This window comes from Adiantum capillus-veneris, chromosome 29, assembly GCF_014529385.1.
Source record: "Adiantum capillus-veneris isolate H3 chromosome 29, ASM1452938v2, whole genome shotgun sequence".
Lineage (NCBI taxonomy): Eukaryota > Viridiplantae > Streptophyta > Polypodiopsida > Polypodiales > Pteridaceae > Adiantum > Adiantum capillus-veneris.
This window is the reverse complement of record NC_140959.1, coordinates 28,249,360-28,321,448: the sequence shown is the minus strand read 5'-3', so window position 1 is coordinate 28,321,448 and position 72,089 is coordinate 28,249,360. Positions and strand designations below refer to the sequence as shown.

At 41.2% G+C, this 72,089-nt stretch overlaps 1 protein-coding gene across 2 annotated transcripts; it reads right to left on the bottom strand.

Moving 5' to 3' along the window:
* Nucleotides 1–34,540: 34,540 nt before the first annotated feature.
* On the bottom strand, nt 34,541–60,372 carry LOC147418958 (uncharacterized). Of its 2 annotated transcripts, XM_086505471.1 has the most exons (9): nt 60,154–60,366; nt 59,507–59,631; nt 58,676–58,763; nt 36,153–36,362; nt 35,839–35,970; nt 35,695–35,752; nt 35,364–35,437; nt 35,154–35,245; nt 34,541–35,056 (listed from the first exon to the last, which is right to left on the bottom strand). In XM_086505471.1, coding segments are annotated over exons 2-9 (720 nt in total). In that variant the 5' UTR covers nt 59,509–59,631; nt 60,154–60,366; the 3' UTR covers nt 34,541–34,992. The 2 variants fall into 2 exon arrangements, with proteins under 2 accessions (XP_086361597.1, XP_086361596.1); XM_086505470.1 differs by lacking the exon at nt 59,507–59,631 and having other exon boundaries at nt 58,676–58,753; nt 60,154–60,372.
* Nucleotides 60,373–72,089: the final 11,717 nt, after the last annotated feature.

Genomic DNA, 72,089 nt, shown 5'->3' with positions numbered 1-72,089 from the left:
AGATGTTGTCCAAGGCAGGTGTCAATATTGATTCAGGGCGGCTTAAAGAAGGTTTGGACTCCTTGCAGGTTAGCTTGCTGCTAAAAGTGCCCAGAAGTGCTTTGTGATAAATTCAAATTGCTCAATAGATAAGGAGAATGTGTTGACCAAGTGGTTGGAGTTAAGACTAGATATGCTTCATGTTATGAAGTGCTTTGAGATAGGTCTAAACTGCTTACTTGAAGTAGGAATTGCTGACCAAGTGGTTAGAAAAGTCTGCATAGTGCTCACAAGTGCCTAGACAGTGCCAATAAATGCCTTAAACGCACCTAAAAGTGCTTTGAAGTGCTCAATGGTGCCTACAATATGCTTGAAAATGCTTGATAGGTGGTAAGAAAGTGTTTCAAAGTGGTGAAAAGGTCCTTCAAAGTACTTTGAAGTACTTTGATATAGCTCTATATACTGCTTTCTAGGTGGTTCTGAAGTTTTGACCAAGTGGTAAGTTTTGCTTTATGGTGCAAAGAAATTGGTAGCTAGGTGGTTAGAAAATGCTCCACAATATTGAATGGTGCTTAGAAAGTACTTCAAAGTGCTTTCAAGTAACCAATCTGCAATCTAAAGCACTTTAACTTCTCACAAGGAGTAAAAGTGGTGTCTAAGTGGTAAGAAAGTGCTTTAAAGTGCTTACTATTGATCAATAGGTGAGTCAAAAAATGATTTGAAATTATTTTTAGCTAAGAAAGTGGTAACCAAGTGCTTTGAAAGTGCTATGAGAGAAGTGCTTTGAAGTGCTTACTGTTGATCAATAAGTGGTTAGGAAGTGATTTGAAATGCTTTTTGGTACCAAGAAAGTGGTAACCAGGTGCTTTGAAAGTGCTATGGAGGTGCTTTGAAAGTGGTAGCTAGGTGCTTAGAAAGTGGTGAAGGTGGTTAGAAAGTGCTCTAAAGTGCTTAATGGTGCTCAATAGGTGGTTAAAAAGTGCTAAACAAGTTGTTAGAAAGCGCTAAGAAATGACTAGAAAGTGTTTTGATAAGATTTGTCAAGCTTTTTTTTATTTGCTTTGAATTCTTTATAAGAAGTTGAATAGAAGCATTCAAGCTTGTGCACTTAAGTCCATTCAAGCATGAAATGATCTTACTCTCCGCTGTTGTTTATGCTATGGTTGGGAGGAAAGGAATATGGCTTTGGAATTTGAATTAGAAGCCTTGACGTCTCAAAGAGCATTTATGGATACAGCCATCAAATATATCTAGGAAAAAGGTAGAGGCATCATTGTCCCCTCACCGTCGACTAAAGCTTCTGTTTTGAAACCATTTGTGTGTTAGGGGTGACTGTGTTGCATGTGGAAAACCCCTCTCAGCTAACCACATGGCAGGGTTCTTCTCGCTCATATGTCAACACAAATATCACCCATTTTGCTTTGCAGTTCTATGTGGCACTATGACAGAGTGCACTCACCCATTGTGCACAGTAAAGATTCGAGAAATTGCCAAGTGCTCGGCACTCGGAATTGAGTACACAGAGCCGGAGGGTGGGTTCATTGTACTCAGCTTCAATCCACTTGTCATGAGATAAGTCCCTTAACATGATTTTTTTCTTTGAAGAAACCAATGCTGACAATAGTTCTCATCTGCTTGAGCTTGACGAGAACAACATAGAGCTATCTGAGGGTTTTCAGCATGGCAAGGCTCTTGTAAAAATTGGGGATAGAGTGGAGGACCCCTAGGCTAAACCCTTCGTGGTTGAGAACCATGGCAAGGAAACCATTGGACATGACTCCAGCAAGGTCTCAACCGGCAACCAGAAAGGTAATGAAGTGCATATATGTAGTGGTTCATTTTTGTTCGAGCATATTTAGGTTTTTTTCCCCTAAACCTTATTGTGATCCCAGAGGATAAAGTGGAGGACGCAGAGGATGTGCAGACATTACTAGTAATTGCAGATACCCTGAGGAAGAAACGCAAGCAACAGCAAGAGGAAGGAGTGCATCATCCAGATCCAAAGAAAAGTACTAATCAAGACCCCCCCCAAAACACGCGCACATCGGAAACTTTAAGTTCCATGTTCTTTTTGTGCTATTTAATTATTTTAAATATAAGATAAATCTTTAGTCTCATGGTGTCAATCTTCACTACAATTTATTGGGTGTGGTTTTTTGGGCACTGTAGTAAAAATACAAGTTTTTTGGGCACTGAGTTGTGTACCTGTGATCATTTATGTAAATACCCATGATGAGTTTGATAGTGTAACTCATGATGAGGACTTTTTTTTTGTGTAAAATGGGAAAAAAACCGACATTGTATTGCAGAATTCAATATCGATTTCTAATGTAGAAACATGATTTGCTATTCAATCGACCATTTTGTTGAGTGCCTTGCAAGATGTCTTATTATAAGTTGATTTTAAATTGTTTTAGCAGCTTTTCTTAGGGCTTTTGTAGAAGATAAAAAAATTGAGCGGTTAGTGGACAGAAGTGCAAGCTATACCACTTATGAACTGTGGACCACATGCAAGTGGTTGACAACTATTTGCATTATGTAAACTAGTAGCCACAAGCAAGTCGTAAAGAACCACTTGAAAGAGGTTCAGAACCACCTGAAAAGGACTTCTGGACCACTTGCAGTAGTTCTGAACATTTTGCTAGTGGTTATGATAGCTCTTCCTAGTGGTTTTGAACCACTTGCCAATGGTTAAAAACCTCTTGCCAGTGGTTCAGAGCCACTTCCAGTGGTTAAGATAGCCTTTTGCCCCACTGGTTAAGATAGCACTTTCTAGTGGTCCAAAACCACTTGCTAGTGGTTTAGATAACACTTGAAGGTGGTTCTAAACCACTTGCCAATGGTAAAGATAGCACTTGCTAGTGGTTAAGATAGCACTTGATAGTGGTTCAGAACCACTTGCTAGTGTTTTGATAGTACTTGCAGGTGGTTCTAAACCACATGCCAGTGGTTAGGAACCACTTGGTAGTGGTAAAGATAGCACTTGCCTGTGGTTTAGATAGCACTTGCTAGTGGTTCAAAACCACTTGCTAGTGGTTTAGATAGCACTTGCAGGTAGTCTATGAGATCAACACTACATATTCAACCAAGTGGTTCTAAAGCACTTGTAAAGGCCTTCTAGGTCACTTGCTAGGTCTCCTCCACTTGCAAGTGATTTGAAAGTGGTTTGGAAAAGGTTTGAACCATTTGGTAGTGGTTTAGTGAGCACTTGTAGGTGGTCAATGATATCGAAACTACGTATATAAGGGTGTCTTGACAACTTTTGGGTGGCTTAAATGGCTTTAAATTTTTGTAAAATCTGGTTGAAGGCAGTTTAAAGCACTTGCAAGTGGATGGCAAGTTGTAAAATACATGTACTCGAAAGAATAAAAAAAGTGTCAGAAACGTTTCAGCTTTTGGATAAGGAACATAAGTTTTTGAGGAACGAATACAAGAAAGCGGTACCCAATTATACTTTATGAGGTCAATGTGTTTTAAATCGGCTTGCTTTTAGAGGGCATGCTATTGTAGATGTGCTCATACAAGGTATCACTCAAAGTGTAGACATTAGGCTCATTTCTCTCAGAATACAAGGGGAACTTAAGGCATCAAACTAGGCGCGAGTACATGGAAGCGGGAGGCCTATCATCTAATAACACATATCGATCGGAGCGTCCCTCGACTTTATCATAAACGTGTTTCTCAACATAAAAGGAGTTCTTCTTTATCTGATTGTGCCACGCATCCTTCTGAGTCACAGTGGATAGCCTCTTCTCCGTGCAACACCTCAGTATATAAAAATCAAAGTCTTCCTCCTCAACGTTGACTGCAAAGTTATCTCCAACTCATAAGGCATCGCTCAAATCATTGTGATGGCCGGCATACATAGGTGCATCAATCTCCTCGTCACTTGAAACATCTTCATCTATGTCAGCCTCTGTTGGTATGATCCTCAAGTATTGCCATGCTTCTATGTGAGCTTTGTTTGCACATCTTCTCCATTGACCATGCACACAAGCAAGATAGAAGCAGGACAGATTTCTACACCTCAGTGCAGTCGTATCTGTTGAAGAGAAACCATTCACACAATGCATTGAACGTGATCCACAGATTTTCTTGCAATCCCATTCTATATCTCTCAGCACATCACCCACCTTGATTTCCCAGAAGACCCTATTGACCTTGTTCATGGATGACCAACAATATTTCCTATTATTCATTAGGGTGAAATAATTGACCACTCTTGCTACATTATACAGGGGGTGTCCATCCACCTTCAATTGCTCATGGCTTAATGCCCTCTTATGACTACGCCAGCACCGTCATGTTCACCTTTTCCATGATCTAACCCAAAATAGTTGTGCATCATCTCAAGCCCACTAAGCTGAGAAAACCTTGCAACAAATGCCGTCGTGCTTTGAATTGTGATGTTGCACCATTAGACCATACCCAGTGTCGCTTTAAACAAAAACATTGGTCCTTCAACCACCAGTCATGCAAAAGAAAGCAGTATTGAACGAACAATGTGTCATGAAAATTGTCATTGAATATATAAAAATGGAGAAATTTTATGATGCCGCCCATTGTCGAGCGCACATAGCAGATGTGGACCAAAATGCTCACCTGACTAGAATACCAGTGCATGCATTGGATATCATTTTGAATTTTAAAACTGTAATTTTTTGCAAAGTCCATGACAGAGACAACAATATCACTTGGAAAACTCTATAGACACTCTTTGAATTGGTTGGCCTACTATCTGTAGATGTAGTTATGTTTGATAAACTTGGTCACCTTGTCTTTCATGAATGAAATGAAAGTGGAGCACCCAATCTGCTGAATAATAAGATCTTTCCTTTTGTGATGCTGGCCATCTTCATGTATAAATTGTGTCTACACACCAACAAAACCCTTTGCAGCCACCTGAAAGTTGTCGTTGTGTACTTCAAGAGGACAACATTTGAGTTGTTTGGCACCACAATGATCGCATTTTCCCATCAAGCAGATGTGTAAATGAAACATGGAATTTTCTGGTTTAGGACACAAAAAGGACTCCCATAGTGTTGTGAGGCTCTCAAATGTTGACTTTGTAGCCACACATATACTACCACTGGTTGCAGGGTCACAAACATCACAAGCACAGCAACAAGATTCTCCATGTACTTCAAACCTACCTTGACGCATTTGGTTGAAAGCATCTTTCAAGTAGACAGCTTGCACATGATATTCGCAACAGCAAGTATTGCGGTCCTGTAATTTTTGAACAGGAAAGGGCTTTAAATTCTCAAAGCATCTCAGCAAAATGCGCACCGTCATGTGGATTTCCTGAAACCGCTTGTAAAATTCCACATGCACAAAAAAAGTAGACAATAAAGAAATAATGTGACAACAATTAACCAAAATGTTTGGTATTATCACCTACAAGTTATAACACCCACTTTCGTGTTTGTGAAAGCACATAAGAGGAATATTTACCACTAAGAAGTTGTATTGCATGTTTGAAAGGGGCTTTAAACTTCTTGAAACCACCTGAAGCACTCTAAACCACGTGAAGCTGATTGAAAAATGTCATCAAACCAATTTCAGGTGGTTTATTTACCACTTTCAATCACCTTCAGGTGGTTTGAAATCTTCCAAGTGCTTACATAGGTTCTCACTCAAGCTCTTTAAACCACCTATAGGTGATTGAAAGTGGTTATTTAACCACTTTCAAGTGGTTTGTTTACCACTTTCAATCACCTTCAGTTGGATAACACCCAAATTTTGGGTTTTTAAAAGCACTCAAGAGGAACATTAACCACTTTGAAGTGGTTTTGCATGTTTGAAAGTGGCTTTGAACTACCTGAAACCACTTGAAGCACTTAAAACCACCTAATGGTGATTGAAATAGTTTATCAAACCACTTTCATTTGGCTTGATGACTTCATTTAGGTGGTTTTAAGTGCTTACATAGGTTTTCACTTAAGCAGTTGGCAGATTTCAAACCACCCGAAGCACTTAAAACCACCTAAATGTGATTGAAAAGGGTCATCAAACCACTTTCAATCATCTTCAAGTGGTTTGAAATCTTCAAGGTTCTCACCCAAGCACTTAGCAGATTTCAAACCACCTGAAGCACTTAAAACCACCTAAGCACTTGGCGGATTGCAAGTGGTTTTTAAAATACTATAAAGTGGTGACAAACTATTTCAACACTTTGCAAAGTACAAGCTTCCACACTTAGGTGGTTGAAAGAACTATTTTAGGTACTTTAAATCACTATCAGTGCTTTAACTGCTTTGCGAAGTACTTGAAGGGGGATTCAACCACTTTTTGATTGTTTCCTCAGTTCTCAGAGGTTTTTTACAGTTTGACAGTGGTTCATACAGCTTGAAAGTGGTGAACAGTGGTCACTATACTACTTGACAATGGTTTTTTATAGTTTGATTGTGGTTGTGATAGCTTGACAATGGTGAACATTGGTCAATATACTACTTGGAAGTGGTTGATAATACCTGAGGTTGATCCAGCAAATGCAATGGATGCATAAGAACAGCCTTTCTACCGATACGCCTTTGGCATATATCCTTCTTGTTCAGAGAGACTCACGTCTCTGCTTTCGAGAAACCAAACACAACCTCCTTAATGTCCTCTGTGATGTTTGTAGAACAATGAGCTTGCCGTTGACATGCTAAGACTGGAAAAGGATTGTTCTCATCCTCTAAATGGAGTCGTGCATTCGTAAAATCGATGTTCTTCTATTGATAGCCATTTTCGGCTTTCCATAATTGCCATAGTAAGCTACCTCACCCTATCAAATCACTCAAACATTTTGGTTATCCCTACCATTTCACTGTACATAAGCGTGTGTGAGTTATGGACTTTCTCCATATTTTCTTAAAAACCCTCAATTAGCTAGTCACTGGGCTAGTTGAGCCAAAAAAATAAAAACAATAAAAAAATATAAATATATTATGGTCCATTTTTGTGTAAATATTTTATTGTATATAGGGCCTAAATAAAAGGATTTTCCATAATTATTTTGGTATTTATTTAAATATTTATACTTAGGTGTGTGTTATTTATGCTATGTACATTGACTCACCATTACCATATTTTTTCATAACATTTTGCATACTGTTTATTCCATATAAAAATAATTTCGTGCAAGCTTCTCTTATTTTTGGTGTAACTCCATCCCAATAAAAATCCAAAAAAACTAGTTCTATTTATGTGTATATTTTTTCACTATTGTGATTTTTTCCTTCTTACATCTATTCTCTATTACTCTCATAAATTAGACCACCAAAAATATTCATCTTTTTATGGTAGACTTATAATGAGAGAGATTTATTTTGACCCCTTTATATTTTTTCCACCTACATTATTTATATTTGACATGTACATATTTTTTTTAGACCCCTCAATATTTGATTTTCTTAGTTGTACTATTCACTTATATCATGATCTCAACAATATCTTCAATTATAGACCTACCAAATAAGGCCAAGGGTATGTGGAATGCATGCATGCACCATGGGAGGCTCACTCTTGGAGTTATTCAAAAGAATGATCCAAAGAAGGACCTCACAAGGACTTTGTGCAGTGGAAAAAAACAGTCGGTTTTGCTGAATTTTTAAAGATCACATGCTCTCCAAATTTGAAAAGGTGATACAAACAAAAGTTGTAGCTCGTGAGTTGAACTTTTACCTCAAATTTTTTTATAGTTTTTTGAGCTACAAGCTGTGAGCTATGATTTTATTGGTGGACCCCAGTTTACCCATGCTATGCAGCCACACTCCCTCTTCCACTTTATCATTTTCCTCTTTCACACACACTTCTCCACTCATCATCCCCACCTCTCTCACCACTCCTCTCTGCACCCTACTCACCTTCTTCTCAACCTTGAAGAATAAGAGAAACCATGGTGAACTCAGGTCTCCTACACACACTTCCATTCCAAAATTGACCACCTAGTCTCATTTTTCTTCATCCATATTATCCATATCTATCAAAAAACCACAAAATTCAGCCTCTTCTCTTGAAAGACAGCATCATGGTGATTGATTACTCATATTCACTTACCTTGGCTCCCAAGGAAGGTCAAGAGTGGAGAAAAAACGTACCATCAAAGCTAGTGGACCGTCAACAAGCGTCAAAATTGACCCTTCTCAAGACACTTGGAGCATCAACATTGTAAGAAATCCATATTTTCTTACCTATTAAGAGTTTTTTCTTCCTTATTTGTATCCTACTTGGATACTCCCATTGTAAATATCCAATTCCATTTGTAAATCAATAAAAATACTAACTCTACTAATTTACTAACACTAACCTACTATGAAAAGTCCTATCACCTCCACTTCTCTCCTCTCTCTCTTCTTCATCTATCCACACCAACTTCTTGATAATTCCAAGCAAAATAAATTAGATAAGTGCTGAAAATCTAACCCAACCATGGTTAGAGGAGTAACCCTATCTCTCAAAATTGCTATAAAAGGAGGATATAGCTAGCACAAAAGGGGAGAGTCATAAGCAAGAGCACTATGCTATAGCTTGAGAAGCCAAGCTCAACCTCTCTAGAAGGAGTTCTTGAGTGGAAGCTCATTGTCTTATGCATGTGCATGTGTTGTAATAGGGGTGATTAGCGAGGAAACTCTATGCCATTGTAAGAGAGAGAGTGATCATTCAATTGAGAGTAGGAAATCTATCATTTCTCCTACTAGTGTAAGCCCAACATTTGTTGAATCAAGGAGGGTGGATTTGGACTAAGTTTGGATACTTTGTCTCTCTTCCAACGTGAAGTAATGGACAACAATGATGTGTAAGTGTCTTGGTGTTTTTTTTTAAAGTTCTTGATAGCTTGTCTCTAGGTGTTGTCATCAATTTAGCCATAAATACCACATACTGTAAGAGGGCGACAGGGTGGAGAGGACTCCCCTGGCCTTAAGATAGTGATTGGGGTGGCTTTTCTTGTGATGTGTTGTGGTGTAATTTACTCAAGCTATGTTGAACAAATACTAATCTCACTTTGATTGGTGATGACAGATTTGTAAGAAGGTATTAATGCAACAAGCACCCCCTCCCTCTTCTCTCTCTTTCTTACATATATAATTGTGTTTGCTTGATCATTGCCGATACATTTCAAAGCAGCCCGAGCAGTATCTCTCTCTCTCTCTTTACGCGTCCTAGTTCGCATCCAAAACTAGGTGGTGCCCCAAATTTGTGTAGGGTTAGGTTGCGGGTTTGTGTGTGTGTTTGTTGTTTTTTCCAACCCCAACCCAATTGAGCAGCACGGGAGCCTATAAGGGTGCTTAGAGGCCACTCTTCTTGTTGCCCGCCCCGGACCGCCTCACTGTGTATGCCCAACAACTTTGCAAGTGCTCTATCCATAAAGGGACGTGCATCTACTTTGTCCTCGAATTAATGCATGCCATCACTGTTGCCCTCTTGAAAAGCATCGTGGTTGAGTGCGGGACCTTGACTTCTGTGACAAGGTGTTGCAAATGTTGGAAAGAACTGCTCTTTAGTATATTTGCCTTGGAGTTTGATTGTCAATCCTTGCATTTGCTCTTCCTGGCGCCTTGACATGGCACGAAGAATCTTCCTTTTCTGCTTCTCATCGAGCTGGACATCCTTTCAATGTCAGCACAGAACGTTTTTTGCCATTGCCTCTCTCTTTGTTCCCTTTTCTTTGCCGCCCAGTAATCGTGTAAGCAACCTGTGAACTGCTCGAGAAACTCTGCTTGACTGTGTACTGGTGGGCACGAAGCCGGATCAAGAAAACCTGAGAAAAAGAGCTGAGTGCATGAACATACATCATGAAGAGCCTAGGCATCAACAAGACCAAACATGTCACAGACGCTCACACACACCTAACTGGCGAGAAGGCTCCATCCTTAGAGAGAGAGAGAGTGAGAGAGAGATGGAGAACTAAGCACACACAGCAGAGAACCACGTGCAGAGGAAAGAAAGGGAATGCGATGCAAAAACATTGCACATAGAAGGAGAGAAATGTGCTTTCCTCTATGCAAAAACCGCACACAGAGAATACCCTAAACCTGTATGCTTTATGTCCATGTAGAGAAGGAGACGCAAGGGGTGTTCGTACGTCCAACATGTCCAAGAACTACAGGGGGCGATAAAAAATGCATACCCCTCTTTTTTAAAAATTCCTCCCATCTTCATTGCTCATCATTGAGTTTCCTCCCCCAAAAATCAAATGTAGACTCAAAAGTTCCCCAAAACTACTTTAAAAGGCGTGTCCAAGACAGCCCTTTTTGGACCACCTATACATGAAAACCCATTTACAAAAGGGGTTTTACAATTGATTTTAGAGAAAAACCCATAAGTTTTTTAAGAAAAAGGAGTCATTTTATTACCTTAAGCATGTAAGAAAAGGAGTTTTTTTAATACCCTTTGAACACGTTATATGAATAGTTTCTTAAATGTGCAACCCCCCAAGATCACATGGGTTCAACAATAGTGATTATTTTATTCTATATTTTCTTACATCTTCACGTATAGAAGGGTGTTGAGAAAATGATCTTGAAATAAAAGGTATAGAATGAATAGGAAAAGGGTCCCTTTTATTGGTGAAAAGTTCAGAGCTAAGGGGTTTTATACATACCCCTTGAACGCACATGATATGTAAGTTTTGAATATAGTAAACCCCCCTCCCCCCCACCCACCCTCTTTTCCCTGCATCGAGAATAGCATCCACTTCTGATAATGGCATTATACATGCTCTTTGCAAAAGCTACTAGTCTACGCTTTTTCATGATTGCTCCTTTCTCTCAAAATGGTTTTGCATCAAGTGGGTGTTGCATGATTATAGTTGGTCAGACTCAATAGTAAGTGTTTCTTTGATGCAAAGAGCCATGCCATTACCCAACACAGTGTCATCTTCATCACCAAGAAGGAGCTTGAGTACTTCTCTTGAATGGATACTTTGGTAAAAGTTGCACTATCCCCATAGAGGATGATTTTCTTGATGGACATACTTCCCAACAAACACTATGAGGTAGACTCTTATGCATGTGTCTTCACTTCTTCTCCATCGACCCAACAAGTTTTCTCAAGATTGATATGTAATCTTGATCTCCGAGGAAGTATCTTATCACATATATCATGAATGAAGTAGAGATTGAATCTTATGAGCCAAGAGTGTAATTCATGCTAGATGTGCGGTGGCAATAGCTGGTGGCTCTTAGCCTAAATTGGCTTTTAATATGACATTTTCCTTTCTTAGCTCTCTCAATAAAGTTCAATCCTTTGTTTGTTGTACATTGTGGCACGGACTACCAGATAACCTCTACAACACCCTACCATGCTTGTTGACAATATGGTGACTCTATGCTACATGAGCAAGTGGTATCGACTGCCCATAGAGGTGGCTCATTGATTGTGTAAAATTCTAATTACATGTAAGAGAGGCCAACTTTCACTCATCTCTCAGATGGGTCTCATACAATCATGTTCTCAGAAGTGAAAAATGCAAAGCCTAGCACGTGAATTTGGTATTTTTGTTGATATTAAATGTTAGTGACTCTTTATATGTTAAGTTTTCCAATTCCCAGGGTCATGAAGGAATAGTGGTTCTTGAATACGAAAGCTCATTTCAATATTTTTGCTAAGCACTTGCAGCTTGTAAGGTTATGAGGAAAGTTCAAAGTGAGGGTAGTTGTTTGAGGCTCCCTCTAACTCAACCTATCACATCAAAAGATGAGACGGAACCAAGACAAAAATGTCAATACACTGAAGCTAGTGACTTTGAATAGGGCATGGAGGAACGCCAAGAGGGTGTCAATCCCTTGTCTGAACACAAATTCGCTCCACTAAACATTCATAAACCTAACTCTTCTCAAAATCCTAATCCCTCTCTACTAGACCGCACACACAAATACATGCAAATCAACAAGCAAATCAACTTCAAATCACGTGTCAAAATTAGTAGGCACTTTCCTAAGCTGGGCTAGAACACTTTTGTACCATCAGACGTAGATTCTGTACATGGGCAAAAATCACAATTTTTGTAGACACGGATCTTACAGGTCACTGAAATCAACTAGAAACACCCTCAAAGATACTCCTAAGCATGGGGAATCAAAAGCAAGTGGAGGAATCGCATTTCAATGATCAATTTGTGAGAAAACTCACCTTGAATGTTGCAAGAGTCGATACTCGATCTTTGTGCTATGCTCGCAATGTAGGTATCCACACGTAGCTCTCCCCGTGGTTATGCCAATGGTGCTCTTGGTTTTTTGATAGGACAACCGCGCAGTGCGGTGCAAGTAGACAAAGATCAGAGAAGAAGAGAGAGGTGGTAACGTACAAATAACTCTGATTTCCTTAGTTTTCCACTTATCCAAACCTAGAACGTAGATCTTAGGTCTAACCCTTAAAATTTTCCTTTTATACCGGGGCTAAGGGTCTCAATGTTCATGGGGCAAGAATAGCTCTAATGATTAAAACTCAGCTATTCAAAAGGCAATTTCACAGATACAACTTGGAAGCTCTTGGCCCTGGAATTCGCTTGACAAAATGTACTAAAAGACTAAGATTTTAATATGTAGAATTATATACATTGAAAATTTACAAGGTCTTGACACTTTGACGCTTGACACATGGCTGACTTGGCAACATCAGCATCCGTTGTTGGCATCTTCCAACACTCCCCCTATTTCATGTCGTCCCTGACATGAGTCCTTTGGAGAACTCTTCAGGAGGCAAGTAGTTGCAATGCTTGTTGGTATTCTTTAGCAAGCTCTTTGTCGATGGTAGAGGCCCGAGATTTGGCCATAGTTTTGTGTTTGCAGCTCGTAGCTGACAAAACGTGCTCTCAAATCTGTTACTTCTGGGCCAAAAATCTTGGTGCCGAGCATGAAAAAACCCGTATAAAAAGCTTCCCCAAAAGTGCTTAAGTAGTAAGAGGGCATGAACATCAAGTGAGCAAAAAATCCATGTATTATCTTTTCATCTGACTGCTCGGGGGGTCCACCGTTCAATACCCCCTATATAATGTGCATTCACGGGGTATTTTAAAAACCCCTTTTTAACATGTCTGAATGAATAAAATGACCCCTTATTATAGGAATTTTTTCTAAAATTGAATATAAAAGCCCCTCCTTTTGAACTCGCGTTGTACATTAACATGATTAAATAGTGCACCCCCCCCCCCCCCCCCCCCCCCCCCCCCCCCCCCCCCCGAGTCTGGCTGCTTGGCTTAGGTCATATACTAGGCCATGGTTGCCCTCCAAATTGACATCCACAGGGTGTTACCAACTCTCACTTTATGGTACATTTTGATGTAGGCTGCCATCATTTGGTAGATTTTATGTAGAATCTGGCAAGACAGGTCGGATAGGCCCTCAAAAAGTGCCATGGCCTCAGTTAGAACCGATCATATACTTCTCATCCATCTTTTCATTTATGGCTGGCCCAAGTAGGGCTGGAAATTTTAGCCAATTTGGGTGTTCCTTCTAAAGCATTTCGTGTCTTTGCCAGGTGCGTACTCTGGGAAGTGGACAAAAACATACATCATCTTGTAGATAAGCCCATATGAATTTTATAGTATGGATGTTGAGCGAGCCAAGCTAATCTCCACTTTGGCTGCTTTGGGCTTGGTTCTAGTGCTTCATTCATCTCCTTTGTAATGGCCACCTTTCTTCACAAGCATTCATACCTTATCAATGGTAAGGGAAGTTGTCTTGCATACCAATCTTCATTGATCCATGTGGGTCATAAGATCTGCACATTTGCTGAATGTAAAACCCTTATTTCCCATTCCATGCCTTTTTGTCAACAATGACACTCTTCTTCAGTGAGTATCCTATCTTTAAGTTCTTCAATCAACTTATCCGTCAGTTGTTGCGTCTGATCCCATAGAGATTTGCTTGGATCAATATCCATCTCTAGAGCTTTGCTCATCGCTTTCACCTCATCCTTATGTGCTTCGAATCTCTTTGCTCGGAGGTTCCGGTTCTTTCTTGAGGAGCATGAGATGTTTGTGTAGTGTCTGTAGTGGTGGTGTGTGCCTCTTTGTCTCCATGTGGATGATCTTCAAAAAGATCATGGCCACCATCATCACCCTGATCATCATCATCACATGAGGGGGAAAGGTGAGGCTTGCATGCCAATTGATTTTGAAGTTCTTATATCAGAGCCTTCATCCTCTCATTCTCCTTTTGCAGGGCCTTGTTTTCTTTTTGTAACTCCACTTCTCGAGCTATGGCCGTTATGGTTGCATCCGGACACATCCTCTCTTCTATCCTCAGGGCTCTCTCTAGCTCTTTAATCCTTTGTTCAGCATCCGTAAATGTCCCAGCTCCTTCAAAAAAGCCTGTCACCTTTGGATTGGCTTTGATTCTTTCAATCATCCACTTATGTGTAGCAATCTCATCATCTTTTTGTTTGTGCCATCCCTCTTTACACTCGTATAGAGCTCATGAGCACTCTGGATGTCAATCCCGCAAAGATTTTTCTTCTTGAAGTAGTTCAAGAGGTCCACTATTTCCAGTGCTCCCTCTATCTCCATCTTGCTAGTGAGTCTGTATACCTCTTCAGGTATCATAGACATTGTCATAGCATCTCCAGCTAGATCCCTGAATACTCCTTCAAAAATGGTGGAGCCTTCTAATTCAAGATTTTCCTTCTCCAGGTATGCGGTACTCTCCTTGAATGAATCTCTAAGGACCACAAATGGTGGTATGAAGTCCAGCTTTTTCTTTTTACTTCACTTCTTGGGTGGCATCTTCTCTGTCTTCATAGCTCCTATAGTGTTAATACCTAGCAATAGCATTTTTAGAAACTTTCAGAGCGTTTATTAGCATTGGTGCTATCTTCTTAACCTCTCTTGACTTTTTATCACTTGAATATGCTCCAAGCAGTTACATGAACAATGCAGAACTCTCACATGTGTAAAAAAGTTAAATTCATGCAAATAGAGTAGAAAATCTCAATTTTCTCCTAAGTAGGTGATTCTGGAACTCTTTTCCAACTTTGACCTTACAACCTTGATGTACCCTATTATTTAGGCATATGGTCCTATTTTGAGAGAGTTTGGACTATTGGGGTGGACACATGACAATTTTTTGACATCTGCAACTACTCTTCTTGCTCTTGTTCACCATGTTCTTGGAATTTTCCATTTCTAAGTTCATGGATGTTGTTCATATGCCTAGACATCCCGTGCATGTGCTTAAATCCTTTGTTGGACTTTTGGTTTGCTTGTGTAATACAGTGTGATTTGGGCCCTGTAGGTCAAAAAGCACTTTGGGTTGGCCTCGGAGGTTTTTTGACAAAAAAAACCACCAAAATCTTTGTAGATGGTGATGCCCCTTAACAAAATTTGTTGGCATCAAGTTGATGAAGCCGCGCGTCAATTCTCAGGTCCATCTGGCATGAGGACTGAAATCGTGTTTTTCTATTGGGGTGGTTTTTCTTGGAGTTTTTTTAACTTTTGAAGCTAGGGTCATGTTAGTCTAGCTAAGGGAAATTTGCCTACAAGTTTTGGTTTGAATTGGGTCATCCGAATGAAAGTTATGAATCCATTTGTCTTTGGTCCGACGTAGGTCTAACCTAGCATTCTACCTGCCCATAGAGACATGCAAGAGTATCAAACGATAATGTATTGGGTGTTGATCATACTCTCATAGATGGTGTCGAGTGGTTACCAAACTGGATGTAGTAGACGTGGGAAAGTGTGCTCCAAAGTAGCTCTCTCTCTCTCTCTCTCTCTCTCTCTCTCTCTCTCTCTCTCTCTCTCTCTCTCTCTCTCTCTCTCTCTCTCTCTCTCTCTCACACACACACACACACACACACACACACACAAAGAAGAAATGAGGTTCTAAATGGGCCCTAGACTATACATACCTTGGGTTCCCAAACCACTTCTTGATGAAACTTCACAGTTAGTCCTACCTCATATGTGAGACGACCAACGAGTTGAAAAACTCTAAAAACAAACACCTTGTGACCAAAATCCATCACTTTTGTCAAAGTAGGCCTTCGTGGTTAAAAAAGACGGTTTTTGCTTTTAACCATTTTTGGTCATAACTTGGTCGTTTTGACTCCATTTCTGTTTTTGGAAGTTCCTGTGGCATCCGAGACCTGAATAGATGAGTGTCTTGTCCATGTGGTTTTTTTTTTTGAATTTTAGCTTTCAAAAGAAAAATCAAGATAAAATAAGAGAATAAATGAAGTAAAAATAGCCATTTACAAATATACTCACACCTAAGGGCTCATTTCTGGCATTTGTCCCTTGTCTAGTATCTCTCATCTCTTTAAGGGCAAAAGAATGTAGGTGGGTATTACCCAAAAATTCAATTGCAAACACTAGCCTTTTGCCTATTCTAATGATGTCTTTGATGGTTCCTTCAATGGTTCCACATTAGAATACCTCCCCCCTCCTAGATGGAGTTCTCCTAGACGATAGTTGTCCAAGGGCCTATTATGCACACAGTCAATACACAAAAAAAAAATCATATTGTGCGAAAGGCGGGTTGTTAAGCGAGGTGTTTAAGGGCATTTGCTAATGAAAATAAGTTGTTGTGAAGTGAGTGAGCGGATTCCATGAAGTAAACATTGAAGCATGGTTGTGCGCTGTTGAATGGTGATCTTTAAAACAATGAACGTTGCTGTTGATTTCAGATGCCATTTGTATGTGTGTGAAGCCGGTTGAACAACTGATGAGACTTGAGTTTTTTTCGTTGTTGTGTTTGGAGTTTTTGGCACCCATTTGTAAGATAGATGTGTTGTCTTGATTATGGGTGGTGGGTTGGGCTTGGGCCTTATCTTGCGAGGTTTTTCTCTGCACTCTGGTGTTTGTGGTAGTTGTGTCGAAGAAGTTTGAGTTCTTCTTTTGGGAACCCATATACAAGAGCAATGGACAAGGATAGTGTTCTTGGGAACCCAAATATGGTATAAGTGTTGTGGATGTTGGGATGAGTGCTTAGCACCCCATTGTGGCTCTCTCGAGATTGTTTTCCTCTGTTTTCCTTTGGAGATTGCCGATGAAGCAGCTTCTTTGGCAAATGGTTTAGTGGCCTTAGCTTCTGGAAGTAGCTTTGTGAGAGGAACTGTTTGCGGTGTTATGTTCTTTGGCCACCAAATTTGTCGTGTGGCTGGTTGCAGAAGAAATTTGTGAGCTGTGGATTGTATAGGGTCTTTGTGTGGCATTGGTGTTTGAAGATTTCTGGTAGCAAGGTTAAGAAGTGGGAAGTTTGTCCCATAGATTTGAATTGAAGGGAGCTCTGTCACCATAGCTGTGTTAGTATTGTGAACAAGATCCAAAGATAATGGTGTTGAGGTTGCCATATCTGAGGGAAGCAAAATCAATAGCTCTTACCCATTGTTTTGATGTATAAAAGACCTAATTTTCAAACCAGTGTATGTATGCTTTGTTTTTATGTTGCCATGGTGTGCCTAAATGATTTAATTGTCGAGGGGATTCGGAGGTAAGACAAAGAAATTGTGCGAGCACGAAGATCCCTTGACATAAACCATTAGTTCCAGATACCTAGATGCAACATTGATAGTGCCATTGAATCCTATAAAGGTTTTTTCCATTGGCTGTAGATGTAATACGGGCTCTACCAGCGCATGTAACGATAATATGTCCATCCCCAATTCTATGATAATGTAAGGGTGTAGACTATCTTCATCTTCATCAATGGTCGTCAATTGACATTGTCGAGCTATCTTATGCCGTCTGTAGCCTTTTAAAATTTTCTCTTATTTTGCCGCTCTTTCCTTGGCTTTAGTCTGAGCTTGTTGAACCTATTGTTCTTTTTGTTCCTTCCTATTTCTTGTTGCATGTGCTCTTTCTAGAATTTCTTGGGTTAGTGGCAAATAATACTTCTTCAATCTACAATCACTAATCCAATTTGGCATTTCTTGACCATCTATTGTTGCAAGCTTAATGGCCCCGCTTGATGATATTGAGTGGATCACAAAGGGTCCCATTCCAAGCTTTTTCAGCTTCTTGATTTTTCGTTTAAGTGTATACACAAGCACATAATCACCTAGTTCAAAGTCCTTAGATTTAACATGCTTATCATGAAACTATTTCATGCGTTGTTTCTGGGCATAAATGTCCGCAACAGTCCTTAGGCGAGTTTCATGTAGTTCCTCAAGGTCGTCCAAGCATTTAGACCATTCATGAAAAGTCCAGGCGAGCACTTTTGCTACTCTCAAGGTGGGAATAAAAAATTCTACAGGAAGTATCGCTTTAAGCCCAAACACCATATTGTATGGTGTGGTCCCCAAAACATTTTTGTATGTAACTCTATATTCCCAAACATCAGAGTGCAACTTTTGGTCCCAATCTAATCTATTGACATTTATTATCTTGGTGAGAACTGTGCACAAGACTTTATTGGTGCTCTCATGTTGTTGAAGATTGGCTTGTGGGTGATAGGGGGCTGATTTTCTATGAATGACCATGAATTCATCGAGCAAATACTCAATGATTTCATTGACAAAATGTGTTCCCCTATGACTGACAATTTCAATAGGCAAACCATAGCGAGTAAAAACATTTTCATACAAGAATTGCGTTGTGGTTCTTGCATCATTCTTCTTAGTATCTTTGGCCTCTACCCACTTGGTTAAATAGTCAATAGTGACTAAGATATATTCGGCATGAGTTTTGTAAGCAGGTGGTGTTATAGGGACAACAAAATCTAAACCCCATTTAGCAAACGCACAAGCTCCCATAATTGGTCTCATTGGCAGCTCATCCTTTTTTATTAGAATTTTTGTTCGTTGACATTCGTCACAAATCTTCACATACGCACCCGCATCCCTGAAAAGTGTAGGCCACCAAATTCAGGCATACATAATTGTTTTCGTTGTTCATTCTGTCAAAAAATGTCCTGCTTGTCTTGAATGGGGTTCTTTCAAAATTGGAAATTATTCGCTCTTCGTAGCGCATAGCCGTAGTTGGTTATCATTGCAACATCTATACAACTGATTGCCAATCAATTGGTAAAACTTTGCCTTTGTCTGTAGGATGGTTTTAATCCTTGTTTTTGACATTTTTTATGGAAATGGAATCTGATGTAGATAATATATGATGTACCTACTCCATTGAGGTGCTATAGCAATGTGAAACAAGGTCACATTTTCTACTGGAGGTGTGGCCATACACATAGTGCAATTTTGGACATATGTATGAGTCTCAAACTTCATACTGGGCAGCAGACTCCTAGTCTCATCAAGTTTTGATATGTGCACGTTTTACCACGATGAGCACAATCTAAGTTCTCATGTACTTCATGCAAATACACACGTGATACAAATTTCCTTTAAGCATAGGGTTCTATGCATAGGTTCAATATTCCATCTGTCCCCTATGATACAACCTTCCGTTAAGCAGCTAAATGGGCCGCTTTGTTGTATGGTTTGTTTGTCAGCTGGTTTATATTGACTCAAATTCAATTGACCTATGGGTAGAAGAGGAATATCTCTTCACTCCATCTGGGTACCATTTCAATGTTAAAGAGATATGTGTTAGCGGGTAAATCATTATCAAATCTAGTGGATGCTTCACCATTGGTTAATCTAAAAAGGTGATCGACCCTTTGATGGTTAGTACCTTTCTTTACCACTATCATGAAATCAAATTCAAGAAGTATTATAAACCATCTTACAATTCTTTTGGTGTTACATGGTTTATTAACAAGATAAAGCAATGCTTAATGATCCACAAAAAAGACAACTTGATTAGCAAGGAGATAATGCCTGAATTTCTTCACAGCATAAATCATTCCTAATCCTTCTCTTTCACTAGTCATATAATTTTTCTCAGCGGTGTTTAATTGGTGACTGGCATAGCAAATAGGAAAATCCATGTTGCCTTCCCCTGGTTGTGCCGATATACAACCCACAACAAAAGCAGAGGCATCCACATGCACAAAGACCAATCTGGTGCTTTAAGTATAGGTGCAGATATTAATGCCTACTTAAGCTTTGAAATGAGTCTTCACATTCATCTATGCATATTAAAATAACTATTAAGTTGTAGAGAGGTCTAGCAATTATGGCATGCATGTAGATAAACTTGCGGTAATACCCACAATGCCCCATAAAAGACTGAACTTGTCGGCTGAAAGCATGGTTTGGTGGTACAAAAAGGACTATCCTTGACACATAGGCTTGGTGGTTCATGTGTGTAAAAAGAGAGGACCTTTTAATTGGAATTGGGGATGGGTCATATATTTTTTTTCTTGGTTTTTGAAGATGTCTTTAACTTTTGAAACTCGCCACTCCCGAGGAGAGGTGGGGGTTGAGGGTGGCACCAAGGGGGGGGTATGGTTCCAAGGGGGTTGAGGGTGGGACCAAGGGGGTGGGTATGGTTCACTACTTTGATGCTCTCTCTCTCTCTCTCTCTCTCTCTCTCTCTCTCTCTCTCTCTCTCTCTCTCTCTCTCTCTCTCTCTCTCTCTCTCTCTCTTCGTCCTGTAGCTACACGGCAAAGCCCGGTTTCACAGATTTTTCCCTCTCTCCCTCTCTCTCTCTCTCCCTCTTGCACTTTCTCCTTGCCAATGGACAATACTGCAAGAGATTATTGCTCAGGTGATCCATAGCTGCTCTCTTTCGACAAGCTGGAAGGTGTTTTGAGCACAGATGACACAAAGCCATTCCATTGCAATTCCATTTCGTAATTCCTGGGCTGCAAAGAAACGTGAGAAGAGAAGCAAAAAAAAACATCCTTCTTCTACTCTTGGATGGCACGATGTTGGCACAAGCAAACACTAGGTCTATCAAGGAAGGATGGCACGATGTTGGCGCAAGCAAACACTAGGTCTATCATGGAAGGATGGCACAATGTTGGCGCAAGCAAACACTATGTCTATCAAGGAATGAGCAGACGGAAATATTCTACCAACTCTTGGACCACCAAAAAATTTCTGAGCTGCAAAAATAAAATTTTAGCATTGTCAAAGACAGCGTTCTATCGGGTGTGTGCAACACTTTGACTCAAATTAAGGTCCCGCACTCAGCAAAGTGAGTTTTTTTTTGAAGAGAACCTCTTTAACAATGATCTTGAACAATAGTAAAGGTAAGACCTCAATAAACCAATCTAAAATTGCTAGTGTCCTAGGGTATCCATTGAAGGAATATAGTTGCTGCAAGTTCAAGGCTGGAGAATAAAGATGAGGATGAAGTGTTGCCATTGAGTGCTTGTGAGGAACCACTATCACCAATGAAACAAGAGATTTGGTGCATGCCTTTTGGACATCAAAGACCAGAGTTTCACCTACCAAGAAGGACATAAGAGAATTGGAAGAAAAAGTGTCGTCAAACATCCCATGCATCTACTCGATCGATGACTCTTAGGTACCAGCAACTCTTAGCAATTGTAATTTGTTTTGACAATCCTTAAGGCCGATTTGGTCAAGACAGTACCAAATTTGGTAGTTTTCTATATGGCAGTGGGTGTGTAGAGTACCTTTACAAATTTTATATACAATACCAATGCATCCCAATGTAGTTTTAAAGCTTGCAGTACCAAATTTGGTGTTCAATTGTTTAATGAAAATTCCACAACCTATCTATAGAGTACCAAAGCCTTTGTATAATAATTTTTCCTTCCCTGGAGGCACCAAATCTATCTATAGAGTACCAAATCCTCTCTCTATTTTACCAAAGCCTAATCGTCTAGTACAAAGTCTTTGTGTTGTAACAAACCTACTCCCTGTATAGTACCAAAGCATTCTTATTTATCACCAAAGCATTTGCAAATTACCCATATAATACTCTTATGCATAGAGTTCTAATATGAGTCAAAAGTACCAAAATAGTACCAAATCTGACTTTTTGTTATATGGCAATGGTCCTCCAGAGTACCAAAGGTCTTTGTGTAGTACCCAAGCCTCTGTAAACTACCCAATTTGGTAGTCTTCTGCATGCCACTGGTTGCACATAGTACCAAAGCCTAATGGCAGTACCAAATATGTAAATAATATATCTATAGAGTACGAAAGTCTCACTCTATTTTACCAAAGCCTGATTGGTGTAGTAGCAAAGTCTTTGTGTAGTACCAAACCTACTCCATGTATAGTACCAAAGCACTCTTGTTTATCGCAAAAGAATTTGCAAAGTACCCATATGGGTACTCTTGTGCATGGAGTTATACTATGATTCAAAAGAAAATGGACAGTACCAAATCTGAGTTCTTATTTTATGGCAATGGTCCTTTATAGTACCAAAGGTCTTTGTGTAGTCCCCAAGCCTCTATAAACTACCAAATTTGGTACTCTCCTACATGCCATTGGTTGTACATAGTAACAAAAAGATAGTACCAAATATGGAAATATTATATCTATAGAGTACCAAAGCCTCACTCTATTTTACCAAAGCATAATTGTGTAGTACCCATATCGGTACTCTTCTACATAGAGTTCTACTATGAGTCAGAAGCAAAACATAGTACCAAATCTGACTTTTTGTTATGTGGCAATGGTCCTTCACTGTTCCAAAGGTCTTTGTATAGTACCCAAGCCCCTGTGAACTACCCAATTTGGTACTCTTCTTGCATGCCATTGGTTGTACTAAATACCAAAAGCCTAAAGACAATACCAAATATGGAAATAGTTCTTTATAGTACCATGTGTTTTATGAATAGTCTCAAATTTTTATAGCACCAAATGTTTTCTAAATTAGTCTCAAATTTGACTGGTTTTGGTGTTGTCCAGCTCTTAAATGCTATTCTATTTCATGGGGCAATGGTTGTATAGTACCAAAGGCCCTCATAAGAACCCACTTTGTTGTGTATTGATGTGTAGAGGTTCTATATTGTACCAAAGAAGGTAGAAATGAATCATTTTGGTTACCCAAAAGGACATTTTTGTACTCTATTAGTACCATATTGGTACTGTCTACAACCAGTTTTTGCATTTTACCATCTGCATAAAGTTGGAATTTTCTAATATTTTTTTGTTTTGGTGCCATAGGTTGAGCTATGCTATCAAAGATTCAAGAAGGCTCACCCTACAGTGGTTGTGTCTCTTAGATGCTTTGAGGCATTAAAGCCATACTTTGTTCAAAAGTTGAAAGAGAGGTATACTTACTGCTGTGTATCCCATGTGCAGATACTCTATTTCAAATAGACAAGTTTGGGCATCACAGGAAAGTTCACCTTTGCACTTGTCCATATGTTGTAGAAGTGATGATACACGAGAGTGTTTTGCAAACCAAGCAGTATTTCAGCATATCACTAGTATGTGGGAATCCATCATATGCCTGAAGCCTCCAAATAGTAAATACCATGCCAAGAAATTCTTGATGGGGGACTGCTCCCAATGTGGTGTACAGAGTTGACATTTTGTCCCAGTGAGATAGCAGAGGATAGCAAGGAGGTATATGTGAAGGTTTTCATGGATATTGGAATGGCACAGGCTGATGCAGATGGGAGTGAGAAGAAGAGAAAGGACTTGATTGTGCAACAAATGAAAAGTGTAGCTTTTCTTAGTCTATTTTCAGGCCACCTCACAAGCTTTATCAAGCACAACTTTGTCTTTCGTTGACAAGCCCAACAATTCAAGGATTGTTTGCTCAAGTTTTCTAAAAATTTTGTTGTATCAGTTATTGACTTTGTAGAGAATTATTCTTTTAAAACTCAAAGTGAGATTCAATCAATGTATTGGTGGTCTACTCGTCACAATACTTGTGCACATCACTTATGAAAGAAATGCAGAAGGTGGTGTTCAAAAGATGTTACACTTTTACATATCAAATGATAGGCAGCAGGATACATTCTTTGTACAACATTGTTACATGCTTCATGACAAATGGCTGAAACAACATGGACATTGTTTGAAGCACCATTGGTGTGGTCAGATGGTGCTAGTTCACAATTCAAAGCCTGTAGAACTTACTGTTTTGTGGCCAGGTACTATCAGATGACAGGCTTGCACATGATGCATAACTTCTTAGCATCCGACCATGGAAAAGGAGAGCATGATGGGGTAGAGGTAGTCATCAAGAGAACCTTGATGTATGAGAAATTGAGACCAGATGATTGGCCTATGAAGTGTGTGACTAATGTGGTCAACTTTTTGAATGCAACTTTTCAGCCAAGAGAATAATCTCACAAGTCTAACACACATAGAGTCTTTTGTCTTATTGACATGGATGATGTGCAACGCGATCTCCAGTGGGACTATGAGTGCATCGTGGGCTCCTACTTGTTCCATTGTGATGATGGGTATTCAAAGGACAACCAGTGTGCAGTACACTTCAAACACTTTAATGCTTTTGTGATCCATGTATGAGTGGGCTATGGTTTCCATCAAACCACTACCAGAGTCTCTAAATACAAGGACAACGAAGAGGATGAGGAGGAGGACGATGGATATTCAAATTCTATGTCAATGAGCCAAGTTTCTACCTTGCCACTATATGAAGGATGCCCTGAATGTTATGTGGAGTGTTGTCCATTGGGGATAACTTTGTAGTGAAAGCAGTCGAGGCTAAAGAGGACTTCTACCTTATCAAATGCAGAAAGTGTTGTACCACACAGTGAGAGCACATAAGCATAAATGGCATAACAAGATTTTTAGAGGCGGGAAGGTTGTTGAAGGCTTCTACTATGGCCAAGTGGAAGGAAAAGTTGATACATATAGCCTATTCAATCAAACATCTCCAGTCATGATCTACTCGCATCTTGTAAGGGCCATACGTTTCTTGATGGAGCCTATTGAAAAAGTCCTTAATCAATTCAAGTTATCTACTGAATTATATGACAATATATACAATATCATGCCATATGATGATGATGAGAGCAATGGTGCATCCATGTTACTTGAAACACAATTCTAGAATCCCTAAGTGGGCAAGTGAATGCTTTTTCTCCTAGACAGAAAACATGTTTTTCTCCTCATGATTTACTATTTTTCTTGCTATTCTTCACTTCCTCTATTCAATATTTGAGATTGTTGTAAATTAGTTGTCAAACTTTGTGCCAATTTGCCCCTAACCAATGCCAAAATAACACTAACCAGCACCAAAGGGGACCTAACGAGCACCAAAGTGATGACAAGCACTACCAAAACTTTTACTATAGAATCCCTTGCATAAGCTCATGTAACTACCAAAAGGGAGCTAATCAGTATCAAAGTGATGACAAGCAATACCAAAATTTGGCACTGTAGAATTATTTGCATAAGTTCATGTACAATACTATGAGCATTTGGTGCAAGACAATGGATCCAAGATGCAACTATATATTTGCAACTTTAGGGTTTCAAATACAAGTGATGCACAGTAGGGTCTCCAAAACAATAGACAACATGGCTCACTACCAGCATGAAGTGAACAGTTCCAAATTCTTAAGAAAATTTGGTACTGAATAGCACCAAATTTGACTCTGTTCTAGCACCAAATTTGGTACTATTCTAGCACCAAATTTTGTGCATTTTCACCATTGTATTAACACCAATGTCAAGGATTTCAAAAAATATGCTTTTAGACTGCAAACTACTAGACAACAAAAGAAAATCCATTAGAGATCAAGATCTCAAGAGAGTGTACCAAAAAAGTGGTTTTTCATTATATAATATGCGACATGATACAAAATTTCACCAAGTACAACAGTTCAAGAATCTCCTAGGTCAAGGGGATTAAATATGTAAGAGTAACCCTCCATCTGTATGAAGTAATTAGCAACATATCCAAAATTATTATCTTCTATGTCAAAGATAGGGTTCTTGCGAGTGTACTTTGTTGGGTACTCATCGCTCTCCACCTGTATGAAGTAATTAGCAACATATCCAAAAATATTATCTTGTATGTCAAAGATAGGGTTCTACTTTGTTGGGTACTGATCGCATATCCATCCGAGAAAACATGGCAAAATGAGGTCCGCCAAGTAAAAAGGGTGTTCTTTTCCTACCACGACAGGGTAGTATGATCTGATTGCGAGACAATTCTCACATTTATTTTTGAGTGACTTGTATCGACAGTCATCCACCAGAATTGTGTTGCTAGCGTCAAAATCCTGGTGCCTTGCCCACACTGTCTGTAGGTTCTTCACAAAAACAGGCTTATCACCCACCTCTTTGGGCACGTGTGGCACCTTGTCATACTTTGCCTCTAGGTCTCACAATCTTCTTGGTTAGTGTCTCTCTCGTACACGCATGCATACACACACTCATCACAAGCAAGCCTCCTAACATACTCAACCTTTGAGTTTTCATTAGTGTCTCTTTGGTGCATGCGTGTGTACACACTCATCGCAACAATCAATGACTTTGTGGGGGAGGGGAGGGAAGCGGAAAATGTGTTTTCTCACGACATGTGGAGGTGTCAATTTTTCAAGAACTGGAAGAAAGAGTATATGAGTGCCTATTTAATGTAATGTTTAAAATTTTAAAATAAATATTGCACAATTTGTTAAAATAATATCAATATTAATCTTAGAAAAGGCCCCTTTAAAAGAACTCCAAATATATCTTCAAAAGTTGAATTTGCATTGAAGAGTAAAATCCCCTCAAATTTACCTTTTTTCGATAGGCACATTTAAATTGGTACATTTATTTGTGTAGAGTAGAAATTCTTTTGGCAAACAAAAGAAACTAAGTTTTTTGACTTTTTATTGTTAAAAGGATTTTCATCCCTTTAGTTTTACCCTTTCACTTTTGCACTTTAGATTAGATGTTCTATAAGGTTTTCTTTGAAGTGAACCAATGAGTGACACACGGATGGTCTCTTCTTTCTTGAAAATTTAAAGCTCCATTATTTATAGTATAGAAGTGTTAAATACATTGAATTGATAGCATCAAATTTAAAGATGTTCGAGTGTAGTGTCAAATGTTGAATTACAAAAATGGGCGAATGTCTAAAAGCGAAATGACATATAGATTAAGCCAAATATTGAAGTATAAAATGGGAGAACCATGCCATCCCCAATAGTAATATATGTATAAAATGGGAGAACCATGCTATCCCCAATTTATGTATAGGCACATGAGAGTGCTACTCTACTGAAGAGGTTTCCTAACGATGCAATGGCGTTTGAGTCAAATTTTACTAATCAAATTGAGATAATAAACAAAGTTTAAATAATAAAACTTAAATACAAACACACAGTGTAACTCAATGAAAACAGTGTTCAAATTTTATCCATCGAGTGGGGTCAAAATCTCAAAATCTCCTTGAGGACAGTGAGACCGTGGCTTGCACAATAACTACGATTGAATAGCATACGCTTCCAATTGGTCATCATCCACTGTTTAAAGAACGTAACAAAGAAATTAGACCAAGCAATTACAAATTGACAAAATGTTAAACATAAAAGAAATGAAGCTTCTCTTTGAAAATCACCCTCAAAGCTTGTCTTTTTGCCATAGTGCAAAGTAATGCAAACTCCTGGACTCCACTCGCACCCTTGTGGCCTATTTCCTTAGCTCCACTTGTCACAGTTTTCATGGTATTCTTTTTTGCATTTTCTCCATTCTTCCTTGTCAACCAAAATAGCTTGCCTTTGTCATGCTTTAGTACGTCGTATACTTTCGAGAACTTGTGCTTTCAGTATTCATGCATCCTTGTGTGCATCCAATTTGGTGATTCTCCACATCCTCCACGTAAAAAGTGTTGTGAAACAGATTCATGACCTTCTCTTTGTAGATAATTAAATTTTTTTTTCCATTTCTTCATGATGTGGTGATAGAAGGCTTGTAAATAAAATCCAGATATGGCATTAATCGCCTTTCAACCTTTCTCATCATTATCTCACAGTGGCAATGTTTATGGTGTAAGAAAGCTCCACATATGTAATGCCACGATATTGAGACGTTACAGCAGGGATCTCGACACGGGTTGAGATGGACCAAGAGAGTTTTCAATTTCTCTATCCCTTATATAGTGGTCATATTTCATGTCATCATAAACAAGCCTCTCTGCATCCAAGATCTTGTCAATTATTTCGTCTGTATTTGGCTCAAACCTATCTTGGTTGGGTGATGCTCTGTCGCCACCCTCCAAGTTTGATGACGCTTCAAGCATAGCCTCCATGCTTTCCAATTGAGCGGATCGCATGCAAATGTGCTTTGTGGGTTGCAAAATTGTTGCATGATATCCATTGTCTCTGTCCTGAAGAATTGAGGACTTACCGTTTTTAGTACACATATTGATGAATTATAATTGGCAATTGAAGATCTATAATTGATGAATCAAACTTGCTATATTTGTAGACATGTTGTTCCTAATTTGTTGCGTCCAACAAGGGTATGAAACCTTGGCCGAGAGATAGGCATCTGCACATCGTCATTGCTACTCATAATACTTGTGGACACAAGCCTAAACATAAAGTTAATTTCAAATTGTGCTATAAAGCATAAATCTAAAAACATCTTCCTAGTTACACTATAAACCTCATTTAAACCTCATTTAAATTTAAATCGAAAAATTCAAACCTAAAACATAAACCTAAATCTAAGCTTAAACATAAAAATAGCAAACAATAAATCTAAACTTAAGTTTAAACAGGAAACTTAACTTAAACAGAAAAATGCAAACATAAAACTAAACTTGCAATTTTAATTTTAATGCGTAACCTTAACTTAAACCAAATACCAAAAACTCAAATCGTACTGGGTCTACTGGCACTTTCATTAATTAATTCACAACCTTGATTCGTTTCGAATAATCTATTCAAAAGCAAAAGGTAGCCTCCACGTCAGAGACGCCAGGTCCCACGCAAGCTGCGATCGCCATACGCCGTGCAGGCTCCCTGCTCATTGCCGCTCCCAATTCGATCCCCAGGAGTGGAGGTGGTGACAGACATCGTTTCTGCGTATCACAACAGTCGAGGTTTTGGTGATTGCTGCCTTACCTCTGACCTAACCCTGGCAGAGAGGCCTGGCAGTGGCGCGCATGGAATCTTTGTTGATTATGCTCATGATGGCCATCGTGTTGCTGATGAGGAGAAGGACACCTACGTGCACATTCATCGACAGAGGTGTGCATCATTGCTCTGATCACAGTCATCGACAGAGGAGCTCCCTGTGCCGCGTCTCCTTGCATGCACAGAGTGGCACCCGGAGGAGGGCTCCTGCGACAGCTCTCCCTGCACGCCTCTGTCCCCCGCACAGCTTATGCTCGGCTGTTAAAAATCGACCTCCGCAACCTCAACGGCTTTTCCTCTCTCTCTCTCTCTCTCTCTCTCTCTCTTCGCCTTGGTCGCCACCTGCCATTTTTTTTTTTCTCTCTCTCTCTCTACGTGCCCTATCCTCCTATTTCCCCATCCAACTTTAGAAAAGCATCTTTATAGATTCTAATTAACTCAGCTGCTTTCCGAAATTGAGGGGACATACTCGATTCAAAAAAACACAAATCTAGACCTACAACATAAACCATAAACAATAAACTTAAAATGCAAATCTAAACATGCAACTTAAACTTAAACGCAAACCAAAAATTTACAATTAACGTAAATAATGCAAATCGTAAACTTAATATTAACTTAAACTGAAAGACTCAAACTAAAAACTTGATATTAACTTAAACTGAAAGATGAAAACGAGAAACCTAAACTATATTTAAATTCAAGAATGTAAATCTAAATTTGACAATACAAACTTAAAACTAAACTTTAACTTTAAAAGCGTAAACTTAAAATTAAATCTATAATTTAAACGTAAATCATCATTTAAGTTGTAATTTAAAAATACAAACCTAAAATTAAAATGTAACCTAAACCTATACCTACAATCTAAAGTGTAAACTTAAAACTAAATCTACAATTGAAATCTAAACCATAGATCGTAAACTATACGTAATTCAATCGAAACTACAGAACACAAACACAAGCCTAAATTGTATGTAACCCTAAATTACAACTTAAACTTAATCTATAATTCTAATCGTAAACCTACGATCTAACCCTAAACTTACAATCTAAATCTAAAACTAAACTATAAAATGTAAAATGTAATTCACAAGGATAGATAAACTTGCAATGTAAACTTAAACTTCAACCCCTAAACCTTAATCTACAGCTTAAATTGTAAACCTAAACCTAAATTTACAATCTAAACCTAAACCTAATATGTAAACTACACTTCAATTAAAAAACACAAACCATATCTTAAAATTGCAAACCAAAATTTAGAGATGTAAACGCAAATTTAAACCATATGTAAAAATGTGAAGGAAAATTTAAACCATATGTAGTTCTCAATTAAAAATCAAAACCTAAATTTAAACTATAAACTCACAAATCAAACTCAAAATTTACAATAAATCAAAAATTTAAACCTAAACTATAACTCTAATCTATATTTAAAATGCAAGCATACATCCCAAATATAGATAGTAAGCTTAAAACTAAACTTATAATTTAAAGCTAACTTTAAATCTATAATTCAAAATATAAACTTACAACCTAATTATAAACATATAACAGTAACCCTAAACATTTATATTTACAATCGTGAAACTTTAAATCTAAACCTACAATATGAACCTAAACCGTGAACCCAACGCTAAACTTAAATTTAAACCATAAATATTTAATAAAACGTGAACTTAAAACTAAATTTACAATTTAAACCTATAATTCAATCTTTAACTTACAAATTGAAAACTTAAATTTGAACCTACAACCTAATGATAAACAACAGCAGTAGCTCTAAACTTAAACCATAAAAAGTGTATGTGTGTGTGTGCACGAGGTATGTGCGCTCGCATGTGTATGTGTGTTTTTTCTACGTGTTGTGCACATAAGAGAGAGAGAGAGAGAGAGAGAGAGAGAGAGAGAGATGAGGCTTACCTACAATATAGGTTTAGAGAAGACAAAATTTACCCTGCTACGTTTCGTGAAAAGCTGAAAATGAGCTCACAATTTACTTCAAAAAACTTTTTCCTTTTGCGTTTTCATTTGTGTCAATATGTGCCTTTTTTCCACGGTCGCTATTTGTGACATGCATAGCGACGCAAATATTGACGTTGATTAAAAGTCCGAAAAGTGTCGCATGCTTAGCATCAACATGTTGAAGAGCCTCTAGTAGTGTAGCGCCTTCTTTGAAGAGGACTCTCTCTGTTCTACCTTTTTCTTTCTTTTTTGGGGTTGAAGGAGGACAATTTTTCTAAGGTGTTTAATACATTTCTAGATGGTCATAGGATAAATGATCAATGTATAATGTTGTATACTCCTTGGCTAGAGGCTATCATGTATTCTATATATGTATGTGTCCATAAATATTTTTAGTATATCGCTTCATATGAAGCTTGCCATGGTAAGAAGTTTTCTATTGTTCAATTGTGTGTCTTTGGTTATTTGGCCTATGCTTTAGTGTCTGAGAAGGATTGTAGAAAAGAAAATGCATTGGGAAAATTTTGGGGTTAAAAAAACCACTTCATAAGGAAATTCGTGCCTTAAGATTACATCAAATGGGAGACGCACAAAGATTTTTTTTCAAACAAGCTCCAACATATTGAAGGTTGCATACCTGGATTTACTTAACAAAGCTATTCGGTGAAATATGGAATGCCAATGTCTAGAATTAATAGAAGGAACTTAGGTGAAAGACTCCTTTTAGCCTAAGGAATCTTTCACCTAAGTCCGTTTCCTTAATTCCAAACCTATCACCGCCTAGTCACTTTTGAAAAGTAGAGACTAGATATGCAAACTTCGATAGGTTTGGGTTTTTTCTTTGCAAAAAAAAATCAATGCGTCCAACTTTGAGGGAATCTTGTGGCATGGATTCTATTATGTGGTAATTTTTTGAGCCCAAATTATCCCTAATGCATGAGGCAGTGAAATGTTTTTTTATTAAAGATTAAAGAGAAATACCTAAAGTTTGTATCGTCTATAGTCTAAGCATATCTTGATTAGTCAAGATATAGTTTTTGTGGAGGATGTTATCCCAGCCATGGTTATCCTACACCAAAGAGACAAATGCTCTCTCACAAGATATGTATGATACGTTGCTACCTATTTTTGCAAATGATGGCCAGCCACATCTATAGAATTTTGAGCATATGCATGTTTCAAATGATGTCACATACCAATCCATAGATGCACATGTACATGACTTACTTCATGAGGAGAGGACTCAATATGACTTGCCTAAATATATGCCAAAGTGGTTGCTTCAAACTTAGTGTGATAATACTTTGGATGCATTTGTTTCTGGTCTTACTTCTTTGGATTTTCAACATCCTCTTACGCATCATATTGTTATGCATAAGATGAGTAGGAACTTGTTTCATTTGATGAGGTACAACGTTAAAATGTTTGAGCAACTAGTATGAAAATTAAGTATGATACTATTATGAATATTAACACTTGGTCTTTGTGTAATTTTCCTATTGGAAAAAATTCCATCGATATTTACAAGCTAAAATGTAGTCAAACGCTAGCCTTGTGACTTGAGTCCTATACTAAGTGCTCCAAATTCCAACATGATAGTCTTGTTTTATGAAATCCCTTATCCACTCCACTTTTGCTTCTATCATGTGAAGTACCAATCAATGCTCTCTTTTAGAAAGTGCTTTTCAACTAAGAAGAGAAAATTATTCCCATAGATAGTATACTTGAACTTAACATCAAGATACCCATGATGATGTCATATAGCTCACCAATAATTCTATTCAATTTTGACTTAAGGCATGTTACATTTTCCTTGGAGACTACATGCCTCACTCAAAACCCCTTTATTGTTGCATACCTCATATACCCTTATCTCCAACTTTGCCATATCTTACAAGGTTTCCCCACCAACAAGTTTGCAGATGCAACCCTTTGGCAAAACCAAATTTTCAAACCAAAACCTTTAGGTCACATGAACATTAACAATATAAACCACATCCTAAGATATTGTTTGTACAGTGGCTCACTGAGAACTACTGTAGCCAAATCATCTTGGCCAAAATATAGTCTCAAACTCATTGGTAGATTTTATGTCTCATTTATCATTTTTTATGAAAACTTGCATTTTTTGACATGATTGTACACAACCCGAATGATCAATTGTGAAAATCAAAGGATTTTAAAGGCTTTTTAGGAACCAATTTTATCTCAAAGCACGAAAATTGATCAATTTTGAACATGGACCACTAGTGTAGACATGCCTTTATGAATGCACAAGCTAGTGATGCATGATGGATCAAAACATCCCACCTCCTGAGCTGTTAAGTTTGTGTTGTTTCAATTTGTGGAGTGCACGAACATTGTCAAAGTGTTATTGGATGCCGACTGTTTTACTCTTGTTTTGTGAATGAGCTTCTCTCTATGTATGGCACCTGATTATTTCCTTCTATTCTCTCAAAACTACTACTTTATGATTGAAGGTAAGGGGCTTTAGCCTTTTTTTTAAGGACTCAAACACATCTATATTTTTATATTTATATCGCAATTTATTTTATAAAAAAGATGACATGACCCACCAAAAATACGACCCTACAAAGCAGCCTAAAGAGAGAGCTCTTGATGTTGCTATTCAAAAGCCAATCAAAGGGATTCCTATCACCATTGCATGAGAGTTAGCAAAGCATAGCATTGTGAGGCTACCTTTTACAATTTACAACAACCCAATTAGCCAAAAGCAAGCATAGAATCATGACAAAATAAGCTCAGTGGCTACAAGAGTAGTCCATTACTCTTGTTTTAGCCCTCCCAAGAAAAAAACATACCTACGTTTCACCACCCCCGACAATGTCACTTGCACTCTCAATTGGTCCCGAAAGATAGAATGAGGTTGAAGGCCACATTATGTCAGGTGACATCCCCCCATACATATATAAGTGAATCCCCCAAGGATAACCCGCCTTGGCTCCTCACTCTGTGTTGTACCCAAAACACACACACACACACACACACACACACTTTCCAACTCCATCGGTCTTCTTCTAGGTTACTCTTCCTCTAGCAAAACACCTGTAATCGAGCACTCTTATGATACATGGTGAATGAGTGGGTGGGACTAAACGCCCTTTGCATACTCAAGTCTTACGTAGCTGTAATTGGAGAGCTCACAAGAGCTCACAATTTTGCAAGGCAATTTTTACTAAAAGAAAAAAAACATCACATATAGATAAATACATCTGCCACTTTAGTGAACCATGACCACGGTATACCTCGCAAATGATCAGTGGTGGTTCACCACAAAATCATGGTGAAGGTAGCAGTACAAAGTGCAAAGTTCTTCCCTAGTTCCTTTTGGTAAGGCAAAGTAACAAAGCTCCAAAATAAGATTCCTCTTGGTATGAAAATAGTGTTCCAATTTCGATTCATGATCCTACAAAGAAGTTGATGGTTCTAATGAAGACAGTAAGAAGAGCTGTCTAAGAGAAAAAAAATCAGCTTTGGTGATAATACACTTGCTCTTGCACTTTAATGTGACTCGCAGTATGCAGCAGCAAGATGGATGTCTGGAAAAGACAGGATAAACCATGACACGAGCACAACTTCAGAGAGATGCAATCAAATTTGTGATATGGGTATGGGAGCTTGAAACAAAAATAGATGTGACACAAAAATGGGCATAAACAATGACACCTAAGCAATAATTTTGAATTTTAAGCAAGGGGACAAGGAGACGGTTAGGGATGCAATCTATTGTCTTGAATCTACATGTCACTAGCGGTGGCGCACAACCTTAAACTTACAATGTACCTTTAATTTGACTAGGTGGTAAAATTTGATACATAAAGCAAGAGTGGCCAGTACCCTCAATAGCCACACATAACTCATGTTGGAAATGTTATGTTATGATTAACACGAGCCCTGGCTCAAAATCAGGGGATGGTGCCCAATCTCTGCAGGCCAAAAGCCAGAGTCTCTGTTTACAATGACATGAAAATCTTCACTCACTTTACAAGTTTGAATGAGATAATAAAATATTGCAGTATCATCAGAAGAATGGGAAGAATGAAGCCTACAAAGGTTGTGAAGTACATTTCCTATTATTGTATCCATGCACCCTGTATTTACAGATTTGTGGATTTCAAGGAGAGTTTCTCTCCGGGCAGTTTGAGAAGCCAGCATTTTGTGAGAAGCCAAACTTCTGTTGGCAGACAAGATTTTTGGCGCTTTTGGTGCTTTTAACGTTCACTTCTCATGGACCTTCAACTTAGAAATTCGCTTCATTTTCATTTGAATTTGGTTCAAATCACTGCAATCAATCCCAACAAAGGATCAAGAATGAGCTCCCAGTACGGAGTCCCCCTTAGAGAGATGAAATATCTTTCCGATACCACGAGCCAACTTACCTTCGATGAGCATAAATCCCTAAGTAGTAGAGCAGTAACAATAGGCACACAAAAACAAACAAGGCAATGTATAAAGCTCGGTCTCCATATCTCTGCAAGTGAAAGAAGACTCATCGCAATCAACTACGATACTATAAGCTGACAGAAAAACTATAAGCCTCTTCCAAGTAACCAGCAAACTGAGGAAAAACTTGAACACAATTAACTTACTCCATTTCCTCTATTGAAAGGCTGCAGTCCCTTCCTGCAATCATGAGGGTCACAAAATTGTCGCAGAAAAAAATCTGCAAAAACAGCATAGCAACACCTTCAACTAACCTTGATATGCTTCATAGTTATATCGAGAATTTCACTCTTACTAATCAAACACTAAAATCTAGTAAAACCCTAACTTATTCTAATATATGGCTATCATCTATGAGCAGTTTATGCATCACAGCACTTGCCCTTGGCGATATGCAAGCCAAAATGTTCGTGTCCATTGAAGGCACAACTTCTATTGAGAATCTTTAACATAGTAAGATAGTTAATGCTCACTTACCATTGAGTCGCCGAGATGATGCACTTCCTTCGGGTGGAAAGCAAGTCCTAGCTAGGCTCTACATGAATAAAAAAAGACATGGCATTAAGATGAAATTAAAAGTTCACACGTGGAAAGAATACTGTGTAGATCAAGTGATTAGACCTGACAAAGATGCAAGTTCTTGTCAGATGCAAGGGTATTGCAGTGCCGTTTCTTTTTCTTTGACTGAATAAGGGCATCATGATAATCACAGTGAAGAGCTCCGCAGACGTCAGCCAGGCAACGCTCTCTACTCTGCAAGAAAACAGTGAGTGATTGGAGCCCAATCACATCTTCTTAGCATCTTCTGCACTGCATGATGAATCGAGCATCCTTCTTAGTTGTCTAACATAACAGCTAATACACCCATGACCGATTGCCCAAAGCATAAAAAATCCACAGTCGAAATGATATGCAACCTAGGACTAGAAACGCACATAATTGATAAGATCTGAGTGTCGATTGTCGAGGTGTTGATCCAAGAATTTCTCTGAGCGAAACATCTTCTTGCAGTAGATGCATTGCCACTGGTGTGTTGTGACGTGCTCTTTCTTCAGCTCCTGCTCCCTGAACATATCATTCTTGGGATTGAGTCTGCAATCTTCAGGTAAGTTGTATCGCTCTTGTTCAACGAAGGGAAGCAGATACTGCCCAGGAAATCCAGAAGAAAAACAATGAGCAACATGGAAGTTAACCTACAGCAACAATATCCACTACCTTACACTCCACTAAACAAGATGTGCACTATAATATATTGCAACCCACACATGAACTGATTTAGAATGGAGATCGACCTCACATTAGAAAAATCTCACTCTTTATTATCTTGGGACAATCAACAAACTAATGTTCTCACTTAAGCTCTCAACATTCTCCAAATCTCTCTCCAAGACAAAAGCCCCAAAATAGGTCATAATAAGTGTCAGAAGGCCCATTTGCATTTTAAGCTGGGAAGCGAGGGAGGTAAACCTCAAAAGTCTCACAGCCATAACCCTTGATCAATCTTTCATTCTCTATAAGAATGCAAATGGAAGGAACCCCGCATAGACAAGGAGACTATATGGCCGAGATACAGGCACCGATGGACCTGACAACTACAAATATGTGAAGAAGAGATGCCGCAGCCTCGGAGAAGATTGTGCAAGGCTATGCTGGGCATATACAGAGATTGCCATGGATACCTTAATAAAAGAATGATTGACAGGATGAGGATGAGATTTTGGGACATCATTTGGGTCAGAGAGCAACCACCTCATTGGGCCAACAATGTACGACCATATGATGCATATGGAGGCACCAAAGGACCTTAAAGACGGAGACACGCGCGCGCGCGCACACACATACACATACACATACATATATATACATACATAAAGATAGATAGATATATATATATATATATATATATATATACAAAAATTCCAAAGTGAATATAGGAGCGAGCTTGCTGCCTGCTGTGTCGCTCACCGTCCCCCCGCTTCACGTTGCCCCCTGCACAGCTTCCCTCTCACCTGCTGCCTGCCCCCGCGCTATCTCCCATCCCTGCCGTGCTGCCGCCCTCCCTCAGCCCGTCCCCTCGTTCGCTGCCACTCCCCGTGCTGCCTCCCCCAACGCCCCCCCCCCCCCCCCCCCAACTGCTACCTGAAACCGGCCTGTTCAATCCAAAAAGGGCGGTAGACTTTACTTCAAACCTTGATTTAGCTTTCACCCATTATTAGTCGTCTATTCTACCTGTACTTTCAAGACACAACAAAGGGGAGAGGGATACAGGCTGCTAGATTGCACCTGTATGAGTAGACCGACACCAGATTGGCCCCTAACTTAGGCGCCCCTTTCGGTATTTCTTTATTGCTTAAAAGAGGGAATAAACGTTGTGGTTCCCTACAAGCTGCCCCGCACAAGCTCGGCTGAATTTCAACTGTTCCAGCCCGATTTCGGCAACATAACTGTACTAGGACCCTTCACAGTCAGTATTCCCACGCATTGACTGACTTTCCCGACGCATACGGGCACTTTACAAAACCTGGCGAGAATCTGCAGCACGCTGAATTCTCTGTTTTCTGCCCCGGAAATGCGCCAGATCACTTGTACAGCAGTCCCCTCGCATCCCCGAACCTCCTGGGGGTATTAGGGACCGTTTAGGGCCAAAACCCTAAACCTGCAAAAATACACAGCAGGCTTTAATTTACTGTTTCGGGCTCCGTTTCGCGTGCCAGTCGCATCCGTAGCAAGTCCTCGAGCTCCCACACCTGTAGGGCTACTTGCCCTTTGAATCGGTCAAGATTTCTGGCGTGAAACCTCTCCGAATTCACCTGTACCTGCGGGGGATTAGCTACTAGCTAATCCAGTACCTGTGCAAGAGGCTCTTGCCTCGGCAATCGCGCATGAACCCACACAACTGTACATTGGTCAAATGAAAAGCCCACTAGAGGGGCATAACATACTGCCATAGAGGAGAGAGGGGGCAGTGCGTAGCGTGCAGGGCATCACTCCTGGCACCGCACTGTACATTGGAGGGAAAGCAAGCACTCCATAGCTCTTAACCTATGGACAAAACTGAAAATGAGCCTCTCCCAGCTTAAAATTCAGCGCCACTTCTTGTTGCATGAGGAAAGTGCACCAGAAGGTGCCACTTGGCACATTTACAAGCATTTTCCCGTTTCGGGGTTGCCGCCTAAAAATCTCCCAACCGGTCGCCCAGTTGACTTCACGGTAGAGTAAGAAAATGTTCCCCTAGTCATACCGGAGGTAATGACGCGAACACATTTTCAGGTCCCAAAATAGCAGTTCCCTAAATTTTAGGAGATGCTGCCATTGTATCTTTCTAGGTCATCTGACCCCCTTTGTACACTGCAGCCACACCCAAAACTGAAATGTAGCCTCTGTAGCAAAGGATTCCACTTTGGCTAATCAATGACCCCACTTTGGCTAACCATAGTCCTTGTCTAACCTTAGTGCTCTCTTGCCCTCAGGCCTAGACTCCCTCTGGACAGTTCCACACTAGCTATGCAATGCAGGGCAGTAAGATTTCCCGAGGGGTGTTTCCAAAAAGTGAAAGCAAATAGATAATAAGAAAGAAATCAACAAAAAGGATAGATAGTAGTCACACGCTGGTGACATACCCCCCTCTTGAAATCTCAAACGTCCTCGTTTGCATCTATGTCGTACATGCTTCCAGTCAACACTGATGTATTCAACACCTATCGACACATGTACGACACATACATGCTCATTGTCAACCCTGGTGTATTCAACAGCTCGTCGACTCATGTATTGCCTGCGTGTGAACCCTGTCCCAATGATGTAGTGGTAGCTGCGCACTCTGCCATTGCTTTGAGTCACTAACTTTCCAATGACAAAATGGTAGCTACACATTTTGCCACTGTCTTATAGTACACGTTGGATCCCGTAACACTTTCGAGCATACCCAAACCGACAGTTTAAGAATGCAGTTACACATGTACTCTTTAATAGAAGCAATTACTATATTCTTGACAAACTGACAAGAGATACTCACTTCTATAGCACTAAGCATACTTTTGGACATTCCATAAGAGCAATTGCCAAACTGACAATTTGTACAGCTCTAACATTCATGTAACAGGTATTTCATTTGAGCTCACTTTAAATACCATGTACATCATTTGTTTCAGAAGCCATTGTCACACTGACAATCCATGTAGCTTTGAAACTCAAGGGGTCAAGGTAGGTTGCAAATCGAAGGCTTCAAGGTAAAGTGATAACACAGTTGGTGACTCTGCAAGTTCACCTTCTTCCATCCACTTAGCATCCATTGGTGGATAGTTTCTGAACTTTACCAAGTAACGCCTAGCAACCTTGCCTTTCACTTTTCTTTCCTTATGTGCCAAAATCTGTTCGGGGACCAAGATCTCGTCAAGTTCCTCGACTTCCGGCTGATCTTCAGCTGGCATATCCTCTGGCACATCACCCACATAGAGTCTGAGAAGACTCACATGAAACGCTTGTGAATCTTCCAACTGTCAGGCAATTTCAGCCTATATGCAACATCACTGATTATGTCGCACACTTGAAAAGGCCCATAGTAACGCATGCTGAGCTTTGGAAACAGTCTTTCCTTGCCCTTCATCTTCTTTAACCTTGCCTTTTCAAAGCGTAAAAGCACCCAATCACCAAGTGAATATACCACTTCACGACGGTGACGATCAGCTGCTTTCTTTTGCTTTGCCTGAGTCTTTTCTAAGGCCACTTTGACCTTCTTGTACATTTCATCCATGTCCTAAACATACTTATCTGCTTCAAATATCTTGTCCTTTGTATGCAGTATGGGAGGAACTTTCTTGCCACCTTCAACTATCTCAAAAGGTGCCTTGCCAGTTGATGAATGCACTGTATTATTGTATGCATACTCCACCAATGGCAAATACTGCTCCCACTTTCCTTTATGCTCTAACACATAACACTTCAATAGATCTAGGACAGTAGAATTTGCCTCTTCTGACTGCCCATCTGTTTGAGGATGAAATGACAAAGAGAATTTGAGCGTTGTGCCCATATTCTCAAACAAGCCTCTCCAGAACAAACTTGTCATGCGTGAATCACGGTCGCTAACAATCGACTGTGGCATGCCATGATACTTGAAAATATTGCTCATAAACAAGCGTGCCATCTGATCGGGCTTTATCTTCTTCCTGAGAGGAGTAAAATGAGCCTGCTTGCTGAATCTGCAAATAATGGTCCAAATACCATTGTTTCCTGTCTACGTTCTCGGAAGATCAAAGATAAAATCCATAGCAATACTTTCCCATGGTTTATCTGGAATAGGTAGTGGTTGCAATAACCCTGGTGCCTTTTGCCTGTCAAACTTGACCTTCTGGCAAATTAGGCATTCTCGCACAAAGGCATCCACATCTCTTCTCAATGTAGGCCAATAGAAGAATGTCTCAACCGCTTTAACTGTAGCATCGATACCACGATGCCCTGCATACGGTGGGACATGACTCTCTTCTATAACTTTATGTCGCAATGGCTTTGTGACACACAATCTGCCATGCATCATCATGAACCCATCTTTGAGAAGATAATGTTCATGACGTTGTCCATCCATTAGCTGTTCGAAGACCCTTGCAAAATCTTCATCATTTGCATACTGTTCTCTCATATCATCAAGTTCATGATGATAAGGAATTGACACAGCTGAAATTTGTGGCTTCCTTGACAAGGCATCAGCCACAACGTTCTTCTTGCCTTCCACATGCACAATCTGAAAATGGAACATGGACAAGATATTCGCCCATCGCATATGCTTCTCAGATAACTTTGTCTGTGTCAAGAAGTATCGCAAGGTCTGATGGTCCGTTTGGACAACGAAATCTGCACCTAGCAGATAGTGTTTCCAACTTAAGAGCGCATGAATCACAGCCAGTAACTCTTTCTCATAGACCTGCATGGTCATCTCTGGCCCTTGCAGAATTCTGCTCTCATAGGCTACTACCCTGCCATCTTGCATTAGCACTGCACCAATGCTACTACCGCGGGCATCACACTAGACCACAAATGACTTCCTAAGATCTGGCAACACAATGACTGGATCTGAAGTCATCTTTTCCTTTAAGAGATTAAAAGCTGAAATCTCTTTCTGTGTCCATCTAAAGGTGACTGCCTTCTTTTGAAGAGCATGTAAAGGTGAAGCAATCTCAGCGAAATTTCGGATAAACCTTCTGTAATAGGAGCATAGTCCCAAGAAGCTTCGGACATCGTGCACCGTCTTCAAATCTGGCCATGACTTGATCACTTCAACTTTTGCAGGATCCATTCTGACACCATCCTTTGAGACAATGTGTCCCAGAAAGTGGATCTCTTCCAGAAAAAATTCACTTTTCTTTGCATTGATGAGCAACCTATGACTGCATAGCTCTTCGAACACAATGGCCAAGTGATGCCTATGCTCCTCTTCATTCTTTGAGTAGACTATCATGTCATCAAAGAATGTACCAACAAACTGTTGGTGTGGACGGAAAATTCTTTCCATCATCCTATTGAACGTAGCAGGAGCATTTGTGAGACCAAAGGGCATCACTAAAAATTCGTAAAGGCCAAACGTCGTTCTAAAAGCAGTCTTGTGCACATCCTCTGATCTAATGCGGATCTGATGGTACCCACTCTTTAGATCTATCCTGCTAAACATAGCTGCTGCTTCTAATTTGTCCATAATATCATCAATTCTAGGTATAGGGAACCTATTCTTGATGGTATTCTTGTTCAGTGCACGGTAGTCGATGCACATACGCCATGAGCCATCCTTTTTTTGCACCAACAACACTGGAGAACAGAATGGAGATGAACTGGGCTGAATCAGCCCCTTTTCTAACAGCTCCTCTACTTGGTCCATTATCTCTTTCTGCTGAGCCGCACTAACCCTGTACGGAGGCTTATTTGGTGGGCTACTGCCTGGCACCAAATCTATCGCATGGTCCTCGGGTCTCTCTGGCGGTAATTGAGACGGTAATGAATCGGAAAAACAGTCACTATACTGTTGTAAAAACATTGACCTTTCTTTATCTAGCACAGATAAATTTGATTCATCACAATCTGACACTTCACGTGCAAAAACCAAGTACGCAAAAAGATGCTTTTTCGTTACAGAAGTAATAGCAGAAGCTCATACAGTGGGAATAGACTCCCCTTTAAGCTTTACATCCAGAATGTGATGTCTTTCCCCTGCTCTGTACAATGATCTTTTTGTTGTAGGCATCCATGATTCCCTGTACACGAAACAACCAAGGAATACCTAACAACACATCACATCCGTCCAGTGGCATGATGTAAAATTCTTCAGCATCTACATAGGACTGGATATGTAGGCGCAACTTTCCAATGATGGGTGTCACAGCCTCTGTATGGCCAGGACATGCCAAACCTGCCTCTGCTGTATACCCCATCTCTTCAGGTCTGATTCCCAACTTTGAAGCCAATTCTGGGGAAATGAAGTTGGCTTTGGCACCTGGATCAAAGAAGATAAGGACTGTTTGATCCCTGACCTTTCCCCATGCTCTGCAAAGCTCACTTGCATCTGAATTTGGCTTGTCGCCCACCATATCTGGCACTAGACCAGCCATGGGCTTCTTTCCTTTCCTGTCCTCCTTGTCTTCAGAATCAGCTGGCCTTTTCTTTGTAGGACAGTTGTAAGCAATGTGGCCAGGCTGCTCACAGATGAAGCATTTGTTCTCTGACCTCAGGACCTTCTTTTGCTCTTCCGACTTGCGAGGAAAACGTCTTTTCCATTTCTTCGCTGGTCCCTTTTCTGATTCAGCCGTAGCTTTGCCTTTCCCTGCGTTGGCTGGCTCCTGAGTCACTTTAGGAACCTCCTTGGGAACATACTTCTTCGCTAAATTTTTCTTGCCTGATCCTTCCTTGACGCCAGTATTGAATTCACAATCTTCTCCCTTGAGCAAACCATTGCCAGTGTTTGCTACCTCGATGAGCTGCGTCAAAGTAGTGACTTTGGTCTTCGTACAGTACTTTCTCAATCCTTTGGGTAAGCGACAACAGTATTTTTCAATCTGTTCTGTCAATGGCACAAACCTATAGAAGTTACTGGAAGTAGAGCTTTCCAAAACTTCCGATTGTAATCATCCAGATTCTTGCAAGTGGCAGCATTAAGCTGGTGCCATTCTGTCATGACATCTGCTTCGAAATCATCAGATAACCATGCTGCTGCAAAAATCTGCTTGAAATAAATCCATGTGGACGGAGCTTGCCCTTGAAGCAATAAAGTTGTCCACCATTGTCCCACATTCCCTGTCAAGAAAGTGGCTGCCTTGCGGACCTTTGAAGCCTCTGTAAAGTTTCCCCCTGCATAGGCCTTGTCAAACTGCTGGAGGAATGAGAGAGCCTTCTTCCTGTCATCAAACCCTGTAAAGGTCGTGAAAGTCACACCTTTGCCACCTTCTTTGTACGGAGTTGGCCTCTCCAGCGGCGTTAAGTTGTCATATGGAAGTGACTGAAACATGGGAACACTGTTAGGGTTCATTTGTGTTCCCTGACCGCAATTAAGTTGACCTGGAAATGCCATATTTGGCTGCTGATTTGTAATTCCAGCCATACCAAAATTTGCCTGTGGCATCCCAAATTGGCCCTGAGTGCTTTGAAACCTTGGTAGCATGCCCATGACACCATACATGGGGTTAGGCATCATCGTTTGAGCACCCCCGAACACTGCTCCTGGCGTGTAAAACTGATTTCCAGGTGCATGACCAGCCATGCTCTGGAATACCGATCCACCTCCAAAATAGCCAGGGTGTACTGAAGGTGGTGGGAAGACTTGTTGCATAGCCTGTAGGTTGCTTCCCTGCCCATTAGAACCAGCTATAGGCTGCTGAAAGGTGGCGGGCTGAACTGGTACAGCTTGAAAGACTGGCATCTCAGCCACCTGTTCTTGCACCTTAGACACAGGTTGTGGAGACTGCATGTTCTCCGTCAAGTGTACAGGTGTTTCCATTGACTGTGCAGTATGAATCACCTGTGCTCGAGCCTTAACAGGCTTCTGAATATGATCCAGTGACCCAACTTGCTGAGACCGAACAGGAGGTTGTAGAAAGGCTAAAAACCTCGGGTTCTGCATTACTTGTGTGAACATCCACAGCAGTAGCCAACTGGGTCCTGAATATATCATCATCCGTCTGTGGTGGTCTTAAGGACTCACCCACTTCATGTGTCTGTTGACCCTGTGAAGAGGAAACCTCTTCAGTCACATCATCTGGTCTGTCAGCCATGATTGCAATTTCCTGTGTCTGGTCTATGATCCCCTGTGTCTTCAAGCCCAACCTGACCAAGGCTCACTTCTATGGGAAAAAGTGATTTAATCCCGTTGATGGAACCATGAAACCGGCCTGTTCAATCCAAAAAAGGGCGGTAGACTTTACTTCAAACCTTGATTTAGCTTTCACCCATTATTAGTCGTCTATTCTACCTGTACTTTCAAGACACAACAAAGGAGAGGAATACAGGCTGCTAGATTGCACCTGTATGAGTAGACCGACACCATATTGGCCCCTAACTTAGGCGCCCCTTTCGGTATTTCTTTATTGCTTAAAAGAGGGAATAAACGTTGTGGTTCCCTACAAGCTGCCCCGCACAAGCTTGGCTCAATTTCAATTGTTCTAGCCCGATTTCGGCAGCATAACTGTACTAGGACCCTTCACAGTCAGTATTCCCACGCATTGACTGACTTTCCCGACGCATACGGGCACTTTAAAAAACCTGGCGAGAATCTGCAGCACGCTGAATTCTCTGTTTTCTGCCCCGAAAATGCGCCAGATCACCTGTACAGCAGTCCCCTCGCATCCCCGAACCTCCTGGGGGTATTAGGGACCGTTTAGGGCCAAAACCCTAAACCTGCAAAAATACACAGCAGGCTGTAATTTACTGTTTCGGGCTCCGTTTCGCGTGCCGGTCGCATCCGTAGCAAGTCCTCGAGCTCCCGCACCTATAGGGCTACTTTCCCTTTGAATCGGACGAGATTTCTGGCGTGAAACCTCTCCGAATTCACCTGTACCTGCGGGGGATTAGCTGCTAGCTAATCCAGTACCTGTGCAAGAGGCTCTTGCCTCGGCAATCGCGCATGAACCCACACAACTGTACATTGGTCAAATGAAAAGCCCACTAGAGGGGCATAACATACTGCCATAGAGGAGAGAGAGGGCGGTGCGTAGCGTGCAGGGCATCACTCCTGGCACCGCACTGTACATAGGAGGGAAAGCAAGCACTCCATAGCTCTTAATCTGTGGACAAAACTGAAAATGAGCCTCTCCCAGCTTAAAATTCAGCGCCACTTCTTGTTGCATGAGGAAAGTGCACCAAAAGGTGCCACTTGGCACATTTACAAGCATTTTCCCGTTTCGGGGTTGCCGCCTAAAAACCTCCCAACCGGTCGCCAAGTTGACTTCACGGTAGAGTAAGAAAATGTTCCCCTAGTCATACCGGAGGTAATGACGCGAACACATTTTCAGGTCCCAAAATAGCAGTTCCCTAAATTTTAGGAGATGCTGCCATTGTATCTTTCTAGGTCATCTGACCCCCTTTGTACACTGCAGCCACACCCAAAACTGAAATGTAGCCTCTGTAGCAAAGGATTCCACTTTGGCTAGTCAATGACCCCACTTTGGCTAACCATAGTCCTTGTCCAACCTTAGTGCTCTCTTGCCCTCAGGCCTGGACTCCCTCTGGACAGTTAGATTTCCCGAGGGGTGTTTCCAAAAAGTGAAAGTAAATAGATAATAAGAAAGAAATCAACAAAAAGGATAGATAGTAGTCACACGCTGGTGACACTACCCGCTGCCCATCAGCCTGCCGCTTCTCAGCTCGCCTCCCGCCTGGCCAACGAGTACCATTGCTGGTCTTCTCCCCTGCTCGCCCACCTCCATTGCGCGCCATACATTGCCCTCCCCCCCCCCCGCCCCCCCCTAATAGGCCTCAATTTGTTTCACCTCGGTAGTGACATTTCGGTGACAATACCGTTGTAGCTTCTCAGAGGGTGGTCTTCACTCGGTCCATTCCATTGCAGCAGCAAACACAGATGAAGGCTCATGCTCCACCTCAGAGGGACTCTCAAGAAGCCCCCTCGCACAACCCTGCAGAGCCCACCATCCGACTTGCTTTTTCGCTGACAGAGCAAGCGAACCTCGCAACAGAGGTGGAGCGCCTCCAGGCAACCTCCGTCATCTGCAAGATCATCGGTACCCGCCCTAGCCGAGCCAAGGTGGGCAAGATTCTTGATGTTCAGTTTCTCGGGCGTAGCTACTACCAGATAGAGTTTGAGACTCCCGAGATGGCGTCCAAGTTCATTGCGATGAGCCCCCTGGCCATCCGAGCAGTGGCGCCACGGTCTCGACCCAACTACCGACGTTCTTGTCAAGGAGGCAGACCTACCCATCTCAATCTGCTTCCCTAGCCTGCGGAGGGAGTACCTTCTGCTCATTTCCAAGATAGGCTCAGAGATTGGGACTGTCTTGGAGGCACCTCGCACGACAACCTCTATAGCTGCCAAGGCGGCCAACATCCCCACAATACGTGTTTTGGTTCGGGACACCCACTCTCCCCCAAAGGTCATCCTCCTACCTCGAGTGAGTGGAGGTTGGTTCCGTCAGAGCGTAAAGTATTCGGGCCTCCCGAATCAATGTTTTATTTGTCGTCAGAAGGGCCATCTTGCAAAGGCCTGTCCAAGGAGGAGACCCCGACCTACACCTCAGGCTGAGCCCCAACCTTCAAGGGCTGGCCAGTAGCACAAGACAGAGTCACAGGGTACACAGGCAAAGCCACTCCGAGCCTAGGGCTCAAGCGGAGGAGGGCTGGCAGCAGGTTCGTGGTCGACGTCGACATGGACCACCACGCCAGCCTGGCACTCAGAGTGGTCCCCAGGCTCCAGTCCAACAGCAGTAGGTTCCCATGGGGAATAGTTTCGACCCCCTTCAGCAAGACGTGGTCCCTGCTCCACCCTCCACCTCAGTCTCACCTCCGACAGCCCCTCCCCCTTTCTTTCAGTACATTGTTCGACTAGGAGATCACATACTAGCAGCACGGAGAGAGGCGGTGTCTTGATGCACTAAAATTACAGACCGAGGCAATCTCAACCAATTAGGAAGATTCAATAGTTGACACATCGCAATGCAACACAAATGCTCACATATGCATGTTACAAGACACCACGAACAACGCCCTAAGCACTCCTCCAAGACAGACGGTCAGCGGCATGAAGCGGTCTTCTGGTTCTTTTTCTCACTGTTTGAACTGTCACCAAAGCATGAGACTCCTCCTCTGAACTGCTAGATGGCTCCTTGTCCCTTCTCGAATTTTTCAAGAATCTGAGAGAGGGTCTACACAAAACGGTAGAGTTCCATCCGCAGATGCATTGGCCCCAAAGACTGGCCTCCCCTCCAGTATTTATTTATTATTGCTTCACAAAGGTACAACTCCCTAAGGGTCCAAGACTCTGCATCGAGATGCTCTCTAGAGTGCGGCCCTCTGGGCACTTATAAACGTACAAGGGATTCCCTAATGCAAAGCCACAAAGGCTTCACATCCAAAAAGCTTGCGCAATTCTGCCAAGCCAACACAAAATCCAAAAAATCAATCGTCATGCCACGTCAGCATGGTCAGCGCAAATCGCGAAAGTTCCAGTCAGTCCTCCCGCTTTTGATATTTTAGGGTTTAGGCCCCTCAACCAGTGTCCATAAGTCGGTAGGGTTAGGTTTTCATTTAAAAACCCTAACCCCTTTTGTAGGCCCCTCGGCCACACTTTCTGGCTTTAGACCTTCATGTCCTCTCAACGAGCTCCTTCCGGTTAGGCATGCCACGTCATTCCTTTGCGACATCGTAAGTGTGGAGAACATGGGCATATTCGAAGGAAATTACCGAAAGAAGTCAAAGTTGGATTCGAAGTCCGCACATATTCCGGCTTTTACACACTTGGTTCACCTACCTTCGTCTTCCAAGAACTCACAAAGACTCATGCTTGGATAGCACTTTTGTCAAATTTCTTTCTCAGCACCACAACTAGAGTGGCTCCTACTTCCTTGGCAAAGCCTAAAGGATCTATTCGATCTTCAGAGGATGGTGTGGCAGACGATTCCAAGCTTGTACATCTTTGTTGAACACGTGTCTATTGGCATCTGGCATCATTGTGAACCGAACTTTGAAGCAAGATGGTTTGACTAGTTTTTAGAGGCGACGCAAACGATCTCCAACATGGTAAACAAGTGGAGAAGCTCTAGCCTGTATGGCTCTGACACAGGTCCATGGCAAACACTGATGGAGATGATGGGCCCTGCATGTTGCCATTGATGGACAAGATTGTCTATCCTAGTGCCTGTGGTGTTTTGTAGAGAGATGTGTTGTATGCAATGGCAGACTAGACTTGCAGATTCCTCCTTCACTCTCTGAGTGTAAGGTGCAGCGGAATGAATGTTGTATTTTCTAAAGATTAGTGATCTTTATTGCTCAAGGTTCCTTTTAGTTCTTAGCGAAAGAGAGAGCTTTCCGTCTTGTAGAGTGTTGTGGTCACGAACAAAGTGAGTGGATATTGTGCGTGCAAGTGAATGAGACTGAGAGAAGGAGAGAAGAGATACGACACCCGAGAGGTTGTAAAATCCTACTCCGAAGGCCCCACTCTCGTCGGCGAGAGTGGTCTAAACTTTGATTGCACAAAAGTGTACAATGCGAATGCAATGCACTGATGCAACAGGACTATGCCGATGACGACGACGACGACTTCGTGGCTGAAAATTGGGATCTTCTATCTGCTGATTTTCATGGACTGTTTCAGGGCTGAAATGATGAAGAAAAAGCTGATGTAACTATGCTGAAAATAAACGCTGAAGTAGAGGATCTGGCTGCATTTTTGAAGGGCTGTTGCCGGCTGAAAACGCTTGGAATCTGCTGCGTTTTCCAAGGCTGAAATTGAGGTTAAAAACACAGGTTGTACTGCAGGCTGAGTAGCGTTTTTAGGCTGAAATCGCTGCAGATCTTCAAGCAATGCTAGCGTTAGTAAATCTTGGGGATGCTGCTGCCAGATGGTGGTAAAAACGCCAGGGGAAGTATGGACTTGGTGGCGATGGCAGGTTCTGGAAAGCGCCCAAGGATGGAGAGGCAAGCTATGATGAAAACACTGGCTCTGGGTGGAGTGGCCTCGCCAAGGGTTTGGGGAGGGTCTTGCTAAGAGAGGGTGGGACACCTGTTGCTTGGGGAAGCCTGCTATGTCTTTGCTCATCTGCCAATTTGTGCTAACTTGGGTTTGCTTATATATTAACTTACCCAATTTGCCCTACTGAGTACCCAACAAAAGTCACTTAATAAATAAGTGAAAAATGTTAAAAATAGGGAAAAATGGGATTAAGTCATCTGAAAAATCCCCAAACTGACTCTGATGGAAATGCTTATGCTTATGCAGTGTGCAACCAGAGGATATGCATCTATACTGAGTGACTGGGCATGCACGGTCTACGAATAGACTCACAAAAGTGCCAGATCACTTCTAATCTAACTTGATTGGACTTGACGGAAACCCTGCTTTGGTGTAGCTTGTCCACGGACACATAGGGTTGGGATGTGTCACGTGACATCCCCTCCTGTTTAAAGTGAGGTACTGGTACCGAGCTGCATGGCTTCCTTGTAGTCTGCCAACAACTCTGAATAATCCTTGAAGAACTCTTCATCTACCCACACCGCTTCGTGGGTTCCTCGATCTTTGAACTTCAAAAAATATTGTCGTACTTGTTTCTTCGAACCATGGCGAAACCGATGCAACAAGACTTGCTCCGGCTCCATGACTTCTGCTTCATCGATGATCTCCGGTTCTTCTTCCGAAACGTCTTTTGGAGGTGTTCCCTGAAACACTTTCAACCAAGAAACATGGAAAACGTTGTGCATTGACTATGAGTTAGGCAACTTCAATTTCATTGAAACCTCATTAATCTTTTTGATGACTGGAAATGGACCATACATACGAAAAGATAACTTAGGACATTTCTTTCCAACTTGCTTAAGATGCTGTTTCATGATTCGTAGATATACCCAATCTCCTTCCTTGATCGAGATCTCCTGACGATGCTTGTTAGCCTGTCTAGAATAAGATTCCTAAGCCTTGCTTAGCCGAAGCTTCACACCCTGTCACAAGGCGGACAACACGTGCCAATAGAAAAGAACAGACTGAACAAACTTTTAGCGCTTCAATAACAACTGAACTGAGAGAGAGAGAGAGAGAGAGAGAGAGACGACACGCGACACGGAGTGGCGGAATTCCACCCTAGAGAGTATTGGCCCCAAACCTTGGCGCCCCTTTCGGTATTTCTTTATATTGCATCATCAAAGTACAAGCCGGTACTCCAGACTCTGCACATTCTCCAGGAAGCATGCCAGAGAATGAGCCCTAGCCTCATATTTAAAGGCCCTTGGCCTAAAAAGCAGTTTATATGAAAAGCTTTGAAACTCAAAAGCTTCTGGTCCAAAAAGCAATGCCAAAAGCTGCAAACGTAAATCACGGAAATCTGTACAGCCTGCCACGTCATCAGCCAGCGCAAAACGTAGAAATCTGTCCTTAGGGTTAGGGTTAGGGTTTCTACAGTTTTAGGGTTTCTGGCAACAAAATTAGAGTTTGCAGGTTTTAGGGTTAGGATTTCCAATATTAGGGTTTCAGCAGTTAGGGTTTCTGGCAAAAATTAGGGTTTGCAGGTTTTAGGGTTAAGGTTTCCAGAATTAGGGTTTCAACAGTTAGGGTTTCTGGCAAAAATTAGGGTTTAGGCCCCTCGGCCACATCTGTAAGTTGACTCCATTCTTTAGGCTTTGACACGTCAACAGTTTGTTACATCTCCCCTTCTTAAAAGAGAGTAATCGTCCGCGATTACAGCATATCTGCAAAACAACTCAAGTTAGTTCAAAAATTTCCCAGGGTCATTCCAAGGGACATTCCAAGGGACAATCAGTTTGCTCTTTTTATTAAGGAGTTAGCTTCTCCTTTTTGCTCTTTTGATCAAGGAGTTAGCTTCTCCTTTCGGCTGTTTTGATCAAGGAGTTAGCTTCTCCTTTCGTCCATATCGGAACTCTTGATATTCCGGCGTAGTAAACTTAGCCATCACACCCAGACCGTACTGATCTTCCACAGGTGTCTTGATGCACTAAAATTACATACCCAGGCAATCTCATCCAATTAGGAATATTCAGTAGTTGGCACATCACAATGCAACACAAATGCTTACATATGCATGTTACAAGACATAGAAACATAAAGCCACCGATGAACACTCCCCCCGCAAATAACCATCCAGGTCCGGGCCACGAGCTGTTCAACGACTCCCTCATCACTCCTCCCACAAATAACCTAAAAAGGTGCGGGCCATGAGATATAGAGGCCTTTTACAACCAAACGCCCCCCAGACCGCAGCCTGCGTCGTTTGGAGGTGATGAGAGTAACCACTACTCAGACTTCTTAATACTCCTCCCGCATAACCATCTAGGTCCGGGCCATGAGTAACAACAACAATACTCCCCCCGTAAATAACCACAAGGGTCCGGGCCATGAGTAACAACAACACTTTTCAATCATTCAATACTCCCCCCGCAAATAACCACAAGGGTCCGGGCCATGAGTATGAACAAGTATTCTCAAACATAATTTCTCACTACTCCACCCGGGAGTAAAATCACCAATCACTGAAACCAGTATTAAAACCAGAGTCAAACAATTCAAATCGGCACCAAGACAGGTTCAAACAGATACCATCCATTTCAAACAAATTCCAAACAGGATCACCAAACAAGTTCTCAAATAGATTTCAAACTTAAAAAAGCAATCTCAACATCAGTCGAGCTCAAAAAGTCGATTGACTTTCCATCTTGAAACCTGCACCAAAAATTAGGGTTAGGTTCCTTCCATGAGGCCGTAGCCGAGCACAGGATGGTCCATCAGCTCTTGGACAGACAGTGTTTCTTTGGCGACAATGGTAGTCCCAAAAGATAGCAATCACACTAAACCTCCAAGGTCATCAGCTCGTGAAGAGACATCTACTGAGAGATGTCGAGAAATTTCAAGTTATGATCTGCTAGGGTTTCCATGGCAAGCATTTCAGGATACCCCACTCTGCCAGAAGTTGCACTCTGAAGGAAGATGTCAGAAACCATATAACTTCGGGCAAAAAAATTTCTTGAAAGCTTGCCAAGTACTTGGAGTATGCTGCTTGGTAGCTGTAGACATCAACATCTGCATGGCATTGCTTCTGAGAAAAACAGTGACTTGAAACAAATCTGGATCCTTCTCTTGCAAGGGATCTTAATTGGCTTATGCCCTGTAAGACATGTGCGGTGAAGATGGGAGCGCGCCTCATGCACGATAGTGTAAGGGTGGGAGTGGCTGATACCTCAAATATAATTCAATTCCAATAGCTCTGTCTGCTCTTTTGTAGGACCGGTATGCTTTCAAAAAAGCACACGCCTGATGCTCTGATACCACTGTCACAAGGCGGGCAACACGTGCCAATAGAAAAGAACAGACTGAACAAACTTTTAGCGCTTCAATAACAACTGAACTGAGAGAGAGAGAGAGAGAGAGAGAGAGACGACACGCGACACGGAGTGGCGGAATTCCACCCTAGAGAGTATTGGCCCCAAACCTTGGCGCCCCTTTCGGTATTTCTTTATATTGCATCATCAAAGTACAAGCCGGTACTCCAAACTCTGCACATTCTCCAGGAAGCATGCCAGAGAATGAGCCCTAGCCTCATATTTAAAGGCCCTTGGCCTAAAAAGCAGTTTACATGAAAAGCTTTGAAACTCAAAAGCTTCTAGTCCAAAAAGCAGTTTACATGAAAAAACTTTCAAACTCAAAAGCTTCTGGTCCAAAAAGCAATGCCAAAAGCTACCAGCGTAAATCACGGAAATCCGTACAACCTGCCACGTCATCAGCCAACGCAAAACGCAGAAATCTGTCCTTAGGGTTAGGGTTAGGGTTTCTACAGTGTTAGGGTTCTGGCAACAGAATTAGGGTTTGCAGGTTTTAGGGTTAGGGTTTCCAAAATTAGGGTTTTAGCAGTTAGGGTTTCTGGCAGAAATTAGGGTTTGCAAGTTTTAGGGTTAGGGTTTCCAGAATTAGGGTTTTAGCAGTTAGGGTTTCTGGCAGAAATTAGGGTTTAGGCCCCTCGGCCACATCTGTAAGTTGACTCCATTCTTTAGGCTTTGACACGTCAGCAGTTTGTTACACACCCTCAGAAATCTCATCCAATGACTGACTCGCAGCATTGGCATCAGGCATTTGACTGACCGATCGAGTCAACAGGGGGGATTGGAATCGACGGCCAAAAGCTGCCTCATACGGAGTTCGACCAATAGCAGAAGAGAAGGGATCATTGAGAATAGCCTGTACCAATGGGAGATAGAGCTCCCATTGAGACTGCTGATCATGTACATAAGACTTCAGCACATCAAAAGCCAACTGATTAAAAATTTCCGTTTGACCATCTGACTGTGGATGAAAAGCGGATGAAAAATTCAACTTTGTGCCAAAATTTTCAAAGAGTGCACGCCAAAAGTTGGACGTAAACTTAACATCCCTATCTGAAACAATGGACTTTGGCAAACCACAGAGGGGGTACAATGCTTTATGAACAATCGTGCAACATCTTGTGCAGTAACTGTGGCCTTACAAGGAATCAACATACAGAATTTGCTGAAACCATCAACAATAGTTAAATATTGAGTGTTCCTTGAATGCTGACTTGGTGGTAAGTTAGTCACAAAATCCATAGAGATATCCTGAAAAGGTCCCTCTGGAATAGGCAGCGGAAGCAAGAGGCCTTGCTGCTTACCCCGAGGAGCTTTTACTTTTTGACATATGGTGCAATGTGTGACATAACTAAACACATCTTTTCGCATTTTAGGCCAATAGAAAAATCGTTCAATCTTTTCCAATGTAATGTTCATACCCATGTGCCCACCCATGAGAGAGTCATGTGCATCATGCAATATGGCTGGCCTAAGAGAGGGCAACACACATAGACGCTGACCAAAAAATAACAATCCATCACGAATGAGATAGTTACTGGGTCCTTGGGAAGCAAGAGCCTGCAACCAATACTTACCAAACACCGAATCTGCATACTGATTCTTCATGCTGTCAAAAGACTCACCCTGTATAGAAAATGTGGTTCTTGACTCAAGAGCCAAAATCTGTCCCTTGCGACTCAACGCATCTGCACAACAAGGTTAGCTTTTCCAGGCACATACTCAATCAAACCTCAAAATTGCTCAAAAAATTGTGACCACCGCACTTGGCGATCACTCCAATGTCCACTAGGCATAGACTGGAGCCACTTGAGGGCTTGATGATCTGTGCGTACTGTAAACTCTCTACCATACAAAAAATGCTTCCAATGCTTAAGAGAGTGAATGACTGACAACAGTTCTTTATCATAAACTAAATAATTCTTTTCCGCACTATTGAGCTTTCGGCAAAGGAAAGCTACTGGGCAACCATGCTGCTGGAGCACAGCGCCTATGGCAACATTGCTCGCATCCGTCCATACCTCAAAGGGATCATCCCAAGAGGCAAGGATAAGACACAGTGCTTCCATCACCACAACCTTGAGAGCTGCGAAAGCCTCAATGGCTGCCTCGGGCAAGTCTACGCGCTGACGGCGAGTCCTGACCCCTTTCAAACCGAACAAGCAAAAAAATTTCTTGTGGTTCTTTCCTTGAGTAATGCCGAACACTTCCAAAGCTCTGATACCAATGTAAGGTGCAGTGGAATGAATGTTGTATTTTCTCAAGATTAGTGATCTTTATTGCTCAAGGTTCCTTTTAGTTCTTAGGGAAAGAGAGAGCTTTCCGTCTTGTAGAGTGTTGTGGTCACGAACAAAGTGAGTGGATATTGTGCATGCAAGTGAATGAGGGAGAGAGAAGAGATACGACACCTGAGAGGTTGTAAAACCCTCCTCCCAAGGCCCACTCTCGTCGGCGAGAGTGGTCTAATCTTTGATTCCACAAAAGTGTACAATGCAAATGCAATGCACTGATGCAACGGGACTATGCTGATGACGACGACAGTGATGACGACGACGACTTCGTGGCTGAAAATTGGGATCTTCTATCTGCTGATTTTCATGGACTGTTTCGAGGCTGAAATGATGAAGAAAACGCTGATGTAACTATGCTGAAAATAAACGCTGAAGTAGAGGATCTGGCTGCGTTTTTGAAGGGCTGTTGCCGGCTGAAAACGCTTGGAATCTGCTGCGTTTTCCAAGGCTGAAACTGAGGTTAAAAACGCAGGTTGTACTGCAGGCTGAATAGCGTTTTTAGGCTGAAATCGCTGCAGATCTTCAAGCAATGCTAGCGTTAGTAAATCTTGGGGATGCTGCTGCCAGATGGTGGTAAAAACGCCAGGGGAAGTATGGACTTGGTGGCGATGGCAGGTTCTGAAAAGCGCCCAAGGATGGAGAGGCAAGCTATGATGAAAACGCTGGCTCTGGGTGGAGTGGCCTCGCCAAGGGTTTGGGGAGGGTCTTGCTGAGAGAGGGTGGGACACCTGTTGCTTGGGGAAGCCAGCTGTGTTTTTGCTCATCTGCCAATTTGTGCTAACTTGGGTTTGCTTATATATTAACTTACCCAATTTGCCCTACTGAGTACCCGACAAAAGTCACTTAATAAATAAGTGAAAAATGTTAAAAATAGGGAAAAATGGGATAAAGTCATCTGAAAAATCCCCAAACTGACTCCGATGGAATCTGATGGAAATGCTTATGCTTATGCAGTGTGCAACCAGAGGATATGCATCTATACTGAGTGACTGGATATGCATCTATACTGAGTGACTGGGCATGCATGGTCTACGAATAGACTCACAAAAGTGCCAGATCACTTCTAATCTAACTTGACTGGACTTGACGGAAACCTTGCTTTGGTGTAGCTTGTCCACGGACACATAGGGTTGGGATGTGTCACGTGACACTAAGAGCCTAGATCCCTCGTCTTGTAGAATCTGAGAGGGGGTGTTACAATTTTGGAGGTCATCTCTTGGGTTTCTCCGTCTACATCTTGTGAGTGAGGGCTTCTAAGTTCTTGTGGCTATGCCCAACCTTGTGAGGCTTTTCTCGATTCTAGGCATGTTAAGGGTTTTTCCTAAATTTGGTCAAACCAGCCACTTGTTTCTAGTGGGCACCCAATTTTTTAGCAGATTTTCCCAAATTTACGAGTTGTGGGGTTTTAAGGCTAGGTCGAGCACTTTTGCAAGCCCCCTATATCTTGACATCTCGTAACAGTGTGCGCAGCCTTGTATTCTTTTGTGATAGCAGAGTTGTACCCTGCATGGATTGTCAACAATCTCCATCTTCTCTCTCTAGCATTTTTCTCTCTCCTCTTCTCCTCTCTCTCTCCCCCATGCATTCTCTTTGTCACCACACCTTCCCCTACACTTTGACACAAGGTTGCATTCCAAACGCATATTTATCAGTCTTCCCATACCGTACCGATATTCGATATTTTAAGTACTACATCACATCCATTCGAATTCTTGACCACAAAATCACGATGAAACTCAATGCTTTGATTTCAATAACATTCCGACAAAGGCGTGCTAGAGAAGCCTCCACTCCTTCTGCAAATCCTAATACCAGAATGGCCAATACAGGTATCGTCTCTCGGTAAGCACTCTTCACTACAAGATCACTAAAAACATCACAGTCTGATCCTAGATTCAACAATCACTCAACTAACCAATGCATGTAAGCACCTCTCGTAACTTTTCTTCTTTCTTAGCTTCAAGTGGAGGTGTCCAACAAATCGGAGGGCCAATCTGTGTCATCACTGCATCTTCTGCCACCTATTTTGACACCCAAGGGCCTATCAGACACAAATCACTTCACTGTTGGAGTGAAGAAGGGATAATCCAATCTCTCCTATGCTTTTCGGTATGTGTGTTGATGAGGTATCAAGCTATATTGATAGAGGTGCACAGCTATCAAGCATTCGAATACCCTCGTTGCTTTATACAACTGATCTTGTTCTCGTTGCTACTTGCTAAACAAGTTATAGAGACATTTAGATGCATTAGGGAGCTACGCACAGCATAGAGAATCAGTTTTGAATGTTAAAGACTGGCAGATTGATCTATGGAGAGACCACCAGTCACAATGATCTCCAAGATGATCCGGTGTAAACCCCAATGCCACACGAGGTCATTCGAGTTGAATTGGGAGCTACATGGATTCTGTTGAGGCACCTACTAGATCAATATCTTACAAACATGCTTGTGGGAGCTTTCAAGTCATTGTTATGCTGGATTGGCCCTGGAATCATCTCAACAGCAGCCATGGGGGGAGACTCTAGATAATGGTATGTATAAATGTGGCTTTTAGCTACATGGCTCAGCTACTAAAAGATTGCCACCCTTTCACTACTCCTTGAACACACCATCACTCTCATTCACCATTTAGATATACTAGATTATCAGAAAGGATCTCACACAAGGAGGACATGGGTGACACTACCCAAGAGTTTGGGAAACACTGGCTTTTTACAGAGTATTTTTTTCACATTACTCAGAATGGATTTATCATACAGCCAATATACAAGGATTCACATCGCTTGCACACACTTTGATGTGTCAAGGACAGCTTCGCACCTCCTATCATCAGTTGCGTGGAGATAGAGACACGTAAAAGTACTTCGATGCATTCAAAGTCAAAGATATTCCAGCTAAGTCACAAACCACCAGAGTCGGAGGAGTAGTACATATGTCGATGCCCAATGTATTATGAGTATGAAAAACAAAGTACGATTCCATTGTGAAGAACTTTGGGCCCTATCTACACTCTAGGGTGATGAATTATACAATTCACACATGCCTTGGTCTTTCTTGATAGAGTTCTGCTGATAGATAGATGCTTTATAGCGAATCTGACACATTCTAGCAGAGGATGTATTCAGAAAATACCATAGCAACACCTGTCAACTGAACCACGGGACACGACACTTCAAGTATAAGGGACCATGTTGAATAAAGCTACAGAGAAATATGAGGTAATTTACAGAGGAGAAAATCCATGATGACGCGGCCCATGAATGCTACAGCTGACTCCATTGATTTACTTGTTTGTCTACCACTTTAGCATTTTTTGAATTATTCTTTTGTAGTAGACATTGGATCATATGACAATGATAATGGTTTGGTCTCATAAATCATTTAGGCCTTTTGCAAATGTAAATAAACATGATGTCCTCAAATCTTGCTATGGGCCGCCACGTATGTAAAGGTGTAGATTTGTAACCATCTTATATGCTCAGTCCAAATGAAGCCAATATTGGCTCTGCGTTTTAGCACGCAATGAAATACATGCAAAATTTTCATGAAAATATATTAGTTGTTATTAAACCAATAAATCTTCCACCTTTTTGCAAGCTTATAAATTGTGCTTAATCTACTGAATAAGAACATCACAATCACCTCATCAATAATTTTCCAAGCAGTCCTACTCCTTTCTCGTGAGCAATGAATCTCATGTTGATGTGTTGATTGTCCATGCTGAAAATTCCTGACCAAAAAAAGGCCATCCATAATAACTTCTTCCAAACCACATTCACAGAAAAGAGGTGGAATGTTGTTCAAAATTCCTTTAATTTCCAGAAAAGTCAGACACAGAATTTGAACAACAGAATATAGAAGAAAGATAGAGTCTTGGGGTTCTCATCCAAATTAAAAGCTCAAAATGAGTCCTCACTGTTCCAAATTTCTTTGAATATGGGTAAAACTTCTTTCTATCAGAAACCTTACTCAACTGCATCCAAAGTGAAAAACGAGCACACAAATATACTGTAACATAAGTAATCAATAGATAAAGGGCCAACACGTAGCTCAGAGACTCCAAAAAGGGCCATACTTCCATTTAAAATTGTACTGTCCGCATCTCGAGAGATAGCTCCCTCCGTATGTTTTGAAGAGAGAATCACACCATGAGAAAGAGATTACACTCTCCTCAAAGACCATGACTCACAAGAGTATGTGCTACTAAATGCAAGATTGTACTCAGAACCCTGTGGAAACAGCCAAGTTGCTCTATCACTACACACGTCTTAGTCCTCTTTGCAAACGATGTCATCAACGATACACCCTAAATAAACATTGCTATATTACTACCACCTATCAAAACATATATCAATGCCTGCCCCACATAGAAACGAAAAAATGGCTTCCAAGCAATACGTCAAATGTATAAAGTCATTGCCAAAGACAATGCTAGTGGTTCGACTGTGCATTGATTGAGGAATTCAAACTCACATGGAACACAAAGGTTAGCAGACTTATGCTTTGGCCAGGCTACATGATGCAGTATTTGATGCTTAGTTTGTAGCACTGCCTCCACAGTGGGCTTCTACCACACAGCTTCTCTCTGGAAGAGCTTGCTTCAGACAACAAACAATACCTAGTCTTAAAGATGGTAAACCAACCAAATTCAGTAATGCAAAGAGGTTTCTTAACATTTTCCATTGTAGATAATTTGGTTTTGCATTAAAAAAAAGAATGATGCTCAATGGAAACATTCTCAGGATTTCCTGATCTTTAAGCAGTAGACTAAAGCATCTCTGGCCAATGCCGCACAAAAGACTGCTCTGCAAGGCCTAACTCTTTGGGTGAATAATTAGCAGCTTATGTATAAATGGGTGATGAAGGATTCATAACCTGAACCAAAAATTAGTCACAACATAGAATGGGAATATGGGAGCAAAACAGAGGCATTCAAAGTGATTAGAGTGGATGACGAGGACTCATAACCCACCACCAAACCCAAAGACCCGAAAAAAAAAAACCTGCTTGAGTGGGTAATCAGGGCCCAAAACGCTTGCCTATAATAATAGGTAGAGCTCCCAAAGCAAACCTTAAGGCAGAAATTTTGGAACATGGCAAAGTGAGCTGAAGAGACAAACCGAGGTGGGTAGGCATGCGAGGACGCATATACAGAGGACAATCGACATGCCCAGCTCCTGCATCCTGCCCAATTCGCTGAAAATTTCCTGTTGCAGTTTATAGAAAGAAAATTTTCTTAACACTCTCTTTTCTCATCTCTCTGTAAGGTTCCAATACCGGACAATACATAGCCTACACAGTGCACACGTATCTATACGCTTTCTCTTTACTAACAGGTCTTGAGTTCAACTCTCTTCGTCGGCTAGATCTTTATGGTCTCTTACAGGTTACAACTCTCTTCTTCCTCTTCTTCTTCTACTTCTTGGTTAATGTAGACTGTATGTCCCTACTTTCAACTATCTCCCACACAATAGTATACATAAGGGGGTGGTCACCCGAGGCTTAGTTATCAGTTATTGATAACTATGCCAACTATTCCCATACAAAGCATTAAGTAAATAACTAAGCCTCTTGCATGGTCATGCAAGACTTACTTATTCATTCATCCTCCTAACTATGCCTTGAACTTCACAACTATGCCAAAATCGGCATAGTTACAAAGGGTAGGCTTAATAACTCATTTAATGTTCTTTTTTGCATGTGACCAAGAATGAGACTCAGTTATTTGTTCAAATAACTGATAACTAAGTAATGAATGACCATAGTTTAGGGGCGTGGTCACGCGAGGCTTAGTTATATGTAAGCCTCTCGACGACGTCTTACAAGAGCTCACCGGGGGCAATAGGTAGAGAAAGGGAGAGAGAATTGCTAAGCTAACCAACAATGGAAAGGGGGGTTTTTGTAACTATGCCTTTTTAGGCATAGTTACAAAAACTAAGCCGGTGGAAAGCTGCTTCATGTCAGAGCTTGTCAACAGTCTGTTGGGATAACTAAGCCTCGCATGACCCTAGCCTAACACTAAGGGGTTGTCCACACGAGGGGGGGTAGCCGTTATTGAGTTACCAATAATGACACTCCAAATGGGTGTAGTTAGAAATTGGCTCTATTACCCCCCCCCCCCCCCCCCCCCCCCCCCCCCCCTCCTTTTCATGTGTATGTGAGATTGAATTCTAATCGTATGTCACATCTTTCCTTTCTAACAAGTTACCCCCTCCTGTGTGGGGCGTAACATTAACCGCTTGCAACTAGCGTGTCTGAGTGGTCATGCGCGTGCATAGTTGCCCAACATCACTGGCACTAGTAGGTGGAAATGGGGCCGGGTACAAGCTGTTGCCGGTTGGGGAAGAGACTGATGCTCTAAATCAAACTCAGACCATCGCTCTCCATCACCAAAAACGTGTCTCCTTGAGCCACATACACCTGCAACGCTAATGTAGCTTGCTTTTCGCCTCCACATTTATTGCTCAAACAATGTCACAATTGCAATTTTGCCGGTTTTGGCATACTGGCATCTTTCCTTTCTAACAAGTTACCCCCTTATGTGTGGGGTGTCAATATGTCTCATTTAGTGCTTACAAATATTGGAGATAAGTCATCTCCAGATGGTGTCATTCTAAGTTGCATTTCATGGTTGTATGTCTGGATTAGCTACGCATATGCATTTTAGGCCCATTATTATTGTTGTGGGCTTTTTATTGGTCGATTGAGCTAGTTTTAGTCCAGTTGCCTCATTTTCTAGATGCAGTGGCACATTCATTTGTTTGTATGCCAATTCTCATTATATTGATGATGTGGTAGCTTATGATGAGCTAAATTCAACCCTATTACTATAGCTAGTCATGTTTGGCTGGCTTTTTTATAGCATTATATACTTATGTAAAGTTACTCACAATTGTAGTTTTGTAATTTAGCATTTTTCATAAATCAAGAAATAACTTAAAAGTTGTTACTTACCTGAGGTATTCACGTAGGTTTACCGTATGGTGTTATGTGAGTGTACAATAGGGGAGTTTTTACAAAGGAGAACCATGTATATAGGGGATCAAAAAGACAGTTTTGGTGCATGCATCTGAAATCTCCCTAATACTAATAGGGAATCCCACGGGGTCACTTAATCTTCGATCACAATATATTGAATTTTTCCCCTATAAAGTAACTCAAGTACTCATGTTTCTCCTAAAATGAATGTAGACTACTTTGCGAGAAAATGCTTATGTGATGAACGTTTGCTTGAGAAGAATTTCAATTCAAAAGATCTCATTTTTTAGGAACTACAAACAAAACCAAATAAATAAAGGTTGTGTCTCTGTTGTTATTAGTAGAACCTCATCCATGTGTTCATTACATCATCTGTTGGATCTTGAGAGACAATCCAACAATAGAGATTGCTTTCTATTAAGGCGGATGGGTATTAGTGCCCTTCATGAATGATTAGCATGTGGGGTTAATCACGAATTAAAATAACAAGTAAGCTCACTATAAGTGCAAATGAAAACAGCAATGCATTAGATTGAAAATGAACTGAGTAAGTGGTGCTTTTTTAGCCCAACATAGAAGTCATGGACCTTCTTTAATGTAGTCTTTGGACTTCATTTAATAGTGTCTTCATGGGTCACGGATGTATGCATGCATGTATGCTTCATGGAAGTGTATGGCCATCATGTCATGGAGAGAGAGGGTGTTCCTTTAGCACTCCATGGCTAGGGGAATCCCAACAAACTCCCCCTTGAACTAGTCATGGATACTCTAAGGTGATTCATCTAGGGTTTGTGATGGCACACTGGTACATCATAGGTGGTTCAATTTGATTCAACACTCTATGGTTCACAAAACTGGCTATTTAGTCATGCCTAGGTTCAATTGTAGAGTACATCATAATCATAATCATAAAAGTGGTGAAGACTATGTTCCTTCATGTGTCATGGTGGTCTTCTTCCTCCTTGACTCCCATTCGTGCTCTTCATGATGTTTGTTATGCTCTTCATCTTCATAATCTCCTCGGTTCATGTCTCCGTACAACAGACCATATAGAGCATATCATCTCCGTATAATAGAGCAATGCTCGTTTTATTATGCATAGGATGCAAAATGCTAGGAATTGTGAAATATGCAATGCGGGTCTTACCAAAATAGAGATATTATCTTTATGGCAATTTCTTGCGCAAGTACAATATGATAAAATGAGAAACACAAGACAAATCTCCCCCTTGAGCAAAGAGCAATAAAGCGAGACTTGGGTGTATACAATCTTTTGCTGTGAACAGGAGGATAACAAAGAAGTTAATCTACCCATTCTAAATTAGTAAGAAACAAGCTTGAGACCTTGTTGATTCCATGAAGATGGAAAGCTTCATGCACCAATATTATGCCCAAAAGAACAATCAAACTTACTTACAATAGCATAAACTTGTCCCCGGCCTCAATCCCAAGACCTCAAACACCTTCAAAGGTGAAGAGAGCTGGCAGGGAGTGAGGAAAGTGAAGAGGAAGAAGATGTAACATACAAGAAAGAAGTATTCTCCTTACCACAGAGTACTCTTAGATCTTAGCTTAACATAGTAATGTAGATGGTAGAGAAGATGAGCATGCCTTTGAAACTTGACTCTTGCTTGGATTTGCATTCCATAGCCAAGAGGTGTTGATGTAGGCTCTCTACTTCTCAATGCTTGGAGAAGGAAATGGAGTTCTCAACACATGAGTTGTGTGAGTGTGTCTGCTTGAGTATGCAAAAATGAGAGTTTTTTCTTGATTTTGATCGACCCCCCCTTTTGCAATTTCTCATGCTTGCATCTTAATGGTCCATGCCAAGGCTTAGCCAATGAGAGATAGCAAGCAAGGTGTGTAGCCTTGTGACGAGTGTCCTTCTTTCCCCTTTAGAGAGACCTTATACAATTATTTAAATGAAGCTAAAATCTTCTTGGACCTGTAAATCAACTGGCCAAAAGGCATTAAGCTAGCTTATGGGCTGCTTAATTCTAATTGGACCCCTTGGTAAACTGTCCAATAGGAATTAGGGGGGTCTCATTTCTCATTGGTTGTTTTAACAAAGATTTTCTAAAATGTTTAAGTTCAATTTACTTAGGCTTAATTCTCATTGGTCCATGCCATAGGTCATCTAATCGGTTTTAAACTTAAATGGGGGCAACTCAGCTAGATGCTCAACATGTGTCCTTTAGGGCTCTAGTGTCTTGAGCAAGCCTTGCACGCGCGCGCGCGCGCGCGTGTGTGTGTGTGTGTGTGTGTGTGTGTGTGTGTGTGTGTGTGTGTGTGTGTGTGTGTGTGTGTGTGTGTGTGTGTGTGTGTGTGTGTGTGTGTGTGTGTGTGTTCTATCTCATCCCCCTACAAGGAGGTCTCACCCCATGCAAGTGGACAAGTAGTTGGACTTTTGGGGGATCACCTTACCACACAAGGTGGGGCATGGTTCCACCCACTAGTCCTAGGTCTAGGTACTTTGGCACAAACCTTTGGAGGATTTAATGAAGCTTAACCTAAGGTCTTTTGAAGCTCCACTAGGTACACATTGCTCTTTGACAGGCCATCTCCATTTGGAACCCTATTTTCTCTCCTTTTGATCCCCTGCTAAGATAGGTCTAGCAACACATACCAATATTCTAACTCTTGTTCCCCTTTTATCTTCCCATATTGAATGATCAGTTTAACATGAGAAAATCATTTGGAAAAGTCAGATAGTAGTTTTTATGACATTACCTATCTTTTGAAATCATAGTCGTCCTCGACTATGAGGTAGAGAAGATAAAGCCTAGTCATTAGTCCATGGTTTCCTAGCGGGTAGAGGATCCCCTACGACATCATTCTAGAATGGAGAGACTTAGCTGCCACAAGTATGTATTCTCATTAGCCCATATTATTCTCTCAAGATAGAGTGACAAATTCTACTTGGTGTTTGGGAGATGTCGTTGCCACAAACATGATCCTAAGCATGCATACTTCTTAAATTTGTGCACAATAAAAGAAAGAGAGAGAGAGATTATAAGGCAAAAACATTGTTCATTTAAAATGAATTTACATATGATTACTCTACTGAATCATTGTAAGCATTGACAAGGTTCATGTTATCCTTAAGTTGCGTGCCTTGCATCCATCTAGCATCTTCAAAAGGATAATTCTTTGAATTTAATAAGATATCATTGACGATCATCTTACCATGTCTTAATACCTTGTATTCATGTCGAAGGATGGACTCGGGTTGGAGCACCTCTTCTTGACCCTCAATCTTTGGAGGGTCTTCAATGACTGCTTCCTTTGGTGGCTCTCCTCTATAAGGCTTGATTAGGCTCACATGAAAAGCATTGTGTATGAGCCAATGATTGGGCAACTTTAATTGATAAGCCATCTCATTGATTGGCCTAAGAATTTGAAAGAGACCATAGTATCTTTTTGCTAAGTTAGCATAATGCTTTTAGTGTCCTGTAGGATTCTTGCCCGAAGTATGCCTCAAACGAGCCTTGGGGAACTTTAGCAAGACCCAGCCATTTTCCTTAAAGGCTAAAGCTATTCTGAAGATGCATTTCCCGTAGAAGTATGTACAATGTTATTATACGCATACTCTACATTGGGTAGGTATTTTTCCGATTGTGAGTGTTGATCTACTTACGTAACATAGGTTTTTAATAGATATAGAATCGTAAGGTTAGCTATCTCACTTTGGCCATTCATTTGGGGATGATAGGCCGAGGAGAAATTTAACCTTGTACCTAGATTTTCAAAAAGACCCTTCCAAAAGTTATTGGTCATTCTAGGATCTCTATATGACACTATGGATGTGTTAAGTATGGAGCCTGATTTACCCCTTGTAATTTTTTGTATTAAAAATGCACATTTGTAAGGCCCCCATTATGAGGAGAAGCCATTGTGCGTGAAGAAAAATCACTCGCCGGAAAAGAAAATCACTTGTCGGAAACCAAACTTTTGACGGACAGTCTGAAATATTCCTTTTCGCCTCGCCAGAATGTTATGGCCGGCCGGCGGCCGGAAACTGGTCGAAAAACGGCCAGTCGTTTGGCCGGTTGGCCGGTGGCCGGAAGTCAATGGCCGGTGGCCGATTTCAAAGGAGGACTTGTCTTCTCAAGGGCGGCCACACATGGGCGGATTGGAGGGTCTGATTTGGACTTATCTACACAAGGGCGGCATGGCTGCCTCTCATGAGAGAGGGCAACCCTTTTGGCCTATAAAAGGAGGCCATTTCTACACACATTTTAGAGTGTGAAGTTGATGCAACAAGGTGGGTGTGAGGTGGTGAGAGTGAAGCAAGGCGAGAGCTCCAAAAGGGTATAATCCCTTGGTAGCCTACTTTTTGTTTTGAAGTACTAAAGCCATTGAGTGGCTGCTTTCCCGTGGACGTAGCCCACATTGGGTGAACCACGTATATCGTGTGTATTCTCTCTCTCTCTCTCTCTCTCTCTCTCTCTCTCTCTCTCTCTCTCTCTCTACTCTATAATCTCTTGTGTGTGAAAATTATCTCTCTCCATTAAGTAATCTACTCAATTATCTACTAAGCTACGCCCTATTTCCAAATCCGGTATCAGAGCAAGGTTTGCTCGTAGCTAAAGTATCTCAAGGAAAGGATTCCTTGAATTGAGTGGGAGTAATGGCGGACGAAGGGAAACTCAAGATCAAGAAGTTCAATGGCAAAAACTACCAACATTGGAAGATGCAGATTGAAGACTATCTCTACTAGAAGGATCTCTACTTGCCACTAGGCGGTCTTGCAAAGAAGCCCGCAACGATGGCAGATGAAGCATGGATTGTCCTTGATCGAAAAGCATTGGGAAAAATTCGGTTAAGCTTGGCGTCAACGATGGCCTTCAATATTTTGGAGATGAAGAACACGGAGGACTTGATGAAGTCACTTGACGACTTCTACGAGAAACCATCGGCATCTAATAAGGTATTTCTTATGAAGCGCTTGTTCAATCTAAAGATGGCAAAAAATGGTTCAGTTGCAGAGCACCTAAATGACTTTAACACAAACATAAGTCAACTTTGATTGGTGAAAATCAATTTTGATGATCAAGTGCGAGCTCTTCTTATACTATTGTCTCTACCGAATAGTTGGGACAGCCTTGTGATGGCTGTAAGCGAACACCTGCAAAGAGGTGTAAGACATGTTGAAGCCATGTATGGCATGGATGATACACCACTAGGAAGATCAAGGAGAATCCTCAACTCAAACAAATTCATCACAATGTATAAGAAGGTTTGCCAGTAAGTAACTCTATCTCTAGCACAAATACTCTTAAGTTTGATGATATTGTGGATATTCTCCTAAGCAAGGAAATGCGAAGGAGAAGCACAGAAGAATCATCAAGTGTTGCATTGTCAGTGGAAACAAGAGGAAGGCCTAAGGAGAGGTTCAAAAACCAAAAGGGTCGTGATCGCTCAAGGCGGAGCAAGTCACGCACAAAGTCAGTTCTTGAATGTTGGAACTACGGCAAGAAAGGCCACATCAAGAAGGATTGATGGTCCAAGAAGAAGAAGGAGTCTGAGTCTCAAGTAAACAAGCCAACATCGGAGACCAACGTGGTAGGTAAAGTAGATCAAGATGCTCTAATTCTCTCATTAGATAATGTGTCTAATCTTGGATAGTAGATTATGGCTTCGTTCCATGCGACACCACACAAGCAACATTTCCAAGATTACACCAAAGTTAACTTTGGGTATGTATACTTGGGAGATGATGAAGCTTGTGAAATTGTCGGCAAAGGTACAATTTGTGTCAAAACTACTAACGGAATGAATGGAATCTTAAAGATGTTAGGCATGTTCCTTCTCTTCGGAAAAATTTGATCTCTACAGGACAATTGGACAATGAAGGTCACAACATTGCATTCAAAAACAAACGGTGGAAGATCTCAAAGGGATCTTTGGTGGTTGCCAAGGGAGAAAAGGTCGGTACACTTTACTTGTGTACTATCAACATGCAATCTTCAACTTGTGCAATAGCTAAAGAAGTCGACAGTGCGGTGTGGCACTATCGGCTTGGGCATATGAGTGCTAAAGGAATGCAAATCGTTCAAACAAAGGAGCTTCTACCAGGTTTGAAAGACGTGAACTTAGAGTTCTGTGAAGATTGTGTTTACGGTAAATAAAAGAGGGTAAAATTTCAAAAATGAGGAAATGAAACAAAAAAAACCTTGAGTTGGTTCATTCTGATGTTTGGGGTCCTACCAGTACACCATCACTTGGTGGCTCATTGTACTTGTAACATTCATAGACGATGCGATTAGAAAAACATGGGTTTATGTCATGAAGAATAAGTCCGATGTGTTTTCCATATTTCAAAGGTGGAAAGCCTTTGTAGAGAATGAAACAGGTACCAAGGTTAAATGCCTCAGATTCGACAATGGAGGCGAATATTATAGCCAAGATTTTGAAAGCTTTTGTGCTATCAATGGCATTCGAAGGTAAAGGACAACCCCAAGGACACCTCAACAAAATCGAATTTCTGAAAGGATGAATAGAACAATCATGGAGCAAGCACGAAGCATGCGTCTACATGCAGGCGTACCTCTTGAGCTTTGGGCGGAAGCTTAAGTACGTTTGTGTACTTAATCAATCGGTGACCTCTACGGCATTGGATGGGGGAGTTCCAGAAGAGGCATGGACAGGTAAACCAGTGAATTATGCATTTCTCAAAGTGTTTGGGTGTGAGGCTTTCATGCACATAGATAGAAGCCTAAGGTCAAAGCTAGATGCAAAGTCCAAAAAGTGTTTCTTCATTGGCTATGGAGAAGGTGACTTTGGGTATCGCCTATGGAATCCTAAAGATGGTAAAATCTTTAGAAATAGGGATGTAATTTTCAACGAACAAAATATGTACAAAGATTACTTGGAAAGAAAACAAACAAAAGAAACAGGTGATGAGTACATGGAGCTTGAGGACGGTGAAGACTCAAGGACTGCAAACGGTGACAATGTGCAACAACGTCAACCAAATGAGGAGGCTCAACCTATTCCCCAAAGATCTACTAGAGCAAGTAGACCTCCAGAAAGGTTCGTTCTTTCCTTCAACCATCTCTTGATCTCAGATTCTGGAGAGCCGAAATCATACGAAGAAGCTATGCAGCATGAATCCAAAAAAGAATGGACGAAGAGCATGCAAGTGGAGATGGACTCATTACATCGCAACCAAACATGGGAGTTGGTTGAGTTGCCTAAAGGTAAGCGGGCACTTCATAACAAATGGGTGTATAAGCTAAAGGAAGAAGAAGGTGGGAAGAAGAGGTACAAGTCTAGGCTTGTGGTAAAAGGGTTTTCTCAAAAGAAATATTTTCTCCTGTTGTAAAAATGAAACTCAATTAGTCTTGTCTTAAGCCTTGTGGCTGCTCATGATCTAAATCTTGAGCAAATGGATGTAAATACGACATTCCCTCACGGTGACTTAGAGGAGGAAATCTACATGCTTCAACCAAAGGGATATGAAGTAAAAGGTAAGGAGAAAATGGTTTGCAGATTAAAGAAGAGCTTGTATGTTTAAAGCAAGCATCAAGACAATGGTACTTGAAGTTCGATCGATGGATGTTGGATCACGGATTCACAAGGTGCAACTCAGATCACTGCATCTACACAAAGAATTTGGGAGATGGGAAGTTCATCATCCTAACGTTGTATGTTGATGACATGTTGATTGCGAGTGCTAACATGCAGGACATCAAAGACCTAAAAGAGGAGTTATCTAAATCTTTTTCAATGAAAGATTTAGGTGTTGCAAAGAGGACACTTGGTATGAAGATATCAATGGACAAGATGAAGAAGACAATAAAGCTATCTCAAGAGGATTACATCAAGAAGGTACTAGAAAGATTTGCAATGCAAAATGCAAAAACGGTTTCTACACCTTTGGCTGGTCACTTTAAACTAACCAAGGATATGTGTCCAAAGACACAAGAAGAGATAGCCTATATGTCTAAAGTTCCATATGCTGCAGCGGTAGGTTCTCTTATGTATGCTATGGTGTGGACAAGGCCAGACATTGCACATGCGGTGGGAGTTGTAAGTGTGTTCATGGACAACTTAGATAAAGAGCACTGGCAAGCTGTGAAGTGGATACTTAGGTATTTAAAAGGGACAACAACAAATGCTTTGTATTTTGGAGGAACTGATATTTTTCTTCAAGGGTATGGTAGATATGGCAGGTGACAAAGATACTCAAAGGAGCACTACTGGCTATGTATTCACGGTTGGAGGCACAACAATAAGCTGTGCTTCAAAGCTGCAGAAAGTGGTCTCACTTTCTACCACCATGGAAGCAGAGTATGTAGCAATGATGGAGGCAAGCAAAGAAATTCTGTGGCTCCACATATTCTTAGAAGAGCTTGGATTCAAACAAGACAATTGTGTCTTGTACAGTGATAGCCAAAGCGCTATCCATCTTGCAAAGAACTCAGCCTTTCATTCAAGGACAAAGCACCTTGAGGTGAGAAATCACTTCATACGCACTCTTTTGGAAGAGGGACAACTAAAGCAAAGAAAGGTGCATACAAGTGAAAATCCTGCAGACATGTTTGCAAAGGTGGTCAACAAGGAGAAGTTGAGCTTTTGGTCATCTTCAATTGGCATTCAAGGATAAGAAGCCAGGAAGGAAAGCAGTCATAGGTTTGGTTTGGAGATCAGTCTCCAAGTGGGAGATTGTTAAGTATGGAGCCTGATTCACCCCTTGTAATTTTCTGTATAAAACGCACATTTGTAAGGCTCCCATTATGAGGAGAAGCCATCGTGCATGAAGAAAAATCACTCGCCGAAAACCAAAATTTTAACAGCTAGTTCGGACTATTCCTTTTTGTCGGAATATTATGGCCGCACACAGCAGGCTGAAAAGTGGTCGAAAAATGGCTGGTTGTTTGGCCACTTGACCAGTGGTCAAAAGTCAATGGCAAGTGGTGGCCGGTGGCCGAATTCAATGGCTGGTGGTCGATTTCAAAGGAGGACTTGTCTTCTCAAGGGCGGCCACACATGGGCGGATTGGAGGGTCCGATTTGGACTTATTTACACAAGGGTGGCTACACATGGCTGCCTCTCATGAGAGAGGGCAGCCCTTTTGGCCTATAAAAGGAGGCCATTTCTACACACATTTTAGAGTGTGAAGTTGATGCAACAAGGTGGGTGTGAGGTGGTGAGAGTGAAGCAAGGCGGGAGCTCCAAAAGGGTATAATCCCTTTGTAACCTACTTCTTGTTTTGAAGTACTAAAGCCACTGGGTGGCTGGTTTCCCGTGGATGTAGCCCACATTGGGTGAACCACGTATACCGTGTGTATTCTCTCTCTCTCTCTCTCTCTCTCTCTCTCTCTCTCTCTCTCTCCTCTATAATCTCTTGTGTGTGAAAATTATCTCTCTCCATTAAGTAATCTACTCAATTATCTACTAAGTTAAGCCCTATTTCCTAACAAGATGTTGGCAAGCCATGTTACTTGAAAATTTGAGACAATATGCAAAAATGAGAGCTTTTTCTTGCTTTGGTCGAACCCCCCTCTTGCAATCATGCTTGCATCCTATTGGTCCATGCCAAGGCTTACTCAATGAGAGATAACAAGCAAGGTGTGTAGCCTTGTGACAAGTGTCCTTCTTTCCCCTTTAGAGAGAGCTTCAATAATTATTTAAATGAGGCTAAATTCTTATTGGACCTCTAAATCAACTGGCCAAAAGGAATTAAGCTAGCTTATGGGCTGCTTAATTCTCATTGGACCCCTTGGTAGACTGTCCAATAGGAATTAGGGGTGTCTCATTTCTCATTGGTTCTTTCAACAACCTTTTCTAAAATGTTTAAGTTCAATTTACTCAGTTTAATTGTCATTGGTCCATACCATAGGTCATCCAATAGGATTTAAACTTAAATAGGGGTACCTCGGCTAGATGCTTGACATGTGTCCTTTATGCCTCTAGTGTCTTGAGTAAGCCTTGATTGTGTGTGTGTGTGTGTGTGTGTGTGTGTGTGTGTGTGTGTGAGAGAGAGAGAGAGAGAGAGAGAGAGAGAGAGAGAGAGGGGGGGGAGGGAGAGAGATTAGAGAGGCACTGATCAGTGAAAAGCAGATAGGGGGGG

Excerpts from the sequence above, each read along its gene's own strand:
- LOC147418958 (XM_086505470.1), bottom strand. The coding sequence starts at position 60,216 with ATGCAGGAGCTGGGCATGTCGATTGTCCTCTGTATATGCGTCCTCGCA. Across the intron at positions 36,363-58,675 it reads CTTGGAAAATTATTGATGAG|TATCTGCTTCCCTTCGTTGA; the intron begins GTGATTGTGATG and ends TTTCCTGGGCAG. Across the intron at positions 35,753-35,838 it reads AGAACTTGCATCTTTGTCAG|AGCCTAGCTAGGACTTGCTT; the intron begins GTCTAATCACTT and ends TTATTCATGTAG.